Source organism: Aythya marila (genome assembly GCF_965140915.1).
Source record: "Aythya marila genome assembly, chromosome: 30".
NCBI classification, from domain to species: domain Eukaryota; kingdom Metazoa; phylum Chordata; class Aves; order Anseriformes; family Anatidae; genus Aythya; species Aythya marila.
The window spans coordinates 97,992-170,080 of NC_139071.1; the positions used below are offsets into that span (position 1 = coordinate 97,992).

The 72,089-nt window shown below is 44.4% G+C and overlaps 1 protein-coding gene across 2 annotated transcripts; it reads right to left on the minus strand.

The window, feature by feature from the left end:
• Nucleotides 1–23,766: 23,766 nt before the first annotated feature.
• Nucleotides 23,767–42,393, minus strand: LOC309888717 (nucleoporin Nup37-like). 2 transcript variants are annotated; one of them, XM_082781210.1, is made up of 7 exons: nucleotides 42,372–42,393; nucleotides 40,922–41,145; nucleotides 39,201–39,325; nucleotides 38,112–38,184; nucleotides 30,934–31,028; nucleotides 24,410–24,484; nucleotides 23,767–23,824 (listed from the first exon to the last, which is right to left on the minus strand). In XM_082781210.1, the coding sequence occupies exons 2-7, from the start codon at nucleotides 41,075–41,077 to the stop codon at nucleotides 23,818–23,820; spliced, it is 531 nt and encodes a 176-aa protein (XP_082637336.1). In that variant the 5' UTR covers nucleotides 41,078–41,145; nucleotides 42,372–42,393; the 3' UTR covers nucleotides 23,767–23,817. The 2 variants fall into 2 exon arrangements, with proteins under 2 accessions (XP_082637336.1, XP_082637335.1); XM_082781209.1 differs by lacking the exon at nucleotides 23,767–23,824 and adding an exon at nucleotides 24,258–24,289.
• Nucleotides 42,394–72,089: the final 29,696 nt, after the last annotated feature.

Sequence of the window (72,089 nt, forward strand, 5' to 3'; positions counted from 1 at the left end):
TGAGCGAACGGCTGCGTGGTGTTTAGCTGCCAGCCGGGTTAAACCACAACACACACTCAGCAATAAAAGGTGGAAACAGGAAGAAGAGGGGAGGGGTGGGCTCTCGTTGAAAAAACGTCAGTCCTCCTCTCGAACACCAGCTGCGTGCGTTGAGGCCTTGCTTCAAGGACATGGTCAATCATCGCTCATTTGTGGGAAGTAGAGAGTAATTTCTTTCCTCTGCACTTCCATATAACCTTCATTTATTTTATGTGTTTGTTTTCCTCCCTTCTATTTATTTTTCCTTTTCCCCTCCCTTTTCCCCTTTCCCTTTTTATTTCCCCTTAGTTAAATTGTTTAGTTCATGGTAGTCTTTATTTAATTGTTATAATTATTTCCCTTTAATTAAATTCTCCTTATCTCAACCCGTGAGTTGTTCTTTGCTTTACTTCTCCCCCTTCTCATCTAAAGGAGGGGGAGTGAGAGAGCGGTTGTGGGGTTTAGCTGCCCAGCACAGTAAAACCACCACAACTTTTTCTTCTTCTTCTTCTTCTTCTTCTTCTTCTTCTTCTTCTTCTTCTTCTTCTTCTTCTTCTTCTTCTTCTTCTTCTTCTTCTTCTTCTTCTTCTTCTTCTTCTTCTTCTTCTTCTTCTTCTTCTTCGTTATCTTAATCTTCTTCTTTTCTTCTTCATCTTTATCGTCTTCTTCTCCTTCTTTTTCTTCTTCTTCTTCTTCTTCTTCTGCTTCTTCTTCTTCAACTTTGTTTCCTTAGTCTTCTTCATTTCTTCTTCTTCATCTTCTTTTTCTTAGTCTTCTTCTTTTTTTTTTCGTCATTATCTTCTTCTGCTTCTCCTTCTTCTGCTTCTCCTTCTTCTGCTTCTGCTTCTCCTTCTTCTTCTTCTTCTTCTTCTTCTTCTTCTTCTTCTTCTTCTTCTTCTTCTTCTTCTTAATTTTCTCAAACTTCTTCGTTTCTTCTTCTTCTTCATCTTATTCTTCTTCTTCGTTTTCTTTATCTTCTTCATTTCTTCTTCGTTGTTATCATCGTCTTCTTCTTCCTCTACTTCTTGTTCTTCATCTTTGTTTTCTTAATCTTCTTCTTTTTCTTCTTCGTCGTTACTGTCTTCTTCTTCTATTTCTTCTTCTTCTTCTTCTTGTACTTCTTCTTCTTCGTTTATTTAATCTTCTTCGTTTCTTCTTTGTCTTTATCGTCTTCTTCTTCTTCTTTATTTTCTTAAGCTACTTTGTTTCTTCTTCGCCGTTATCATCTTCTTCTTTTTCTTCCTCTTCTTTGTTTTCTTAATCTTCTTCGTTTCTTCTTCATTGTTATGGTCTTCTTCTTCTTCGTTTTCTGAATCTTCTTCTTTTCTTATTTGTTGTTATCATCTTTGTCTACTTCTTCTTTTTCTTAATCTTCATCATTTCTTCGTCATCGTTATCCTCGTCTTCTTCTGTGGGAGTATTCTGGGTTGTGCCTGCGTGCACGAAAGGAGGGATCTGGGGTGCCTGCAAGCACAGTGGGAGGGGTCCTGGTTTCCTTGGTGGGACGCTTTGACACTATATAAGATAATGTCACGCAGCAATAAATTGGCTTACGGCACAGAACGCTGGTCGTTGTGTCCATTTGTCCCAGGGCTTTCGGTTGGTTTATCCTACATATGGTGACCCTGACGTGCAACCGGTTGGCACGAGTTAGGCACCGTGCGTACGTGCTAGGTATGCGGGTGGCCATGGGGCCTGGAGTCAATGAGGTGGTGAGTACTTTAAAATCCTTGGCCAAGGAAGTAGGAATAACTTTATGAAAGAAGGACATACGGGCCCTCTTGTTTTGGGTGACACACCGGAATCTGGCAGGGTCTCCAGTCCATTGCCTGAGACAGGCTACTTTAGAAGCAGTGGGATGGGATTTATGTGACAGCGCTTGCATCGGGAACAAAGAGGCGCAGACTTTATTACTGACCTATGGGTCGGTGCGAGCGGTTTTGGAAAAGGTAGCCAACGAGGCATGCCTGTGGGCTACTGTGCACCGCATGCTCTTGTCCGATGGCGACAGTGAGAATAAGCAGGCTCCTATGGAGCTGCCGATAAAAAACAATCTAAAGGAGGGGTCAGGACAGGCAAAGGAGGAGGCTCGATTGGGGGATGAAAATAATGTGGAGCAAGAGAAAGAAGAGGCTGGGAAACCTTTTGTGGCCCCCCTGCGAGTTCGGTTGGATCGTGAAAGAATAGCAACACCTAGTACTCCTCCGGCGGAAGGGAGCACCGTACATACTTCATCAGACGGGTCCTTTTGGGGGGTGAATAAGAAGGGCTCCCTTATTCTGTTCCCTGCCGGGGGTCCTGAAGGGGCAGGGGTGGCATCCGGGTAGGCACCGGCGTTTTCAGGCTCCCTCCGGCTGCCGCTGTATGCAGCCCCCCCCCGCGTTTGACCCTGGAGAGCTGGAGGGGGGGGAAGCGTGGGTGGAGCTTTTTTCGTAGAAGCCCCTACCATCGTCCATGTGTCGCATTCCCGTTCTGTCAGGCGCTGCGTCCCGAGAGAGAGAATGAGTGGATAGTGAGAGTTCAACCGATGAGGAGTCTCGGGATCCTAGACAGGCTACCCCGCGGCAGCCGATGCACATCCGCGAGGAGGTGCAAAAGGCAAGAGAAAAATGGGCTACTAGTGTGAGAGAATGTCTTCTCTCGGGTTGTGAAATAACGCCAAGTCCTGTGCAGATAGGGTGCTATCCTGTTTTTGCAGGGTCTCAAGGACATCAGTGGCAGCCGGTAGATTATAAGATGCTGCTACAGTTAAAAAAGGCTGTATAGGAGGGGGGATTCTCTAGCCCACAGACACAGGTTTTGTTGGATGCGGTGGCCTTGCAAGGGCCCATGATGTTTGATTGGTGGCAGGTTGTCCGGGCTTGCCTGACGGCAGCGCAGGTACCCATGTTTGAGTCTTTGCTAGAAGAGGAAGGTGAAGTGTTAATGGCGCGTGCATGGGCGAATCCCCAGGATCCTTTACATGGTATGCCTGGGGAAGCGTTGTTGGGACGGGGGCGGTGGAATACTCTGCAGAAACAGCTGTTGCTGCCACAACCCGTGCTGATTGCTGCTGCCGATTTGGGCCGTAGAGCATTAGAGCGGATGAATGCTGTAGTCAGCCCAATTCCCAGTTATCTCCATATTCGGCAAAAACCTGAGGAACACTTTGGGCGCTTTGCAGATAGAGTGCAGACAGCTGTGGCGAGCAGTAATTTACCACCGGAAGCGCAAGATGTTGTTTTGAGAGAATGCTTAAGAACGGGAGCTCTACCTCAGTTCAAGGCCGCTCTTGCAGCGCTTCCAGCTTCTGCAAGCACAGGCGAGCTGATTGCTTGCAGATGTGCGTTTGGCAAGGCTCAGGAGATGCAGCCTCTTGCTGCTGCTCTCAGTGAGCAGATGGTTGGGGTCACATCCGCCCTCCAGGCGTTTGCTCTCCAGATTCATCCTGGAGGTCGTTTTCGTTGCGGACGGTGTGGTCACGTAGCTCGTGATTGTTCCAAGAAAAGGGAACCTGTGATCGAAAGCAGCCGTGTCTGTTGTTGGGTGTGTGGGCGATCTGGCCACCATGCTCGCGAGTGTTCACAACAAAAAGGGGAGGTAAAAGAGGAAAAGAGGGGGGGGCTGTCGGGAAACGCCAGCACCGGGATGAAAAGGGACCCACCATCTCAGCCGCAAGCGTGGGTCCCAACCCCCATCGAGCAGGGGTGGACAAGTCTGCCATCCAGTCTCAGGCCGGAAAACGATTGGTAAATACAGAAGCTTGGCTTGCAGGTGCACGGGCGGTGGAGCAAGGAGTGGAGATTCCCGTGCAGCTGCTGACTGCCACAGCTGAGCCCACTGTATTCCCTCTGGTAACCGAAAGTGATAATGGACTCTCTAGCACAAATTATCCCCTAATACAAGTTAGCTTTGACATGGGTTCTCGGCCAACTTTGCCTGCCCGAGTAGCAATTCAAGGTGTGAAGGATGCATTTCCACCGGTAGCCACTATAACCTTTTTAGTGGACTCCGGTGCAGATGTCACCTCCATTTCCACTGCACACTGGCCTCAACAATGGCTGCTAGATCCGCTGCCCCGAGCGGTCAGTGGGGTGGGTGGTTTGGTGGAAGGTCATCGCAGCCATCATCCAGTATTGATTCGCTGGGATGACGCTGGTGTCCGGTGGGAGGTGGGGCCCCTCAGACCCTACGTTCTAGCCATTCCTATATCTCTGTTAGGTCGTGATGCATTAGTGTTAGCAGGAGCTCGCTTGCATATTGAACCTTCACAGCAGGTTTTATACAAGGGGCCACTGGGGAGCCGCGCCCCTGTTGGCGTTTAACATGGTGGTCGGATGACCCCATATGGGTTGCCCAGTGGCCCATCACAAAAGAAAAGCTTATCGCTCTGCATGAACTCGTCAAACAAGAAGTGCAACAAGGACATCTCGTTCCGTCAACTAGCCCTTGGAATTCCCCTGTATTTGTAATTAAGAAAAAATCTGGGAAATGGCGCTTTTTACATGATTTACTTGTGGTTAACGCCTCGATGGAGGACATGGGGCCCTTACAGCCCGGGTTGCCATTACCTACTATGATCCCTAGAGATTGGCAAGGTATGATTATAGATTTAAAGGATTGTTTTTTCAGCATACCTTTGCATCCCGATGACACCAAGCGTTTTGCTCTAACCATTCCATCGTTGAAAAATATGCAGCCAGCAGCCCGGTATGAATGGGTTGTCCTCTCTCAAGGTATGAAGAATTCCCCTACAATTTGTCAGATGTATGTGGCCAAAGCCCTCGAGGCAGTTCGTCAGCAGCACCCCACTATCTTGGTAGTCCATTATATGGATGACCTGCTGCTTGCTGCCCCCGTACTGCCTTCGGGTCTGTATGATCAAATAGAGGCCGCTCTATTGAGATTTGGTCTGACCATCGGGAAAGATAAAACTCAGCTAGTGGCTCCATACAAATATCTGGGGACTCAGCTTACACAACGCCTTGTGCGGCCTCAAAAATTCTTAGTCAAAGAGAATTCGGTTACTAACTTGCATCAGTTACAAGTGTTGGTTGGCGCCCTGCAGTGGCTCCGTCAATTTGTTCCGCTGCCCCCTGATGAGATGCAATTATTTACTGATCAGTTACGGGGCAACACTGACCTGACAGCCCCGCGCCAGCTGTCTTCCCAACATCAGCACATATTAGAGTGCTTTATGGAACACCTCCAAAAGCAAGGCTTATGACATCGTGATGCCGCGTGGCCCTTACTTGCACACATCCTTCTGCAGGTACAGGGAGCTATTATTATTCTACATCAGGGCCAGCTGCAGCGCCCACTGCTTTTTGGCTATGTGTCTGTGCCCCGCGTTGCATTTCCACAATGGGATGAACTCGTTGCCCTCGCTATAGAGTGGGCTCGAACGAAGGTACGTGCAATAGATGGCAGTGAACCGCACCTGTTGTCGGTGGAACTATGGCCGAATGCCCTGGTGTCTCTTTTACAACAATCTATGCGGTTGCAGACTGCCCTAGCAGCTTACCCTTATGCTTTGCAGGCGTACCCAAAGTCGCCTTATGCGAATCTATTTTCCATACTTGATGTAATTCCTGCTTTGCTAGTCTCTCCAGAGCCATTGCAGGCTTGAACTGTTTTCACTGATGCAGCTGGCTCCACTCACAGGTTTGCTGTGGTGTGGTGGACTGGCTCGGAATGGGAAGGCCAAGTGCACTGCAACACTTCTGTTTCTTTACAGCGTCTTGAAATGTTTGCTATTTGTCTCGCGCTCTCTCTTTTTCCCACAGAGCCTTTGAATATTGTAACAGATAGCCAATACTGTTTTCGCTCTGCCACCCTCTGCTGTTCCTGCATTGCACCACGGACTGAAACCGCAGTCCTCCTGTATAATGCTCTTTCTCGGCGCAGCCAGCCTGTTTTTGTAATGCATGTCAACAGCCATACCCAGTTACCTGGTTTCATTATGGCGGGTAACACGGCAGCAGACTTGGCATGCTACCCCACTCTTGTTGATACCCACGTAGCTGCTGCCCAGTCGCACCACCAATTTCACCAGTCGGCTTTGTCGTTGCATCGTCTATTTAAAATTCCACTAGCTGACGCACGGTCTATAATAGCTGCATGTCCAGCCTGTAGTCACCCTGCTCCTCTGCCGTCTGGGGTAAATCCGAGAGGACTGCACCCCAATGAGCTGTGGCAGATGGACGTTACAGAATATGCGCCTTTCGGACGTTTCCGGTTTCTCCACGTTGCGGTGGATACCTGTAGTGGTATGATGTGGACTACTGCTCTCACAGCACAGAAAGCTCGAGAGTGCATTCGTGCCCTGCGCATTGCAGTTGCGGTCATGGGCATCCCGCACACTCTAAAAACAGATAATGGTCCAGGCTACACTAGTCAGCTCTTTGGCCAATGGTGTTGCACCTGGGGCATCACTCATATCTTGGGTATTCCGCATAATTCTACTGGGCAAGCCATTATTGAGCGTACTCATCTGACTTTGAAAGCTCGCCTCGATGCCCTTAAAGAGGGGGGAATGGAGGCGACTGGCTATGGAGATTCCTGTCCGCACGCTTTGTTATTAAAGGCCCTTTTTGGTTTAAATCATTCGGAAGGTCGATCCGCAGACCATGCTATGACAGAATGAGTACCTTTAGGGGTTGTTCAGGTACACCTGGACGGTGGGCCGTGGAATCGGGATCCGGTGCCCCTGTTAGTTATGGGGCGGGGTTACGCCTGTGTACAACTACCATCGGGGGTTCGATGGGTTCCAGCCCGATGGGTATGTCCGTTCCCTGAGCAGGTGGACTCAAAGGAACAGGAAATGAGTAAGTAACTTTCTCCCCTTTACAGCGACTCCTACTTGTCCTCCCCTTGTGCCCTGCAGTGTACGGGGACTACTGGCAGGAGTATGCTGTGGGCTACCAGACCGCTCCGCTGTTTCCAACACCATACGCTTACAACCTACGGTCTGCTGAGCCAGTACTCAACGGGACACTTCGTGGGTTGTTCCCACCTGTTACTTGCCGGGGAAGGAAGCTGACTACCATCCGTATCAATGCCACCGTGCAGGCAGGTATCAATCTGACACATGAAATACACTTGTCATCGGACGGCACCACACATGCAACGGAGGACGGAAAAGAAGCCGTTCTGCCAGTGGCGCAATTGTGCGGCTCCATTGACGTTTGGGACAATGGGGCAATAGCGGATGTGACCATTCCGCCATGGACAGTTAAGACCATGGTGCGCAATCAGTTGGTGGCCTGGTTGTGGGTGGGGCCACCGGGCCAAGCTCCTGCACCAGTGGATTTTTTCCCTGGGGATGCTTGGACTGTAAATAGCCGTGCGACAGCCCTTTATCAATTGGTCCGCGTCGCGCATGTTTCGAACTCTGTTCATTGGCATTTACCTAACCCCTATTGGTTGCTCTGTTCTCAGGAACGTGTTTGGAAGATGATTCCAGCTAACACGACACTTGGTTTGTGCTCTATGGGTCTGCTATTGTGGCCGCATTGCACTGCTCGCAGCCCTCGAGCAACCTGAGGAGTCTGTAAAATTCCGGTGTTGTTAAAAATGAGAGATAAAAGGTCAGTTCAGTACACACAGCAAGCAAGGAGCAATCAAGAGGAAAAGTTAATGATAGGGTTAATTAGAGATTTCGCAAAAATGCAGAATGTGAGTCAAGTGACCGCTTGTTTACCTATACCTAAATCCGCAGGTGATCCTATACCCTGGGGTATAATCACATCACTGATACCCCAGATTGAGAAAAACAAAACAATCCAATGTGAATCAGAAACAGTCATAGAGACAGAAAGGCTGGAAGGGTTTTATAGAGAGTGTCAGATTTGCCTTTATTCTGGGTGTCAAAAGGAAAGAAATTACATATTTATGGACCTAGACAACGAGGATGGACGACTAGGGATGTGTGAGTATGATGCACCACGCACACGACAAAAGGAAAAGGTTATATGGAAGTGTAAAGAAGGTAACGAGATAGGAGGATTAGAGGGTTGGGAGTCAGCATGGGCATTAAATATACTGCAGAAATACCAATATGGAGGGAATACTCCTTGGTGTTTGCAGTGGGTAGGAAGGACAAATAATGACCAGAGTTTACTATATGAGACGGCTCAGAGGGAAACTAGTAGTCGGGAGAGGGTAAAGGCAGTCCCGTGGTGGAATTGTACACAAATATTCAATTGTGACACTGCTTTAGGTATCTCTGCTATATCTCTGCTCCCGGTAAAGATAGCCTTAGCCACCGGATGTGCATGCAGAGGTCTACAAGTTAACATGAGTATAACCAATCGGAATATAGCCAGCCAGACTGGTAGGGAAAAGACCTTAGTGAATTGTAAATCTTTGACTATACGAAGCATGGGATACTTTGTGTAAGCTGCCAGTGATGGAACTTGGACGACTCACTTAAGTTTGGATGGCCCAGTAAAAGAAATAACTTTAGGATTGCCCACCCTTTGCCCGCTTTGGAAAAAATCTCCTCTCATAGAGAGAAGGACAAAAAGAGAAGTAAGTGAAGAAGACGATGAGTGGAAGGAACCGTCCACTGGGATAAAGATAGGATGGGTGGTAGAATCGTTGTTTGCCCCGATAGCCTCCTACCACAACAGGGAGCTGATATACAATTTGATGGGGCAAGTACATAGACTGGCCAACATAACCAAAAGGGGGTTTAAGGAATTAAATATACAGTTACAAGCCACAACAAGAATGACCCTGCAGAATAGATTGGCACTGGATATGCTTCTGTTAAAGGAACATGGCATCTGTGGATACCTTAAAGATAAGGTTGACCATTGTTGTATACACATTCCGAATGTAACTGCCGATGTAGAACGTGACATATCCCAAATAGCCCAGGTAGAAGACAAAATAAAAGAAGAGCAGCGTGACGCAGAACAGAATTGGCTGGGGGCAACACTCGAGGGGTTAGGCTTTCAGCTAGAAGGATGGCTTAAATTGCTCTTACAAACAATATTGCTACTGGTAATAGTATTCATTGTGATAGGGCTAGTATATGCATGTATTAAAGCAAAAATAGCTGGAAGCAGTATAATGAATCGCAGCATGCTGACAATTCTCACCAAAAATCATGAAGGGTTCCCATTGTCACCGCTTGCTCCTGGGACAAATACTCGTCACTAAGTAGTTATGATTAAATCATGCTTAGTGTAACGGGTTAAAGGGGGTACATTACTGCATAAAGAGGGGAGAGGTGTGGGATTATTCTGGGTTGTGCCTGCATGCACGAAAGGAGGGGTCTGGGGTGCCTGCGAGCACAGTGGGAGGGGTCCTGGTTTCCTGGATGCTTTGTCCAGGAATGGGATACTTTGACACTATATAAGATAATGTCACGCAGCAATAAATTGGCTTACGGCACAGAACGCTGGTCGTTGTGTCCGTTTGTCCCAGGGCTTTCGGTCGGGTTATTCTACTTTCTTCTTGTTCTTGTTCTTGTTCTTGTTCTTGTTCTTGTTCTTGTTCTTGTTCTTGTTCTTGTTCTTGTTCTTCTTCTTCTTCTTCTTCTTCTTCTTCTTCTTCCTCTTCTTCTTCTTCATTTTCTTAATCTTCTTCGTTTCTTTTTCGTCATTACCGTCTTCATCTTCATCATCTTCTCCTTCTTTATCTTCGTCTTCGTTTTCTTCTTCTTCTTCGTTACGTCTTCATAGTTATCGTCTTCTTCTTCTTCTTCTTCTTCTTCTTCTTCTTTCTTCTTCTTCTTCTTCTTTGTTTTCTTAATCTTCTTCTTCTCCTTCTTCTTCTTCTTTGTTTTCTTCTTCTTCATTTCTTCTTCATCATTATCTTCTTCTTCTTCTTCATCATTTTTTTAAACTTCTTCGTTTTTTCTTCATCATTATTTCTTCTTCTTCTTCTTCTTCTTCTTCTTCTTCTTCTTCGTATCGTCTTCGTCTTTGTCTTCTTCTTCGTCTTTGTCTTCTTCTTCTACTTCTTCTTCTTATCCTCTTTGTCTTCGTCTTCTTCTTCTTCTACTTCGACGTTTTCTTGATCTTCTTGTTTCTTCGTCATCGTCATCTTCTTCTTCTACTTCTTCTTCTTATCCTCTTTGTCTTTGTCTTCTTCTTCTTCTTCTTCTTCTTCTTCTTCTTCTCCTTCTCCTTCTCCTTCTCCTTCGTCTTCATATTCTTCTTCTTCGTCTTCATATTCTTCTTCTTCTTCTTTTTCTTAATCTTCCTCGTTTCTTCTTCATCGTCATTGTCGTTGTCATCTTCTTCTTCTTCTTCTTAATCTTCTTCATTTTCTTAGTCTTCTTCGTTTCTTCTCCGTCGTCGTCCTCATCGTCATGTTCTCTTCCTTCTCCTTCCCCTTCTCCTTCTCCTTCTCCTTCTCCTTCTCCTTCTCCTTCTCCTTCTCCTTCTCCTTCTCCTTCTCCTTCTCCTTCTCCTTCTCCTTCTCCTTCTCCTTCTCCTTCTCCTTCTCCTTCTCCTTCTCCTTCTCCTTCGTTTGTTCTTCGTCGTCGTTCTAATTGTCATGTTCTTCTTCTTCTTCTTCTTCTTCTTCTTCTTCTTCTTCTTCGTCTTCATCTTTGTCTTCGTCTTTGTCTTCATCTTCTTCTTCGTCTTCTTCTTCTTCGTATCATCTTCATCTTCTTCTTTGTTGTCGTATTCATCTTCTTCTTCATCTTCTTCATCTTCTTCTTCTACGTATCCACAGAAGGCAGGAACATGTTAGGATGGAATTCACAGTTTTAAATCAAAAGGAATATGTGACACATCCCTCTTATTTGAGTAAAACTGAATGAGGTGTTAACTGGACTGCAGCCTACAACCTTCATTGTCAGCAAGAAGACAGGGGAGAGTTTAGGAAATGCTGCAGTTGTGTACTGTATATAACACTACTTAGAGGATCTCTTATTTAAAGGAGATGAGTATTGTCAGTGGTTAAAGACTGCAATAATGAGAAACCCATAAAATAAATTCAATCCCTTTAAGCAAAACTACTTCACTAAGAATTACAGTCAGAATCTGACCGTAAGTTAAAATACATAGCAAAGTCTTCTGCTACGCATCTGGGGCCCCCCATCACAAGAAGGGCATAGACCTATTAGAATGCGTCCAGAGGAAGGCCACAAAGACAATCAAGGTGTTGGAGCACCTCACCTATAAAGACAGGGTGTGGGAGTTGAGACTGTTCAGAAGAGAAGGCTCCAGAGACCTTAATGGGTTCTACAGCAAAGCTGGGGAGGGACTCTATCAGAGAATGTAGGGATAAGACAAGGGGGTATGGCTTTACACCAAAAGAGGGTCGATTTAGATTAGACCTTAGGAAGACATTATTTGCTGTGAGGGTGGTGAGGCACTGGAACAGGCTGTCCAGAGAAGCTGTGGATACCCCATCCCTGGAAATGTTCAAGGCTGGGTTGGATGGGGCTTTGGACAACTGGGCTGGTGGGAGGAATTCCTGCCTGCTGCCAGGAAATAAATGGCCGTTAAGGTCTCTTCCAACCCAAACCATTCTATGATATGAACTCTTTCCACTTCAGACCCTCCAAAAATTAAATATATAATATTATAAACACAACTCAGAGATTAGCAGTTGGTCAGAGAAAAAAGGAGTCTCATTTTAGCTTGGTACTTCTGGAAGAATTTGTTTCAGAACAAAGTAGAACTTCAATATAGTATCTAGTAAACCAAAGCCATTCCTTGCAAGACAAAGTACATGCAGAGATGAGAAAAGTTTATATTTAAAATATTTTTGCAGCACTAATATAAGTAAAATTGCACTCCAGATATTAATTTTCATGATCAGGTGCTCACTGTGGCAGTGTATTCTATTACTTACACAGTCAATTGTCATAAGTCTGATGTTAAATGAAAAAATAAGTGTGTGATGGTTTCCAACAAGCATGTGCCAGCTGACTAATGTCTAAAGGAAGTTCAAAAAGTTCTGGACTTTCATTCCATCATAGACATTGCAAATATTGTGTTTCATGGGCATAGAAAAAAACATGTTATAAAGCATATTCACTTCCTATGCTTCTTGATAATGTAGCACATTAAATCTCCTTGGATTCTTATTTTAGGATGTTTGAAATCCAGTAGCAACATTTCATGCCTAAATACACCTTTTTAGTATTTTCTAGGTATTGTGAACTTAATAGGGCTAACTACATAGCAAAGCCATTTCTATTTTGCCATAGAGTTGTTAAGAAAAACACAAACATGATGCATATTCCAGCAATATTATGGTCTCTCCTACCTTCCCTAAATTAATGGCCACTAACCACTTTTGAAACATGTGCTTTCAAGATTGCAGTGTTGTCTCTAATTCTAGTTTTTCAGACATACTCCTAAATTGCAGTATTCCTGTCCGGCACTCTTCCTGATTTGTGAGATTCTGCAATCTTGCAGTCTCCAACCCTACACTGAGCTTTTAGTGCTTGCATGTGCTCTCTTCTAAGAGGGAGGCTCCCAAACTGTGGCCTATACAGCACATTATGCAATATAAAGCAACACTTCAGATGGGTTTCCTATTCCAGGAAATGTCGATAGGGTTGCATGCAGATTTAGAAACCCATCCATGTAAGAGCAAATATAGAGACATAAGCATCTGATAGCTGTGACACTGAAGTCTGGCAGAAGCAAAGGCAATGAACTTTCAGGCCAAGATCCCAGGCTTAGAAAAGCCAGTATAACTTGAAGAGCTAATTGTTTGGGACTGCACAATGTTTTGGAGGGTAGTCCTCAGTACAAGAGGCACACTGACATATTGAAGAGACCCCAGTGATGAGCCACAAAGATGACCAAAGCACCCCTCCTCTGAAGAGGGGCTGAGAGAGCCAGGGCTGTTCAGCCCTGAGAAGAGAAGGCTCAGCAGGGAATGTGTCAATGAGTACAAACAGCAGAACAGAGGGTGCAAGGAAGGGAGCCAGGCTCCTTGCAGTAGTGCCCCACTGACATGAGAAGATATAACAGGCACAAACACAGGAGGGTCCATCTGATCATCAGGAAAGTCTGTGAGGGTCACTGAGCTCTGGCACAGGTTGCCTATAAAGGCTATGAAATCTCACTCCCTGGGAGGGAGAATTCTCCCTCCTTGAGACTCAAAAGCTGTCTGGACCAATCCTAGGAACAGTTTCTAGGTGGCCCTGCTTTAATAAAGGGAGGTCCACAGGTACAAACATAATCAACAAGACAATTACTCTCAATTGAACTTCACCTTGAAAATTTACTTCTATTCCAAACCTCAAGAAAGGTGTCTCTTCTTGAAAGTTTACCTAAGTTTTTTTAGCTTTTACCTAGATTGATTACTAACTTTCACTACACACTATATGCCACCAACGGCTTTATGCCTTATAGCTACAACAGAAGATACATTCAGAGGAACTCAAATTACACATTTTTCCCCTTTCATCACAACTATTCAGTTAACTTTTCTCAGGCTGTTTGCTACCATTATACTTAGTGAAATTCAAGTCTACAAGTATGAGACTTAAATGTTTCTGTAGTTTTCCAAAGAGCTGTGACAAGACACGCTGTTCAGCTGGGTAGGGAGCAATCTCTTCTTCATCCCTTGACGTATCACATGCAAGGAACACTGTACACTTCCTAGAAGTACTGGGTACACTCACAGCTCAGATGCATAGGACTTCAACTGAGGAGCCTTAGGAAAAACAGCAGCCAAGAATGCAATGTTGCAAGCAACTTGTGCAGTCTATACCCAATCCATCTTACACTCGTTCTTCTCATATCATTCCAAAGCATTTCCAGAGCCCTTAGGAAAAAGATAAAAGGAGAACCTTGAGCTGAGCAGTGGACCAAATGAATTGCCTTGATGGGATAAGAACATCCCAAATGCTAGTTACCTCACTCTGCTCTAAAGAGAATGAGAAGCCCTCAGTAGAAATAAACTGAAGTTGCACAAGAAAACAAAATACACTAGTATTTAAAGCTGAAGACTCAGATAGATACTTAAAACACTTCTATCCTCTCATCTGTCTTGGTGTTCTTTTTCTAAGCCCTAATTTGACAAAGTGCTTAATCATTACTTTTAGAGCATCTCATGGCATCAAACATTCAGATGAAACACTGAATTGACCAAAATGGTTGTTTCAAATAGGTGCCCAAACAAAAAGTCCAGTAAGTGAACCCGGTTTAAGATGCACTAAATACTGTGAGAAACAAAGTTGTATTTTTGCATTAAAGTTGTTTTTGCAGTGGAAAATCCACTAACCTTGAATATTCAAAAGTGATTGTGCAGGCATGACAGTAACATAGCGGTGGGGAGTACGTTAAGCAGATAAGGGGAAGGTCCCACTGTCCCAAAATAATGAAGATAGCTAAGAAAACCAGGATGAGCAGTACAAAATCCGTGAAAACAAAAATCACAGGCCCTCTAGTCACAAAAGAAGGAAAAAGGAAAATGAGAAATTAACAGTTTCTCAAATAAACTTGTACATATATGGTGTAGAAGTGCATCAAATAGTGTGTGAACCTGTAGCACACAGCGAATGAGGCAATGGGAGAAATCAGGTGTCAAGTAATAGGGAATATAAGGTTATGAAAAACTTTTACTGTGAGCTCCTGCTTGAAGGACACTCACCACCGCAACTGCGAATAAAATAGCTTCACAGAAGACCCTGTCTGAGAAACTTGAGATTTTTTGCACAGTACCAAGAATGTTCTGAAAGAATGCTGACCTGTTTATTGACTTCAGCGATTGACAGTTGTAACACCATCAGCATGCAATCTGCTCAACATACAGTAGTTCTTTCTGAGTTTGAAAATAAGTGCCATTGTCTTCTGAAACATTTGATCAAGTTTAAAATCTTTTGCTAGAAATAAACCATTGTCTAGAGTAGAACACAAAATTAAGAGAAATAAATGTGAAAAATAAATAAGAGGCCCACACATGTTTTCACCTTCCATTAAGCTACATATCTGCTGTTGTTTTCTTTTTTTTTTTTTTACATCAAGTCCAGAGAATAAGTTCTTTCCATTAAACACATAGTGCATTAAGACTCACCTCACTAATGACAGAGCAACAATTAAAAGGCAGGGTAAAAAGTGCTTATGCATGATATCTTCACAAAGACCCCTTATTCTCCTTGTATATTTTACTAACTTGAAAGAATGAAAGTTACTACAAAGGACACTCTTTTGTCTCAGCAAGGACCCAATCTGAATACCCTAAAGTGTATCTTCAATACTACCTGCTTTCACTGCTTGTCCAGTCCATATCTATTAAAACAGTTTTAAACTGGAAAGATGACATTCACTATTGTTTCCAAGTTATTAATAAAAACGTCTGATTTTTTGTTGTTGTTACCTATGCACAAAGCCTTTTTTCCTTTCCTCCCATGAGTCATCATTCTCCCTATTTCCTTTGGAAACGAGTTTCAACATCAGTTTTGAATTTGATTATTTCGTGCTTTGGTCTTTCACCTTCTTGCCTTTACTAAGCCAAAAGTACCTGAGACTCTTAAACTGCCTTCTCTAAACCCATTCATTTTTGAAACACAATTCACTAACGCTGCATACAGTATACAATCAAGACCCCCGTCTTTTACTTTCAGAACACAAACCCAACCTTTCCCCTTATTTCATCTTGTTAACATGTAGGTCACTGCACTTATTTATTTATTGGTAAGTGGTATGATCAGGAACAGGAGAGGGGTGGGGAAAACAAAGAGACATCTTGCAAAAAGCAACACAAAGCAACAACTTACTTACCAAGATGTTTGCAGGGGAAGAGTTCAAATCACAGTATGGTTTGGGTTGGAAGGGCCCTTAAAGACCATCAGTTTCCAACCATGGAAAGCCATGGGCAGGGACACCTCCCACCATATCAGGTTGCCCAGGGCCCCATGCAGCCTGGCCTTGAACACCTCCAGGGATGGGGCATCCACAGCTTCTCTGGGCAACATGTGCCAGCACCTCACCATTGTCTAAGCAAACAATTTCTTCCCAATATCTAATGTAAAGCCAAAAATTTCATTAAAGTTATTAAAGTTATAAGTTATTTAACTTTTAACCTATTCTCCCTTGTCTTATCATTACACTCCTTGATGAACAGTCCCTCCTTATCTTTCTTGCAGGCCCCCTCCAAGGGAGTTAAGTTGCTTTATTTTATCCCATTTTACTTTGACATGAACAAAAACCAGGAGCCATAGCAAACAAAACTGTTGGATAGGTACAAATCAGCCTAGGGCAGGCATAACAAACTCTCGATAAGGGGTTTCTACTCCCTCATTCTCCTCAGTGGGAGATGATTCTGAGGAACAATACAAGTCACTGGGAGCCAGCACCCGCCCTAACAACCCCAAAAAACCCGCAGGACAAGCCCTGGACCCTATACCTGGCATTACGAGCCGGCATCGCTACCACCACCCGGGACCCACCCCGAGCTCCGAGGGTCCCCCCGTGTCGTGGTTTAACCCGGCCGGCAGCTAAACACCACGCAGCCGTTCGCTCACCCTCTCCCTCCCTCTCTGGGACAGGGGAGAGAAATGGAAAGTGAAGCCCGTGAGTTGAGATAAAGACAGTTTAATAAGACAGGAAAATAACAATAACAATAACAATAGTAATAATACAATGGTGATAATAGTACTACTACTACTAATATGTACAAACAAGTGATGCACAATGCAATTGCTCACCCGCTGACCAATGCCCAGCCTAACCCCGAGCAGTCCGGCCCCCTCCCCCCGGCTAGCCACCCCTATATATTGTTTAGCATGACGTCAGATGGTATGGAATACCCCTTTGGCTAGTTTGGGTCACCTGTCCTGGGTCTGTCCCCTCCCAGCTCTTACTGCACCCCCAGCCTGCCTGTTGGCAGGACAGAGCAAAAGGCTGAGATGTCCTTGGCTTGGTATAAGCACTGCTCTGCAACAATTAAAACATCGGGGTGTTATCAGCACTCTTCTCATCCTAAGCCAAAACACAGCATTCCACCAGCTACTAGGAAGAAAATTAACTTGGTTCTAACTGAAACCAGGACAGTTGAACACTTCACAAACTGTATGTCCTTCCAATTAATTGTTTTATTTGGCATTCGATAACTGACTTAATTTGCAAGTGTACAGGTCACATGAGGTCCTACATGAGTATTAAAAAAAAGCTGAAATTAGACATACTTTGAGCTCATAGTGATCCACAGTAACTACATTGTCTGGCTCCGTAGAAACTTGCACAGTGTTCTCAACACTCATCTGTTGCTGTTCTACCTGAGGATGTCCAGCAGGAGTCATGTGAAGTGTCCAGAAACTGGAATGACACAAATTTCTTCAGCCAGGTTTCCTGTTTATCTAGAATACAGTCTCAATGAAGTACCCTCTACCTGTAAAACACTCTCTTTCTACAGAAACAGAGTCAGAATTGTTGTCGTCTTCACTGAGAAATACTTGGCTTCTCCCTTCTTTCCACCTAAAGTCACTGCTCCATAAAAATTAGAAATTAAGACAAAAACCAAACAAACCAAAAAACCACAATCAATCAAAAAGCACTAGAGAAAAGGGTAACAGCTTAAAAAAAATAGTCATGTTGCCAACTCAGGTTAGGAAACACATCTTACACTGCTACACTAGGGCATAAGTCTCCTGTTCCACATGTTACTTTGGATCCGCACATCTTGAAGTGTAGCTTTTTAACAGCACATTTTTGCTGCTCGTTATTGGAAAGTGCCTCGTATGATAAAAGAACATCAGTGATTGCTGCTTTTCAGTTAGGTACTGTTCGAAAAAACAGACTTTAAAATCAAAAAACCAGCACCTCCAGAAACACATGGGCTTGGCTTGCATAAGTAGAGGAGCAACATCACTACAGAATAAGCCATGGGATGATTTTTGAGAGCTGTAACAGAAAAAAACAGAGCAAAAGTGAAGGCTAAAGCTAATCGTCTTCGGCAAGAAGAAGGTGCTAACCAACCTGTTGGACTTTTCACTCACCATTTGAAGTTTGCCCTTCAGGATGGAGTTTCCCACCTTAGTGCTGAATGCCTAGGAAGCTCGGCACTCTCCGTTTCAGCATCAGGCTGAGTCCCATCCAAGTCTCCCCCACTTCTCTCCCCATCTCTCCCAGAAAATGTGATTTCCTTGCTCCTTGCCTGCTGTTCTGGCCTCCCCTCCCCTTTCTTTCCTCCCCTCCCTCTCCTTAGCGGCCGGGACGCCTTCTGTAAGCAACTCAATATTCCAAATCCAATGAAGTTCCAGCCGTTTAGCAAAACGCCCAAAACCACAACATCCCCCCCTTGAAGGGGGGCAGAGCACAAGGCTGAGGAGCGCCCAAGCCGCTCCGCGCGGCCCGTGAGGGCGGGGAGCGAGGCGGCAGCAGGAGAGCTTTGGTTTGTTTTCTTTCGTGGTGCTTTTCCCCTGGTTGCAGAACTTTCCCATGCTTCGAGGCACAGAGCCATTCCTGGTTCATTTGGAGGACCGCCAGGCTTTGCTGAAGCACTCAAATTGCGGAGACGTGTAGAAGTGCCCTAGATGACAAAGGTGATGATCTTGCTCCTAGCTGCACGTTCAAGTCCAAATGTCTCTTCCCTAACTTTGTGATGCACAAAGACTTGGTGGTAGCAGCTTTTGCAGTTTCCCCAATATCAGCAAGCCATTTATATCCAGTTATTCCAGGAGTAGAAGAATCTTGTCTATTTTCTGACTTTAGAGTGAAATTTAGTTTGACATCCTCTTAATGAAACTTCATTTTGTAAGCAGAATGAGCCCCCTCTCGAGGTTATCACAACTTCCCTCCTGTAGTAAAAATGATAGTACTGTTAGGAATGTTTTAACAATTCGTGTCCATAAAGAACAGTCCTGTCTGCCTCTGGGCCCTGCACTGGCAATTTAATTCTTGAACCACAGATGCAGTGTGTCCCAGTCTCCCCCTCATTCTAGTCAATTTATCAAGTCTTCAGAAAATACTCCTTAAGTTTATGAACCCGTTTGCTTTTGTTATTCCGGACTTCTATTTCTAACAGTTACAGCCTTTTTTCTGTCTTCTTGGAGATTAATTTAACACTGCTATAGGTGTGACTGTCCCTGTGAATGGCTGGTGAAGAATGTTTTAATTACTCGTGAAGTGTCAATAAGAAAGCTATTTGTGTTTGTATGAAGTCTTTGATGTCTGGGGGTTTCAGAACAACTGATAACAACTAGTGACTGTTATGGGATACTATGCAAACCTCTGGTATCTGGCCAGGTGGCCAAGAGATTAAGAAGAAGAAAAAAGAAGCTGAAGGACCGCTAGGAGACAAGACCTGCAGAAAATGTTCTATAAACTTGGTACGGTGCCAAAGGAGTACAAAGGGGAAGGACTTGGAGAGAAAGACTACGAGCCTTCAGCATGAAAGACCCCTAGAGACCCCCAGAGGAGACTGATGCACATGCTCCAGTAGGAGGGACTGGACCCCTGAAGCTAATTATAATAATCTATTTTTTTAGAAGTAGTAATGAATATGCATTAGTCTAGGAGCATAAAAATCAGCTACTTGATGTAACTGGTGTGCGTCCTGGTGGAGCGGAGACTCACGGTGCACCCAGAGCTGTTTGCTTACCTCTATTCTTTTATATTCTTTTAATAAATCCTATTTTTTATTTAATCCTAATTTGAATCCTGAGCCTTTTGTAACAGTACTCATCCTTGTAGGAGCAGCAATATGACGAAGCTCAACAACAATAAGAAGGGTTCTATGCTTTGGTGTAATGAACCTTACTCTTTTCTGGAGAGAGCTCCTCATAAACATATTTAGCAAGGTAGGGAGACGGGAGAAAAACTCTAACTAGATTTTAATTCTGCGATGAATAATGTCAAGCTTGACTGTTCCGCTGACCACTTGAATTTGAAGTGTGTTTTGCTGTTGTTGTTTTTTGTTTGTTGTGTTTTGTTTATACATGAAACACCGAGTTTATGTGAAAAGTTCTGCTGGAATATCTTTTTGCAAAGGATATTAAGCTTAAGTTATCCACAAGAAAATGGTTAGCTGATTTTTTTTTCCCTGAAAATCCCAGACTTTTTTTCCCAGAATGCCACAATTTTCTTTGCATACTATGGAGCACTGGCTTATAAACGTGGTGAAATTTCCCATTCTCAATGGGTCTAATCCAAGAATTCTTTTCTTTCATCTCTCCTCTGTCCTCTTCTTAATGTAGGCAGTTGACAAAGCCAAAATCAGACCGAAAAAGAGAATCTACTGCAGGTAAGAGGCTGTAACTCCCTAGGATTCATGCTGGTTATTGAAAAGGATGGTCACTCCATCTATTTCATTTGGCCCCCAAACCTTCTAACCTTGTCAGCTCATTCGCTCATCAGTGACGTTTCTGTGAAGAGAGGTAGGTGCAAATAGGAGGCTATTTTATGAATTCCTTGAAGGCTTGGGGAGAGAGCAGTATGAATTCCATCTTGTTCGTAGGCACAAAGGAATGTGTTGTTTCCCAAATGTCGTATGGAAAACAATGGGCAGAGTTTTTTCTAAAAAGCAAGAGTTGGAGCTACCTGGTATTTGGGTATTTCTCTTGAAACAGTTCTTACCTCCTTGAGCTGTTAGATCATAATGCAGGAAATGAAAGTGCTGCATGCAAAAACAGGGTAATAAAATGTATACACCTTAGGAGGAGACTTAAAATGGAATAGTTTTTTTTTGAACACTGTCAGTTAGAGTTCTACATGAACAGAGTGAAAACAGCTTAGAGAAAGGTGTTGATTGTTTTCACTTTTCCAGACAAGAAGTAACTGGAGTAAACTTCCCTCCTGTGTGGAACAAACATCGCACATTAGTTTTTGTCTAGCTTTCAGTCTATGAAAAAGTTTCTCTACAGATCATGCTTTTAAGTAGTTAGTTTCAACATGCAGAATGATAAAAATGTGGAATGCAGTGGTCATGACAAGGACTTCTGATTTGGTATTTAAAGAAAAATCAATTCGTTTCAGTGTGTCTCTTGTTTGCTTGTTTGTTTACATTTTACCAGAGCAACGGTGAAATCAAGAGAATCCCATCTTTACTGTCTCAAAATATTGTCTATGTTTCTGCATTTCAGTCACCAGAACACTGAGGACCAGAGCAGATGAGAAAGCTGCAAGATGAGTTCATGGAGAAAATGGGGATTTGGAAGTCCGCCGAAGCTGCAGACTTCGATGAAGTCGTTACCCTACTACAAATCCATCCCTTCTGCTTGACAAATATATAAGAAAGTGTCCTGGTTTCAGTTAGGACAGCACTCTTCTCATCCTAAGCCAAAACATAGCATTCTACCAGCTACTAGGAAGAAAATTAAGTCTGTCCTAACTGAAACCAGGACACAAAGTAAGTCTCCTTTTCCTGCAGGCCTACTCAAATGATCTTTCTGAGCAAGCCTTTGTGCACGATATTGGCCTTGACTCGCTCGCTCTTTTGACAACAGAGAGGTATTGTCACTCCTGGCATTGAGAGTTCATTGTGTTTGGGGGTAGGCTGAGACCTCCTTACATGCCCCCCTGTGTGTTATGCATTGCTACTGTTAACTACTGGCCACCAGTGACCGTTACTGGTCAGGTATCAGAGGCTTTGGGAGTGTTTGGTCTGAGCATTCCACTGCTTAGCAGTTTTCATGGCTGGTGAGCGTAGGTGATGCTCTCTTCACTGCTCTACTAATGGTCAGCTCTTTCCTTGGCCTACACCGGTATGTCCTGCTCTCCTTGGTAATAATTGATTCCTTGAAGTCGTGGTCCTTTGTAGCTTACTGCCAGACTGTTTAACCTGACTTTTGGGGGATTGGGCATTCGTGGCTGGTTAAGTCTGCCTGGACTGAGATGGTGTGAGAGAGGATGAACTTGGCAGGAGCTTCATGTCTAAAGAACTTGGGCCCAATTGGTTTAATTTGCTGCTGAGGCTGTAGTTTGGGGATTGCTGTTTGATGAGAGATCTTCAGCCTGAGCATGCTTATTATATGGGCCTGGTGGGTTTCTGGGTTGTCTTCTGAACCAAAATGATTACTTTACCTGTGACTTTCATCAGATTTAACTTTCCCCAAGGAGCAATTTTCTTAGTATCAGAAGTGCCTTCATTTTGAATGCACTTTTAGTTCCATAGTTATAAAAGGGAATGTAAGTCTTGGTTAAGAAACTGAGGACAGTTTGATACAGTCAAAGTGAAGTAGTTCTAATGATTCTGCATTTGTGTCTGCTGTTTATTTCTGTTTCTGGAGCTGAAATTGTTATCTGCTTCAGAATTGCCTTGCCTTGCCTTGCCTGCCCTGCCCTTCCCTGCCCTGCCCTTATCTTCCCTGCCCTGTGCCTTCCTGTGCCCTGTGCCTTCCTGTGTTCCCTTATCTTCCTGTGCCCTGTGCCTTCCTGTGTTCCAGAGGCATTTGGGCAATGCCCTCAAGAATATGCTTTAACCCTGTTATAATGTTTAGCCCTGAAGAGGTCAGACATTTGGACTCGATCTTTGAAGGTCCCTTCCAACTGAACTATCTTATTCTAGGAAAACTCGCTTCCAGCTCTTTCAAGATAGTAGCAGCATCATTTCTAACTAAAAGCTTGGCCAGATGATTGTAACTGAAGATTGAGTCCGAAGACTCAAACAGCTCATCTGGAGCAAAAATGTACGACATGTCTTCTGGAAGTGGCTCCTGTTTAATGTCATTTATCTCGTTGTCAATCGAGTTTCCATCTGCAGCCATTTCTGCGAGAGGTTCCTTTTGGTCCTGCCAGTGAGCAAGTGAGGCTCAACGGACTGTCTGGGGGTTCTGGTGGGGGAAGCTCAAACGTCACCATGACGACCCAGTGTCACCATGATGATATCACAGTGTGGCTCTGGCCAGAGCAGCCAGAGCAGGCATGTTGCTGGTCCTGCAATGTAGCTATGGGTGTTTTGACTCAAGAGCCAAGAAGCAAATAAAGTTATTTAAAGGGAATCACCCCTCACCTGGCTGTTGCTTCCCCTTCCCTGTGTGGTCCCCTGAATAACCCCCTTCTGGCCTCCTTGATGTCCCTCCTGGTTCTCCAGCTGGGGAGGGCAATCAATCTCCCAGGCAGGCAAGGTTAACACAAGCAAACAGCAATCTCTTACACCAGTTTGTCACCGTTACTTGCAAATGCTTAGTGACTTCAATAGCGCTGCTTCAGCAAGGTGATGCTCTGCAATGTCAGTGGTCTGCCAGAGGCTGCTCTGTAGGTCCAACTAGAACAAGACACTACGTACATTTTGATAATGCCATAAACGGAAGATGTGCAACCCCTCCTTTCTTGATTCAGTTCTGATGCTTTGATTGGATATGTTAGCAATTTAGAAAGCAAGCCAACACACTCAGTGTGTTCTCTTAGCCTTTTAAATCACACCCCTCTCTGCAGAATTCTCTTCATGTATCCTCACAATGCCAAAAAAAGTCTATGAAAAATGGTTTTCTGCTTGAAATATAAAAGCAGTAAGCTATTTCTGTAAAGATTTAGTAGAAAGTATAGGTCTTTTCTGAGCCACAGTGTCAGCAAAGAGTTCAATGTCATACTAATTTCAGAGGCTGATGTATTCCATCAGTTTACTCTGATAAACCAACCACAACTTTTGTCTTCTATGAAGAAGTTGGTCAAGCCACTGAAGTTTTTAGATGTGTGCACAGGTATGTTCTTATCCACTTACTACAGGCCTGAGCAATAAACTTCTACAAAAGAAGCCTTCAGTGCCATCCTTTCTGCGTATCACTGAAATACGCAACACAGATGCCACTTCAAAATCTCCAAGGTTCATTGCGAACAGCACACCACGTCTGGAAGAATTTCTAGGGCCTCCTTACCAACTTTTCATATCTTTCACTCACCTGTGCAGCAAACAACAAGTATTTCACCTGGCTGTGCATTCGTATTGCTTCTACCTCCTTGGAAAAGGGCCATAAAAGATAAACAAATGGAAAAGCTTACAAGGGAAGCAAACAATCATAAGCAACAAAAACATACAGTGCTCTTCCCCATACACCTCTGACTAAAAATTCATTTGGAAGGAAGCAGACTATTCACAGTTCTATGACAAATGGCAGTGTGAACTAAATCTCCAGAACAGCAGTAACAATAGAGCTTGCCTCTGAGACTGATAATCCCAGCCTCAGAAGGTCTTAGGCTAATTCCTGAAGGACTTGATCAAGAACAAGGACAAAGCTAGTTCCATCTCCAACTTCTTGCTCTTGCACGTGGGAAGCCTTCACAAGCATTTTTGCAGTAGGGTGCTGTACCTTTAAAAGAAGTCACACATCTTGGACACTAACATCTCACCTGGATTGCAGCTCCTGTTTTTTCCTGTGAGTCCAGTATAAGCTCCCTAATTTCAAGATATATCTAAAGATACACTGAATGCATGAAGTAGGAAAAGAAAGCAATACAGATTAACTTAACTGGGTAAGTTCTCTAAAAGCCAAAAGTACAACCATCTATGAAAAAAAAAAATCACAAAGAACCAAACGTCTCACCTGCAACATACATTGGACATCCTTTTTATTGGTTCTGTGCTGTTTTGACAGTGTGCAGAGGTTTCGCTGTCATTTCTGCAACATGAGAGAAGCCTGAATTTAGACCTTTAAGCTGAATTCACATATGTGTATCTTACGAACAAGATCTCTACATTACAGTTTCTAGTGTTTTATCTACCTTGGGAATGCACTGTTTTCCCGCCTCTCACACCACTTTTATTTATTTATTTATTATTTCCCAAAGTGTAATTAACAACTATCTAAACTAATACAAAGTTAGAGATAGCTACAAATGTCATTCAAGAGAAACTCTTGAAATATTAGTATATTCCTCTTATCACTCACATTCTGTGATTAAACAAAATAACTGCAGTTATCTCAAAGCACGGAGCTATTCAAACTATGTTGGAACAACTATATTTTATGTAGTATACATGAATGTGCATGATGACATGCGGCATATGTGCAGCAATTTTACCACGAAATGGACTTTTAATAAAATTGCCAAAGTATTCATTGGAACATCTGAAAACCTGTTTTGTGGCAATAGAGATTACCCTTATTGTACATTCTAACTTTCTGAATAATGAATAATTCTAGCTAGAGAGCAAAACCAAATTATAAATGAATAAAAGTCATCAAAAAGAATAGTATAAGAACAAAACCATATTGTAACTTTAAGGCATTTCTCAAATCTTCAGACAATGGAAGTAAAAAAAAAATAAAAAAATATTTTAACATAAGGTTTCCAGCAATCTTTGTGAGTGGGGTTGGGGTACAGAACATCTAGTATCTTTCTGTGACATCTAATACCATCTAATACCTCACCACAAAGCGGGATTGGCTATCCTTGAACTGTCTGACCTACTCTTATAAATGACCAACAATTTTTTTGTGTGTTTTTTGTTTGTTTGTGTTTTCCTTTTCTTTTTAAAATTTAACTTAAATATCCTTAAAGTTTCTTTGTTTCTCCAGTAGACATACTTGCATAGCAATTGTATAACCAAAAGCATAACCAAAATTGATGGTTAATATTTTGGTTTTGACTGTGAGGTATAAGAAGTATCATGTAAGTCTTTGGGGGGACACACAGGGATGCATATAAAAAACATGCAAAGCCACAAGCTAGACTCCTAAAAATAATTCAAGACTCCAACTTATTTTCATCAATTAAAATGCACAGCTAGCTTGATAAACACTATTAGCATAGCTCAAAAAGGATAACTATTTTGCTATCATATTTCTTGTATGTAGAAATACTGCGGAATTCTATCACAACAAACTGATGAACACAGAACATGGAATAAAATACTTTATTAAAAAAAAATCTATAGTTGACAGCACAAAATGAGAAGATACAAATGAAATATAAATTTAAGGCAGGAATAAGTGAGAAAGGCAACTTCACAATATGGCCAGAGACTGAATTGGTCTAACAAAGTAAGACACAAATGCAACAAGCACTGAAAACACAGGAAAGGAAGGAAGGAAGGAAGGAAGGACACCAAATAACCAATAAAACCAACAAAAAATAACAAATAATTTATCACTGACTTTTCTTGTCTACTGTCTAGTGAAATACCTATGCAAAATAACAAAGACATAAGAGTACCATGGAAACAAACACGCTATAGGTAGAAAAAAGAAACAAAACCAAACAACTAAACTACAAACAATATAATAAAGGTTGTGACTTTAGTTATATTTATTTTCCAGTGATATCAAACCTTTCCCCAGGAATCTCTGTATAGAGACTAAAACTAACCTCCTGATGGACTGATATTTGTGGTATGTGCAACAAAAACTGGACTTGACAGTGACTGACAAGCCTGGACACCTGAACAAGCTTGCAAAGTGGGCCCATGTGAACCTAAGTCCAAGTGCAAGGTGCTGCACCTGGGTCAGGGTAATCCCAGACATAAGTAAACACTGGGAGAAGATCTCACTGAGAGCAGCCCTGCAGAGAAGGACCTGGAAGTAGATGAAACGCTCAACATGAGCCAGCAGCACGTGCTTGCAGCCCAGAAGGCCAACTGTATCCTGGGCTGTATCAAAGCAGGCCGAGGGAGGTGATTGTCCCCCTCTACTCTGCCCTTGAGAGATGCTACCTGGAGCACTGTGTCCAAGTCTGGAGCCCCCAGCACAAGAAGGATGTGGGTCTGTGTGAATGGGTCCATAGGAGGGCCATGAAATTGATCAGAGGGCTGGAGCGCCTCTCCTACGAAGAAAGGCTGAAAGAGCTCTGGCGTGACCTCATTGCAATTTTTCAATACTTAAAGGGGGCTTATCAAAAAGATGGAGAGCAATTTTTTGCTCAGTGAGACAATTCTTCACTCAGGGGGTGGTGAGGCACTGGAAAAGGCTGCCCACAGAAGCTGTGGATGCCCTATCCCTGCAGCTGTTCAAGGCCAGGTTGAATGAGGCCCTTGGCAACCTGATATGGTGGGTGGCTTCCTTGCCCATGGAAGAAATGTTGGAGTTAGCTGGTGTTCCCTTCCAATCCGAGCTGTTCTATGATTCTTTATATTTTACTTTAACTGTGCTCCACATTAACACATATGACTCATCGATAAAACTGATTCACATTTTTCTTTACTGCAATTAATAATTTAACAATAGTTATTTTAGCTATTTCCTCTACCAGCATTTTTAACCATTTTCTTTACAATTTTGCTATCAAATTAAAAAAAATATATTTCTTTCTGTTCTTAATGAAAGAGTAAAACAATTATGAAATGCTTAAAAAAGTGAAATACAGGAATTATCCCTCAAGTTCTTCATTAGTTTACTCTAGATTATACTTTAAAATATAGAATAAGCAAAATTCAAAATTTGCAATAGCCTGCCAAATACATAAGTAAACCATAGGCTTGTGAACTGCTTCATCCATCTTGGAATCTAGCCATCCTTGAGAAGGTAACGCACAATATATAGAACACGGGGTTTGAATTTTTCAATCAACTTTGTTGCAACTTTTAATCTTTTATTTATTTATTTTGTAATTTTTACAGCTGTGGGAATTTTGATCTTGTATATACATACAGTTGTGAATAACTGTAACATGGTGGGGTTGATAAATACTGCAAAGGTGTATTCTTTCAAAAAAAAAGATACTTTCTAAGGTTATATTAGTTTTGAGATTGTCAATGCAGAGAATCATGATAATTTTAAAGTGTACATCATATTTATAAACCAACACCTCTTGTCAATGAATGCCCTTCAATTTACGACTACATGGCACAGAAAACAACTGTAATTATTCTGATGCTCTAGTATTTTTAAACAGTCTTAAATAATCAGTTCTACTTTGCAGCTGGTCTTGTGAGACCAACAAGACCAAGAAAGTTACATGTAAAAGCAACATGAACTCCTGAACTAACAATTTAAAGGTAAGAACGCTGAAGGCATCACCACAGCCTCTTCTCAACTGGTATCTGACTTAACACTGTCTTCCAACAACAAAAAAAAAACAAAGCCAGCCATGAGATGTAACTGTTGCAGCTGCTCATGGCAAGATTTTTAATGCATTAAAATTGAAAACTTGTGTTCCTTTTGTATTTCTGCTAAACTTACCGGAGTGAAGAGGAGGGAAGATCTGAACTCGTTTGTCTCTCTGTATGATATACATACTGAGGCACAGTATTAATTATATCAAGACACAGAGGTGGAACTCTAACAGAACAACACTAACACACTTGAAACTCCTTGCTCTTGTGCTAATTGTTCTACTACTTCATTCCAAAGGTATTAACAGATGATGTATCCTGAGAAAAATTTCTGAGTAGAAACTGAGTACAGACTGAAAAATTATTCCTCTTCTTACATTACTGCCAAGGCAAATTACACAGTAAGTAAAGAATAATTTTGGTAAGTCTGAGGGAATGCATTTTCCATTCGTTTTGAAAGTTTAACCTTTAAGTTCAGTAAAAAAAAGTCTTCATGCTCCACATGCATAAAGGTAAAAAACAAGAACTCAAGTAGCCAAAAAAAATCCTGCTTACTTCACATGGCTTTGAACCATTGATTTTATGGTTTACTGCATAACTGTCTTTCAGTTATTAACTCCTGATAGCACACACTAATTAAATAATTTGTAGTTCCTTTTCCTTTAGTATCAGACTATTGTTTTTAAAACAGTCCTCTTATCTCAGAAACACTGAGCATTTCATAAAATAAACAAAACATGCTACATATTCAAATACCTCTTTGCTGAATAAACCCAACATTAGTTTAGATCTAATGAAAAAAAAAATCAAGAATAGAGAATAAATTGGAACAAGCTAGGAGTAAGTCATACACATTTTTACTACTCATTCCAAATGATTTTGTTGGAAATAGAGACAAGGCAGCTGTGGAAAATCTGCCTGCTGGTCAAAGTACTATTTTTGAGTTCCCTAGGGGTTTTGAAAAATCACAGGCCTTTTAGATTTTCAATTCACGTAAGACAGAGTAGCTCTACTAATGCTACTAGACTGTGATTTACACCAGTTGATGTTCTGCCCTTTACAAAATCTCATACACAGAATAATCATCCTAACAGCTATTTCTTTCTCTCTTACCAGATAGCTTCAAACACAAGATCTTTTCCTTTGTTCTTATAGCACTTTTTTTCTTCCCCTGAACATTAAATGGTCATTTATATAGCAATCAATATGGTCATAACTTCAAAGAGCAAATATATAATTCATATAATCAGAGAAAAACTAAAACAGTTCCTTAACTGAGACAAATTTTAAACTATCACAGCTATACCAAGAAAAGTCAATGATGATGCTTTCTCATAAGCCTCTTCCCCTATTGCAATGGCTTGCTAAGCCTGCACAGCTGCCGTGCTGCCTTCTCCAGCTGTGAGCTGCACTGTAAGGATGAAGACCAACAGCTTTATAGATTCACAAGCACAATTAGAAGTGTAAGATGGGGGACATTTTGCCAAGGAAAAACAAACTTGTGCACTACAAAACAGTGCTTTTTAGCATACTAAGCTGGTGAAGGGCCTGGAACACAAGTCCTATGAGCAGTGGCTGAGGGAACTGGGGTTGTTTAGTCTGGAAAAGAGGAGGCTAAGGGTAGACAATATTGCTCTCTGTAACTACCTGAAAGGAAGGTGTGGGGAGCTGGGAGTCGGCCTCTTCTCTCAGATGAGTAGTGATGGGATCAGAGGGAATGGCTTCAAATTGTGCCATGGGAGGTTCAGGTTGGAAATTATAAAACATTTCTTCTCAGAAAGAGCAGTCAGGCATTGGAATGGGTTGTCTAGGGAGGTGGTGGTGTCACCGTCCCTGGGGGTGTTCAAGGACATGTTGGACGTGGTGCTTAGGGAAATGATTGAGTGGGTGACGTTGGTGGTAGGGGGATGGTCAGACCAGATGATCTTGGAGGTCTTTTTCAACCTTAACAATTGTGATTTGTGTTTGCCTTTTCTTTCCAGTTGCAAACAATTAAATATATCGGTTTGGAATGGCTATGATCATGGTATTATAAGCTGCTGGTATCACTGTATCAGTATGATACTGTCCTTAGGCTATATAATTGCATCTCCCAGTAAGGCTAATAAGTTCAGGTAAGCAAACAATTTCACATGAGTATACTGGTTTTAAACTTGACTCATCTGAAGATAGAATGGATGGACAGAGTCTGTACAACTCAGAGCTGTACATCATGTCTTATGTCTCCTATTCTTGGAGATCTTTTTTTTATTTCTGTCCCACCTGGGGAAATTGACAGTGTACATAATCATGGAATATGTTGACTTGGAAGACACCCACAAGGATCATCGAATCTAATTCCTGACCCCACAAAGAACTATGTAAAAATCAGACCATGTGTCTGACAGCATTATGCAAACACTTGAACTCCAGCAAGCTTGGTGCCATGACCACTGCCTTGGGGAGCCTGTCCCAGTGCCCGACCACCCTCTGGGTGCAGAACCTTTTCCCAACACCCAGCCTGACCCTCCCCTGTCCCAGCTCCATGCCGTTCCCTCGGGTCCTGTTACTGTCCCCAGAGAGCAGAGCTCAGAGCCTGCCCCTCCACTCCCCTCGTGAGGGAGCTGCAGGCCACCATGAGCCCCCCCCCCCCCAAGCCTGCTCTGCTCGGAGCTGAACAAACCAAGGGACCTCAGCTGTTCCTCCTGTCTTGCCGTCTGGACCCTTCACCATCTTTGTAGCCTTCCTTTGGATACTCTCTAACAATTGTATGACTCTTATTATATGGTGCCCAAAATTGAACACAGTATACTGAACATGATGCTGCATCAGTGCAGAGTAGAGCAGCACAATCACTTCCCTTGACTAGCTAGCAGTGCTGTGCTTGATGCACCTCAGGATGTGCTTGGCCCTCCCTGTCATTTACCAAATTCCTTTCTGCAGAGCTGCCCTTCAGCCTTTTGTCCCCCAGTCTGTACATACATCCAAGGTTGTCCCTTCCCAGGTGCAGAATCTGGCACTTCTCTTGTAAACTTCATATTGTTGGTGATTGCTCAGCCCTCTATGATATTTCAATGATATTTTGAGCAAAATGCATACCTGCAAGTGTGATCATCACTTACACTTGCAACTTCTTGACCTTCTTTGGGAGAAAACACCAGATCATTAATGTAATCTGAGTGGCCATGAAATGTCTGTCAACCAGAAAAAAAGAAATATTTTTAACTTTGAGCAGACTGTTCCACCATTAGTCAACAATATATTCAACAGAACCACTCAATGAAAGATTTGAGTGTACAATAAAGTTGTCATTTCTACATGGAAGGGAAAAATATTCATTAATAAAACTGGAGATATTTAAAACCTCTAACACTTGTGTATATTTACACTGTAGATGAACAGAACCCCACTGCTCCTTGTCATTACCACAGAGGTCAGCTTGATGCTCTTGTAAGTGGATCACACCACAACTTCTTATTCTTTTTCAACCACTGAATTTTGAAGGTAGAAGATAATAAATCTCAGAAAGAAAGAGGAAAATCAGCAGGAAGTCAATGTACACATAATTTACATATTTTAAAGAACTCCAATTATTCATAAGTAACTCATCTCTAAACAAGAGTTTTTAATAGGAATTCCTGCAAGCAGCAAGAGGGTTTTTTTTCCTGAAGGAGCAATAAGCCAATCACTTGTCCAGTATATTCCCTTTCCCAAGCAGTCAATATATAAATTCCTCAAGAGCAGATATCCACCAGAGATGGCAAAGGACCAAAAGACTACCTTTAGAATAAAAAGTAAAAAAAGTCTCAATGAAACAAGTAACAATGCATGCTGAAGGCTTCATGAAAACTAAAAGTGAGGAACAACAGCACGTGAAAAACAAGCAGGCCACACAATATCACAGCAGTTAATCACAGTTTCTGTTAAACATTTGAGAGAAACTAACATAATACTTTATGCTCTTTGCTTTATATACTCTTGTACTAAAGAGTAAGGAAAATTGGGTATAGTGCACACTGTGAAAGTAATAGATCATCCATTTTCAAATAATAGGATATAATTACCCATGGTGTGAATGTATATATGAACTAGCAGTCAAAAGCAAACATTCACAGTTGTATCAGAAAGCATGAAGTCATTTCAAAGGAAACTATTACTATGTAATTGTCCTCAGCTGAAATTTATTAATCATGACATTTTTATTTCAAAGTACTGAGAATAATTTATCTATAATGAAAACCAACTTAGTAACATAGCTTCTCTGAATGAGAAGCAGAATCACAGTTTTTAGTAAAAGTTAAAAGGATATTTTTTACATATTCGGAAGGCTTTTCAGCTGTCTTAGCCATAAAATCACAACACCATTTTCTTCTCAATTCCGTTAAGTGTTTTGTACTCATCTACAGATATCAGCAATCTTTTAAGCTTTACAATATCTTCAAACATCTAAATTAAAGATCAAATGCACATTCAGCATTAAGCAAGCAGGCAAAACTCATCTCATTTAGGCTGAGTCTGAAGTACTTTCAACCCTGCTGAAATACTTTTTCAACCCTGCCCAGAGCAGGGGGGTTGAAACTACATGATCTTTAAGATCCTTTTCAATCCAGGCCATTCTATGATGTTATGATTCAAATTCATTCACATGTTTGTTAGGTATGAGTACATCATCTCTGATCTCATTAGAAAATCTGTAGCTAGTAAGTATCAGTTTGTTCAATCTGAGGATTCATGTGTGTTTTCTCTCACTATGGTCTTTATGCCAAAAAAATCAATTATAATTACTTAAATCACTTAAAATTTGAAGTCAATTATTTGAAGTCCATATGTAGATGCTGGATCTATTACTGTTTCATCCTCTTTACTCTCACTGAATAAGTCACTAGGCATAGATGCTATTGTTTTGCCCAAAGTATCATAAAAAGGACACAAAAATATCCACTGGAGAATGGCATGACATGAAGAGATGGCAAGGAAAAAACAGGTTGAATGAAAACAATCACTTCTCAGCTTTCTGAGAGAACAAAATACTGTTCTCTGTGTTTGTTCCTCAGTACGAGCTATGCAACTGATCAAAAAGAAAAAAATAACTCTGTAAACCATGCACAATAATGAAGCTGCCCCTCTAAAAAGTTATGAATGTTCAATACATCAGTTCAATACAGAACCACTTTCAGCAGCCAAGTTATTTTTTTCCCCCAACAGCCCATAATTTCAATAAAACCTTGTGGATTTTACTAGAACTAATACATCCTAAGATGATGCCAAACTCTTTAGACAGAAACGCAAGTCTTTTGAAAATTTTCAGCATTCAGAATTCAAATATTCTGCCTCATTTTACATACACAGTTTTGATGAAATATGCTTTTTATTAAGCAAAATCTGAAGCAGGAGAAGAAAGCCACAATTCATTTCCAAATGAAAACCTGAGAACAAGAAAAAACTTCACGAAGATCCATCAACTGTACTTTACCTTTTGTTTCTTGTTCTGGGCTTGATCCAGCCCATAAATTTTGGATTAGTTGTGTTGACAAAGTAATGGAAAACTCAGTATGCTTGAAGTTCCTTGTTGATAATTACATCAAGACAGTTTTTCCACTGGGAAAACAGAGTAAGATTACTCTGTCTATCCCTCCAGAAGCAACACATACTAATTGTTTAATATAAAAGACAAAATGTTCAGAGATTACATTTTGACTGTAATGACATACTTCCCTCAGTTTTTTGCACATTTTGTACCTCTCTTGAAACCTCACGTGTAAAGTGTGCACTGTACAATGGATCAAAGTCTTCCATGTGTTCATTATGTATTCAACCTTAGGTTCATGAAATAATTTTTCTGAGGTTTTGATTGACTAATACTAAGAAACCATTCTATTAAACTGTTTAAAATTAACTCGGCATAGCTCATAGAATATTTGTGAACCTCTGAGATTTCCAAATACTTTAGATGGGAGTCAGGTGTTATTTTTTTTTTCAATCACAAGAAGTATATAGCTCAATGATCATCCAAGTATAAGAAACTATGATGACTACCTGGAGAAAGTATTTTCTCCACTTTTTGTCAAAGCAACAAAAAAACCACACACACAAAATCAAACAAACAAACAAAAGCCTGGAACGTGCTTAAAGACATTTTTACCAAAGAATCACGTAATGTTAGGGATTGGAAGGGACCTTGAAAGATCATCTAGTCCAATCCCCCAACATAAGCACACTATTCCTTTTCACTAATGAGATTCTCACTATTAGGTAATAATCCACATGTTAGGCTGTTTTCTGATCATTTTAAGAGCAAGCCCGATCCAGTAAAAACAGGAATTTTTACTTCTTCCTCAGTCTCAGTATACCCTTGATGAAGTTCTTAGACTAAGTTCCAGTGGTGAAATTGGCATAAACAGTGCTAATAACTTCATTGCTAAACTGAAGCCGAAACTTCTCATTTGCATAGCATAAGCCCCAAATGGTCTTTAGTATTCTGTTGCATCAAAAATAAACCATCTATTGTAGCTTCATCTGGCCACACAGTTGTATCGCCTCTTCACACAGAATCACACAGAATTTTCTAGGTTGGAAGAGACCTCAAGGTCATCGAGTCCAACCTCCAACCTAACGCTAACGCTAACAGCCCTCCACTAAACCATATCCCTAAGCTCTACATCTAAGCGTCTTTTGAAGACTTCCAGGGATGGTGACTCCACCACTTCCCTGGGCAGCCTGTTCCAATGCCTCACAACCCTTTCTGTAAAGAAGTTCTTCCTAACATCTAACCTAAAACTCCCCTGGCTCAACTTAAACCCATTCCCCCTCGTCCTGTCACCAGGCACGTGGGAGAACAGGCCAACCCCCACCTCGCTACAGCCTCCCTTGAGGTACCTATAGAGAGCGATAAGGTCGCCCCTGAGCCTCCTCTTCTCCAGGCTGAACAAGCCCAGCTCCCTCAGCCGCTCCTCGTAGGACTTGTTCTCCAGGCCCCTCACCAGCTTCGTCGCCCTTCTCTGCACCCGCTCAAGCACCTCGATGTCCTTCTTGTAGCGAGGGGCCCAAAACTGAACACAGTACTCGAGGTGCGGCCTCACCAGAGCTGAGTACAGGGGGACGATCACCTCCCTAGCCCTGCTGGTCACGCTGTTCCTAATACAAGCCAGGATGCCGTTGGCCTTCTTGGCCACCTGAGCACACTGCTGGCTCATATTCAGCCGACTGTCCACCATCACTCCCAGGTCCTTCTCTGCCTGGCAGCTTTCCAACCATTCCTCTACCAGCCTGTAGCTCTGCTTGGGGTTATTGCGCCCCAGGTGCAGGACCCGGCACTTGGCCTTGTTAAACTTCATGCAGTTGACCTCAGCCCATCGGTGCAGCCTATCCAGATCCTCCTGCAGAGCTTTCCTACCCTCAAGCAGATCGACACACGCACCTAACTTGGTGTCATCTGCGAACTTACTGAGGGTGCACTCGATGCCCTCGTCCAGATCATCGATGAAGATATTAAAGAGGACCGGCCCCAGCACCGAGCCCTGGGGGACGCCACTAGTGACTGGCCTCCAACTGGACTTGGCTCCATTTCCTCTATGATCATTACACTCACAACTTGTCATATTTTTTTTTCAGATGTGTTACGTAATTGACATACTTTTGCAGTAGAAGCTTGTAACTGCAGGTCAGCACAGTTTGTGTTAGAAAGAAGTCCTAAGGGTAGAAGAAGCAGTTCTCCAAAGAATCTTTTTGTATGAAAAATAATTGCTATCTTAATAGAAATATAAGTGTGGCATTTTAAATTTATTTGTAGGCACCCAGACAAAGCTACTGTGTAATATATTCCGCTAAATTAGAAATACATGTTTTAAAGTTTAATTTGTGTTGGTCACATAGCAGAAAAAAAACAACTTATTAGACCTGGGAAAAACAGTAATCCATCACAGAAATTCTATTTTGAAAAAACAGCATTTTTTCAGAATAGAATAGAATAGTAGCACAGACTGTGCTACTGCGTTGCCTCCTTTGCTTCTCTGGTTTTAATATTGATCGTGCATTGACAGTAAACTACAAAATAACTGTCTCATCAGGTATATTCAAAATGATTATTTTAAGTGTGGGTTTTTTTTGTAATCTTATTATAATTCAGTAATAAACAGCCTAATATAATTCTTCATTAGAATAAACTTGCTTATTTAAACTTCTATTTTTAAAAAAATTTAAGTTCATAATGCATCAAAAATGCATTTGTGTGAAGTTGTAATGCTGAATATTTATCATATGTATTTATTTAACTGGAAGCAATGGGTTCCTATTGAGGAAAACAGCATATCCCATTGAGAATTCCTAGCGTTAGTCTGGAAGGAGTCCTAAATCAATGTGCAACAGTCTGAAAGCTAGTATAGACATGAAGTCTGCTCCAGAATGTATAAAAGAACACCTTCAGCTAAAGACCAGATGATAAGAGACAGGAGACAAAAAGAGGTATGAAGGCTATGAACTATCACAGCTGTCACTTTTTCACAATTTTTGGCAAAAACACAAAAAAAATGTTGGTCGTTAACACCCAATAATTAAAGCTTTCATATTCATTACACAAGGAAAAAAACACTCATTCATGCCTTGAACCATGCTGAAATGAAGAAACTTGTCACTGATTCTAGCAGACAGTCCATCAGGCCCATTGTTAATCCAAAAAAAAAAGAGAGAGACACTAGACAGCTGAATTTAGAGCCTGTAGTACCAGGTTCTTCTATGTGTTTGATTATTTCCACTAATTAACCATTCCATTGTCTATACTGTTATTAATGACTCTACCTATTCTCTTTCTTCCGCGTGCTTACAGACAATTCTATAAATTTCTCGAATTAAAACAGACATATGTAATGAGTAAAGTAACTTTATATTCTGCTAAAAAAGTTAAAAGATTAACTCACACCATCAAAGCTGCTTGTCTACAATATCATAATACTGACAGATATTATATAAAATGGTAACTTTGGTTAAGGAGTGACACACATCAACTTACAAGCAAACAACGTTAACAATTTCTAGAAATATTTTGCTAGAAGTGCCAGCCAAGCTCTTTGCAACCATGTCAGTTATCCTACTTCCTGGCTGACAAAGCCATACAAGGTGATGGACCAAGCATGAAAGAAGGAAAAAATGGGAAGGTGCATGCATGAAGTAACATAGAACATCTTTTCTGAAATTGAAATACTTTTTATTTTTTAGTAATGTCCATTTTTACTTGTATATAGCTTTACTCACTCCATTATTATTTGACCAAGAGTGACATCTGCAATTAATTTACTTTCTGTATGACAAATATTGTCTTACTAATACATACTGCCAAACCACAAAGGAAAGCCAGTTCTTTTCCCCTTCATATTGAATACACAACTCTCGGAGGCATTATCATATTCCAAAGCACTAAAGAAGGAACCCTCACCCCTGATTTTTCAGCATTGATTAGCTTTGCTTGTTCTTGTCTGAAACCTCAACAAAACAAATTCAAACGAACATCTAATTAATATTAATATTTGGACTGGGGTATTGTTTCAAAGGCAAAATTTTGAAGAATATGTACATACCCAAATGACATAGGAGTTACAAAGACAAGAATGCCTTACAAACAACAGAAATCTCTTAGACCCAACACCTCTTACATCACTGGTGAAAGAACACTACACTGAAAGAACAGGAAGCGAAGATATATTTGAAGGAGTCATTCCCTTTCTTTTTATTTTAGACATAAACAAGTACTGGCCCATGGCCATGTTTTATATAACTGTCTGCAGCTAAGTACAAAATTCAATATTCTTTCTTTAAATCTTCTACTGTACAAAATGGTTTCATTGCAACTTTCCTGTTCCCCCAGGAAAGAGACAAAGCATTAAATTTGCTCTCCATATAGACAAGTCTAATAAACAATACCACATAGTATTTTACAGGTCTCTATGTAAAGGAACCTTTTCCAACACAGTACTTCAAATTCACCTGTAGAATATTTTTAGACCATGTTTTAGACCACAAATAAACCTCTACTTACTTTTTGTCAATTTGGCTGTTACATAAATACTTTTAAATCAAAATATAATATAGCTGATAATTAGTTATGCCCAGTTTAAAGATATAAAGGTATATTCAATACACTGATCTTTGCTAGAGATGATGGGTCTGCCAGAGTTTAGTGTTCTACATCATACTGTACATTAAAAAAAGTGAAGCACAAGCTCAGTGAAAGATTAGACTCCACTAGAGACTAAAGAAATATTCAATATCAGCTCAGTTACCCTTACCTTATGTTCATTCTTGTCCTGCAGGTCTGAAGTAAATAGCCTTAACTTCCTATCAGAAGCTGCTGTACAAAACCTACACTCAACAGAAAAAGAAAAGCCCTTCTGTCAGGTAGCACTACAATTTATTTTTTTTTAAATGTTAAAAAATAAAAATAAACAGATAAAAGAACAAACCAAACCAGATCAATCAAGAGTTTCACCCCATTTTAAACCTGCAAAATGACATGCAAAAGGAAATTTAGATTTTCAATCAAACGTATATTCTAATTTTTCTGCTTTGGCATCAAGCATTCAGAGTTATAATTGGAACTTGCCTATAAAATATGGTGTATCAAGTGCCAAGAATACTTTTTAATGGAAAGTAATACAAAACATTTGACAAAGCTAAATCTGAATCAACTATGAATTACCTGAAATCTCTCTTATAACTGCCATAGAATTTACCTTGGAGGAAGTGGCTGATAGAAAAAACAGAACCCTCACCATCAGTGTTTTAAATTACCTAGGGATTAATTTATTAACCAGTCTCCAGTTTATTTTAAACAAAAGACTGTAAAAATATGCAGCAGTAAACAACCAGTATAGTTTTGAAGAGGCTTACAAGCAATTGAGAACATCTGAATTCATGTTAAGTGCATATTTAATAATTGACCATTTTTCTAGACTTGACAGGTCTCACAAATAGCATCCGACTTACTCCTAAACATAGCCCATACTATGGAGAACATCACGTGTAATTTTACAAAGCAGGCCATGATACTAGTATCATTCTTACAATGATACATACACATTATACAGATACATACAACAAAAAGACTAACTAGATTACAGGTCAATTAAAATTAAAAAATCTAGTGTCTACTGTGAATCTACTGTGGGGAGGAAAGAGTAAGGGGCTCAGGAAGCAGAACAAAATATATAAGGATGACTAAGAATTGGAACTGTTGTTCCAATGGTGTTCACAGACTTCCAACAACAATTTCTTCAGAGTTAGATTTCAGCTGTAAGCATTAAAGTTAGTTCAATACTAAGGACTTAGAGAAAACAGATATGAGACAAGGACTCATTATAGTAATTTATTCGAAATACCTTATCTGGGGAGGTAAAGCATCAAGTCTAGTTTCTGGACTCCTTGCTATGGCATCAACTCTGATTCCATGACAAAATGTTCGTAGTGTCTTATATTGCATGCCTTCCACTTCTGCATCCTCTTCCTACAGAAATACTGTAGTTAGCTAATTCAGAATAACAGGTTGATGACTTCTAATAAGTCAGATTGATATGAAATTGAAAGTTAGATGTGTCTGCTGCGATAAAGAAAGTATTTACTTGAAATATGTAAGTAAGTAAAAATCCATGAAATGATTGCAGTTTCAAACCAAAGTCAACATAGCACAAAACCAAACCTACATTGCACAAAAAGAAGATTTGCCAGAGGAACATGCTGAGCCCATTCTTTGGGCTCAATATCGGCATAGATACAACCAGAACCACTGACAACAGCATGATAAGCACACACTGCAATGTGAAATAATGGGAACAAAAGCAAGGAGGCCATGTAGGCTACCTTCTCTCCCAGTTGGTTTTACTTTATGGAAAAATGCTAGAACAACCTGGTTGTTCCGGAAGAACAGTAGCAGGTAGAAAGGTACCCTTCATCATTTAACATGACCAAAATTACTACCTTGGCTATTCTTCCCAATGGTGAGGGAACTGGATGGTGACAAATCTGAAACAATTGCTGGGATTGTGGACTTAATGAATCAACTGATCTCCAAAAAGTTCTCAAAACATCCTGCGTAGTACCTCAAAATGAATGAAGGCTATTTTGATGAAATGTTCTCTATGGCACAATTCTGCTTTAAGGAAAAAAATCTCTCTGTATACACTCTGCATAATGTAGAAGCTAGGAAGGACCTAGGTGATTTTCAGAAAATTTCCAACAGTAAGATTTTGGGGAATAATAAAGACCAGTTATACTGTTTTCTATATTAGATAGTAAAGTATAAAAATAGTACCATGTAACAGAGAAGTGAGCTCAAGAAAAAAAAAAAAGTAAAAATAGATTCCAAAGATGAGAGTGTTCTACTATCAATTTTCAAGCATCCAGGGGAAAAAAAAAAAAAAAAAGTGTCTCAATTAAAAAAAAAAAAGTATTACATATAAATATACACAGTATGCTATCTTACTTTTTAAAAATTTTCACGATATGGTGACTGGAAATAATGTCAAGGTAAAAAAAACACATTTTACTGTTTCTAACAGTCTGTCAGAGAGATGTAAAAAAAATAACCTAGAAAGCAGATGTATATTAAGTTATTATTTGCCACTGTTCTTCCTTGAAATAAATGTCTCTAAACTTACTTTGGAAATTTTAATTATTCCTTTCTACTCCGGGTGTTTGAAATCTTTGCTGCTTTGATAGCTACCTGAAAGCCTTAAAAAAATAAAACACCATACAGCAAATGTTAAGTTACATATTTCCAAAGCTACTTGCTTAAGTTCCCAGGTAGTAGTCACAAACATTTGCAAGAAATACTGAACTGGGATTACTCTTCCAGTAGAGCACTCCTGTTTTCATTGCAGCCTACTCAAAAAGAACTTTACACCAGCAGGATGCTAATACCAATATGTATTTATATATACATTTTTTTCTCTTTAAGACCAAATATCCCAAAGTCATAATGTAATAAAGGAGTAAAACACTTCCTGGCAAAATGGGGAAGGAAAGAAGCAGGAAAGTGACTTTGTCAGAAGACATGCTGTCAGTTTCATGAAGCAACTAATAAAAGCAATAAACAAAAACTAACCTGAAATCTACATGTCCCTACAACTACATAGTTATTGCCACCATATGCAGTGAGGGAACATGCATCTCCACTATCAAATGGATTGAATTTTATCACATGCACATAATCTTCACAGTCCACCGTGTAAGCAGCATTTCTAGTAGAATCTTGCTTCATTTCCAGGGGACTATGTCAAAGTATCAAGGAAGTGATGTCTTCTTCAGGATGAAGGTCAATGTTCCTATCTGCAAAGTATTAAAAAGCATGCATTATGTATTTGCATAAAGGAAAACAAGTATTTGTGGCGCAACAAATCAAGATTTCTTGTAACACCATATTTATGGACACAAAAGGTCAACTTAAGCTCATTATATCCAGATTTAACACGTAATTCCAACAATCAAGAGATTAACTAACCTAACTGACCTAATTCACTAACAGACATTCAAAACTTTTTGTACAGACATCAGTAACAACTGCAGATTTTGTGCTACTGATGGCAACCTATCAAGACATGGGATTAAGTAACTCTACGTACCAGAAAAGTCACATACGTAATTTTAAAAATTTCAAGCAAATGACAACAAAATATGTATTATTACCTTCAAATTCTCTTCCCTGTTGTACCTTTTTAAAGGACAATAGGTAAGTAACTAAAAGCAGAATTAAAACCACCAAACTCTAAATGCAAACACTATTCTGCAGAATACTTGTTTCATGACATAAGCCAACCCAACTGCAGACAGTGCCTCTATGTCTCTGTACTTGCACAGAAAAAGTTAATTTTCAACTGGATCAAAAGTATACCTAAACATTAATGCTTTACTCTATTCAAGCACTTTTCAAGAAAATCTGACGCCTGTGCTTGCACACAGCTGAGATACACAACTGATTAGGGGATCATCCCAGATTTGACATCAGTGTACACCTTTTGAGAAATGACCATTTTCTCCACGTGCAGCATGGAAAGATAGCTTTAAACTTCAGACCCTTGTCATATTTTGTTGCGTTAATGACCTGAAGGGCTCAGCACTGAGGCTGAACATCATGCCTGGGAGCCACCACAGTTTGATGGGGATATCACCGGGATTCAAAGAGGCTCTCCACATTTGTAGTGTGTATTTATTAACCAACACAACAAACCACCACGTTGACAGAAGTATGTTAGCCACATAACTTGCATCGCCACGCTCCTAAGGCCAAACACAACTCCTCGCCACCTCGAAGGCTCCCCACCACAGCAGACCCCATGCCTTGGGGCAGCACCAGGGGGACAACCCGGCCATGTGGCCTTCCCACTCCCTCCTTTTCCCTTGGGGGCCCAGCGGCTGCCCCAAAGGAGCCCACCCCACACCATGCGGCCCCACAACGCTACCAGCAAGGGCCCGGGCCCAACCCCTGGCACAGCCCCACTCAGATCCGGGGGAAAGCACCGAGCCCTCTGCGACTCCCCCGCGCTCTCCCCACTCACCTCTCCGGCCCCACATGGCCGCGGTTCCCGGCAGCGCCTCCCAGCCCCGGGCCACCCCCTGTGCTTCCGGGGCAGCGGCCCTGCGCTCCCTAATTGGGCGGCAGCGGAGGATTTAAATTAAAACCGGCGGAAAGGGCCGCCAGCCGCCGGCAGCCCCGGCCTCCCGAGGATCGGAGGTCGGTGAGCAAGGGCAGCCTCAGCCCACTGGGGCTTCGCGTCATGCCCGGGGAGCCGGGCAGTGGGGAAGCGGGGTGTCCTGGTTTCAGTTAGAACAGAATTAATTTTCTTCCTAGTAGCTGGTGGAATGCTGTGTTTTGGCTTAGGATGAGAAGAGTGCTGATAACACCCCGATGTTTTAATTGTTGCAGAGCAGTGCTTATACCAAGCCAAGGACATCTCAGCCTTTTGCTCTGTCCTGCCAACAGGCAGGCTGGGGGTGCAGTAAGAGCTGGGAGGGGACAGACCCAGGACAGGTGACCCAAACTAGCCAAAGGGGTATTCCATACCATCTGACGTCATGCTAAACAATATATAGGGGTGGCTAGCCGGGGGGAGGGGGCCGGACTGCTCGGGGTTAGGCTGGGCATTGGTCAGCAGGTGGTGAGCAATTGCATTGTGCATCACTTGTTTGTACATATTATTAGTAGTAGTACTATTATCACCATTGTATTGTTATTATTGTTATTGTTATTATTGTTATTGTTATTATTGTTATTGTTATTATTGTTATTGTTATTATTGTTATTGTTATTATTGTTATTGTTATTATTGTTATTGTTATTATTGTTATTGTTATTATTGTTATTGTTATTATTGTTATTGTTATTATTGTTATTGTTATTATTGTTATTGTTATTATTGTTATTGTTATTATTGTTATTGTTATTATTGTTATTGTTATTATTGTTATTGTTATTATTGTTATTGTTATTATTGTTATTGTTATTATTGTTATTGTTATTATTGTTATTGTTATTATTTTCCTGTCTTATTAAACTGTCTTTATCTCAACTCACGGGCTTCACTTTCCATTTCTCTCCCCTGTCCCAGAGAGGGAGGGGGAGGGTGAGTGAACGTCTGCGTGGTGTTTAGCTGCCGGCCGGGTTAAACCATGACAGTCTTTTTGGCGCCCAACGTGGGGCTCGAAAGGTTGAGATAACGGCAGATCTGACCAGAGTGTGTTAAACTAAAATTGGTGTAAGTATTAGACCTGCTTAATAGTCACTTGTCATAATGCTGATTGCTTTAATCTCAACTCTGCTGTGCCTGTTTTCCAAATTGAGTATTATAGTACATTATTTTCCATATTTGCTCTGTGTCATGTTGTTTATCCTCTCCGGGCCCTGGTTTCAGATCATTATGGTACTGTGTGTTGTAGCAATGGCTTATGAGACGATGAGATATCTGGTCATGACTCTAACTTGGTATTTGTACTCAGTAATATCGTTGACTCTGTACTTTGGAAACTGTATCTTGGAAACAATTAGCAATTATACCTACTGTTTTTTTCCATTAGGGAGTCAATCTGTGGAGGGAAAAGGGGAAGATATTTTTTCTTACTTGATTACTCTCCCTTTCTCCTTCACCACCCCTGTATCCTCCTGGATCACTCTCCTTCCTCCTTCACCACTCTCTTATCCTCCAAGCTTGTTACAATAGCTCTCCAAGACATTGAATATCCTTGGGATACTCAGACCAGCATAGTCTTGTTGTTCTGCCTCCTGAATGCGCTTCAGATTCTGCTTAAAGTTAAACAACTACTTAAGAAGCTCATCCAGAGATCTGCCCGGAGGCAGTATAGTTGTGGGTGGCAGGGAGTATGGGAGGATATGGGCAGGCATCTAGACCAGTTGGCACCCCCAGTGTTTTGGAAATTCACCCCTGAACAACTGCAAAATCCTCAAAAACTGGCAGAATGCTTGAAAAAAAGGTGTCGCGATTCGGGAAGTTCCAAAGTAACACAAATCATTGTAACGTGCTGGGGCCTGGCTCATGCTTATCGAGCTGCCATTGATACTGCTATCAACTTAGTGACAGACCCTGCGGCCACTCCAAGCCCTGTGACAGATCCAACGGCCACTGTGACCCCTACGGTGGACTCTGCAGCCGCTCCAGCCCCGGCTCCTGCAGCCGCTCCAGCCCCGGCTCCTGCAGCTGCTCCAGCTCCCGCAGCCGCTCCAGCTCCTGTAACGGGGTCAGAGAAACGATCTGTAGCAGTGCAAGTTGACCCTGCAGAGGGTATTCCAACCCCTGTGGCAGACCCTGTAACAAGGTCAGAGAAACGAGCAGTAGCAGTGCAAGCTGCCCCTGTAGAGAAGGTGAAAAAATGGTATAGAGATTCAGGTCATTTAGAACGCAGAGAGTCTTCTGCCAAATCTAGGTATAGAGACAACGGAGACGACGACGATGCTGGGCCATCAAGGATTCAGGAGGAGGAAGATGAGGATGCCGAAAAATCAACAGTAACTACCCGAAGCCTATACGAGCACGAGCTACGAGATGTGCGAAAAGATTTTGATCGTTGTATAGGTGAGCAGCTTGTCACTTGGCTGCTCCGGTGCTGGGACTCTGGAACCAATTGTGTGGAATTAGATGGCAGGGAAGCCAGGCGGCTGGGATCCCTTGCTCGAGACGCTGGCATTGACAAAGCAATTGCAGATGGAGCACAATCTAACAGCCTCTGGAGGCGTCTCCTCTCAGCTGTGAGGGAAAGGTATCCCTTCAAGGAAGAACTTTTATGTCTACCAGGCAAGTGGACCACTATGGAGAAGAGAATCCAGTACCTGAGGGAATTAGCCGTACGGGAAGTGATTTATGAGGATCCAGACCTCAGACAAACATCCACAGATCCAGATGAAGTCAGGTGTACACGACCCATGTGGCGGAAGTTTGTACGGAGTGCACCATCATCATATGCCAGCTCATTGGCAATAATGGGCTGGAAAGAGGATGAGGAACCCACAGTGGATGAAGTGGCTAAACAACTCCGGCAGTACGAAGAAAGTCTCTCCTCTTCCTTACAGGCCTGCGTCTCAGCTGTGGAGAAACTTTCTGAAAAGGTTCACCAACTTAAAGAGAATATATCGTCCTCCCCACCTGAACCAACCAGTGTCCACTGACCAAAAGAGAACACTTGGGAGAAACTTTCTGAAAAGGTTCACCAACTTGAAGAGAGATTATTCTCCTCCGCACCTGTACAAAGCAGTGTCTCAACTATCAGGGGTAGGCGTTCATCCACACAAGGAAGACGATATGGTGGGTACTCACCCCGTGCCACCCTGTGGTTTTACTTATGAGACCATGGAGAGGACATGAGAAAATGGTATGGAAAATCTACCGCGACCCTAGAGGCACGGGTACGTGAGTTGCAAAAGAAAACAATCAGGAAAAAGGGATTCTCTGAAAAGTTTGCTGCTCCAACTTCCAGCAGACAGTCCTTCAAACACAGAAACGAAGAAGATTCTGACCAGGATTGGGGGGGCCCTGCCTCCAGCCAGGGAGAGGAAAGGGACAATCGAGTTTATTGGACTGTGTGGATTCGATGGCCTGGCACATCAGACGCACAGAAGTATAAGGCTTTAGTAGACACTGGTGCACAACGTACTATAATGCCATCGAGCTATAAAGGGCCATAGCCCATCTGTATTTGTGGAGTTACAGGGGGATCTCAGCAGTTGACTGTATTGGAGGCTGAAGTGAGTCTGACTGGGAATGAGTGGGAAAAGCACCACATTGTGACTGGCCCGGATGCTCCATGTATCCTTGGCATAGACTATCTTCGAAGAGGATATTGCAAGGACCCAAAAGGGTTCCGGTGGGCTTTTGGTATAGCTGCCTTAGAGACAGAGGGCATTAAACAATTCTCTACCTTGCCTGGTCTCTCAGAGGACCCCTCTGTTGTGGGCTTGCTGAGGGTCGAAGAACAGCAAGTGCCAATCGCTACCACAACTGTGCACCGGCGGCAATATCGCACTAACCGAGACTCCCTGATTCCCATCCATAAGCTAATTCATCAATTGGAGAGCCAAGGAGGGATCAGCAAGACTCATTCACCTTTCAATAGTCCCATATGGCCAGTGCGAAAGTCTAATGGCGAGTGGAGACTAACAGTGGACTATCGTGGCCTGAACGAAGTGACGCCACCACTGAGTGCTGCAGTGCCGGACATGCTGGAACTCCAGTACGAACTTGAATCGAAGGCAGCCAAGTGGTACGCCACAATTGATATCGCTAATGCATTTTTCTCCATCCCTGCAGCAGCAGAGTGCAGGCCACAATTTGCCTTCACTTGGAGGGGAGTCCAATATACTTGGAATCGGCTGCCTCAGGGGTGGAAACACAGCCCTACCATTTGCCATGGGCTGATCCAGTCTGCGCTAGAGCAGGGGGAAGCTCCTGAACACCTGCAGTACATCGATGACATTATTGTGTGGGGTGACACAGCAGAGGAAGTTTTCGAGAAAGGGAAGAAAATAGTCCAAATCCTTCTGAAAGCCGGTTTTGCCATAAAACAAAATAAAGTCAAAGGACCTGAATGAGAGATCCAGGTTTTAGGAATAAAATGACAAGAGAATGGCCCCACCTGGAGCCTCTGGCAGAAAGAACCTGGGGAAACTCGAGGTCGGCCCCTTGGGTTTTGGAGTCGGGGATACAGAGGATCCGAGGCCGGCTATACTCCAACTGAAAAGGAGATATTGGCAGCATATGAAGGAGTTCGATCTGCTTTGGAGGTGGTCGGTACTGAAGCGCAGCTCCTTCTAGCACCCCGATTGCCGGTACTAGGCTGGATGTTCAAGGGAAGGGTCTCTTCTACGCATCATGCAACTGATGCTACATGGAGCAAGTGGGTTGCACTAATTACTCAGCGGGCTCGAATAGGAAACCCCAGTTGCCCAGGAATATTGCAAGTGGTTATGGACTGGCCAGAAGGTAAATACTTTGGGATATCATCAGAGGAGGAGGTGGGTCGTGCTGAAGAAGCCCCACTGTACAACCAGTTCCCAGAGAATGAAAAGAAATATGCCCTGTTCACTGATGGGTCCTGTCGTATTGTGGGGAAGCATCGGAGATGGAAGGCTGCTGTATGGAGTCCTACACGACGAGTTGCAGAAGCTGCTGAGGGAGAAGGTGAATCGAGTCAGTTTGCAGAAGTGAAAGCCATTCAGCTGGCTTTAGACATTGCTGAACAAGAAAAATGGCCAGTTCTCTATCTCTACACCGATTCATGGATGGTAGCAAATGCCCTGTGGGGATGGTTACAGCAATGGAAGCAAAACAACTGGCAGCGTAGGGGCAAACCCATCTGGGCTGCTGCATTGTGGCAAGATATTGCTGCTCGGGTAGAGAACCTGGCTGTGAAAGTACGCCACGTAGATGCTCATGTGCCCAAGAATCGGGCTACTGAAGAACATCAAAACAACCAGCAGGTGGATCAGGCTGCTAAGATTGAAGTAGCTCAGGTGGACCTGGATTGGCAGCATAAAGGTGAGTTATTTATAGCCCAATGGGCCCATGACACCTCAGGCCATCAATGTAGAGATGCAACATACAGATGGGCTCGTGATCGAGGGGTGGACCTGACCATGGACGCTATAGCACAGGTTATTCATGACTGTGAAACATGTGCTGCAATCAAGCAAGCCAAACGGTCAAAGCCTCTTTGGTATGGAGGACGATGGCTGAAATAGAAATATGGAGAGGCCTGGCAGATTGATTACGTCACACTCCCTCAAACTCGTAATGGCAAACTCGTAATGGCAAGCGCCACGTACTTACAATGGTGGAAGCAACCACCGGATGGCTGGAAACATATCCTGTGCCTCATGCCACCGCCTGGAACACTATCCTGGGCCTTGAAAAGCAAGTCCTATGGCGACATAGTACCCCAGAAAGAATAGAGTCAGACAATGGAACTCATTTCTGAAACAATCTTATAGACACTTGGGCCAAAGAACATGGTATTGAGTGGGTGTATCACATCCCCTATCATGCACCAGCCTCCGGGAAAATTGAACGATACAATGGACTGTTAAAGACTACATTGAAAGCAATGGGCGCTGGGACATTCAAAAATTGGGATACGCATTTGGCAAAGGCCACCTGGTTAGTCAATACTAGGGGATCTGCCAACCGAGCTGGACCTGCCCAATCAAACCTGTTACGTGCTGTAGATGGGGATAAAGTTCCTCTAGTGCATGTAAGAAATATGCTGGGTAAAACAGTCTGGGCTACTCCTGCCTCAGGAAAAGGCAAACCTATTTGTGGAATTGTTTTTGCTCAGGGACCTGGATACACTTGGTGGGTGATGCAAAAGAACAGAGAGGTCCGGTGTGTACCTCAAGGAGATTTAATACTGGGTGACAATAGCCCATGAACTGAATTGTACCATGTTAATTACTATATAATACTGTATGTTATCACTACCATGACTACTATAGGTGACTAATTAGAATGTATGGAAAAGAGTGTAACCTGAGCATGACATAAATGGTATGGAATAAGGGGTGGATAGATGTCCTGGTTTCAGTTAGAACAGAATTAATTTTCTTCCTAGTAGCTGGTGGAATGCTGTGTTTTGGCTTAGGATGAGAAGAGTGCTGATAACACCCCGATGTTTTAATTGTTGCAGAGCAGTGCTTATACCAAGCCAAGGACATCTCAGCCTTTTGCTCTGTCCTGCCAACAGGCAGGCTGGGGGTGCAGTAAGAGCTGGGAGGGGACAGACCCAGGACAGGTGACCCAAACTAGCCAAAGGGGTATTCCATACCATCTGACGTCATGCTAAACAATATATAGGGGTGGCTAGCCGGGGGGAGGGGGCCGGACTGCTCGGGGTTAGGCTGGGCATTGGTCAGCGGGTGGTGAGCAATTGCATTGTGCATCGCTTGTTTGTACATATTAGTAGTAGTAGTACTATTATCACCATTGTATTATTACTATTGTTATTGTTATTGTTATTTTCCTGTCTTATTAAACTGTCTTTATCTCAACTCACGGGCTTCACTTTCCATTTCTCTCCCCTGTCCCAGAGAGGGAGGGGGAGGGTGAGCGAACGTCTGCGTGGTGTTTAGCTGCCGGCCGGGTTAAACCACGACACGGGGGGACCCTCGGAGCTCGGGGTGGGTCCCGGGTGGTGGTAGCGATGCCGGCTCGTAATGCCAGGTATAGGGTCCAGGGCTTGTCCTGCGGGTTTTTTGGGGTTGTTAGGGCGGGTGCTGGCTCCCAGTGACTTGTATTGTTCCTCAGAATCATCTCCCACTGAGGAGAATGAGGGAGTAGAAACCCCTTATCGAGAGTTTGTTATGCCTGCCCTAGGCTGATTTGTACCTATCCAACAGTTTTGTTTGCTATGGCTCCTGGTTTTTGTTCATGTCAAAGTAAAATGGGATAAAATAAAGCAACTTAACTCCCTTGGAGGGGGCCTGCAAGAAAGATAAGGAGGGACTGTTCATCAAGGAGTGTAATGATAAGACAAGGGAGAATAGGTTAAAAGTTAAATAACTTATAACTTTAATAACTTTAATGAAATTTTTGGCTTTACATTAGATATTGGGAAGAAATTGTTTGCTTAGACAATGGTGAGGTGCTGGCACATGTTGCCCAGAGAAGCTGTGGATGCCCCATCCCTGGAGGTGTTCAAGGCCAGGCTGCATGGGGCCCTGGGCAACCTGATATGGTGGGAGGTGTCCCTGCCCATGGCTTTCCATGGTTGGAAACTGATGGTCTTTAAGGGCCCTTCCAACCCAAACCATACTGTGATTTGAACTCTTCCCCTGCAAACATCTTGGTAAGTAAGTTGTTGCTTTGTGTTGCTTTTTGCAAGATGTCTCTTTGTTTTCCCCACCCCTCTCCTGTTCCTGATCATACCACTTACCAATAAATAAATAAGTGCAGTGACCTACATGTTAACAAGATGAAATAAGGGGAAAGGTTGGGTTTGTGTTCTGAAAGTAAAAGACGGGGGTCTTGATTGTATACTGTATGCAGTGTTAGTGAATTGTGTTTCAGAAATGAATGGGTTTAGAGAAGGCAGTTTAAGAGTCTCAGGTACTTTTGGCTTAGTAAAGGCAAGAAGGTGAAAGACCAAAGCACGAAATAATCAAATTCAAAACTGATGTTGAAACTTGTTTCCAAAGGAAATAGGGAGAATGATGACTCATGGGAGGAAAGGAAAAAAGGCTTTGTGCATAGGTAACAACAACAAAAAATCAGACGTTTTTATTAATAACTTGGAAACAATAGTGAATGTCATCTTTCCAGTTTAAAACTGTTTTAATAGATATGGACTGGACAAGCAGTGAAAGCAGGTAGTATTGAAGATACACTTTAGGGTATTCAGATTGGGTCCTTGCTGAGACAAAAGAGTGTCCTTTGTAATAACTTTCATTCTTTCAAGTTAGTAAAATATACAAGGAGAATAAGGGGTCTTTGTGAAGATATCATGCATAAGCACTTTTTACCCTGCCTTTTAATTGCTGCTCTGTCATTAGTGAGGTGAGTCTTAATGCACTATAGTTGGCAGGACAGCAACTATCCTACAAAGAGGATCGTGTCCTTCCCTGCTGCTTTGGAGGCAGCCAGCTTGCAATTATGACCACAGATGCGATAGAATGTTTTGTAATAAAAGATTGTCTAAAATGTAAGCCTTTCCTTTCTCTGAAGTATGAAAAATTAACTCATTTGAGAAATGAACACATCCATCCCCAGGCAGAGCTGCAGGGATGGATGCTACTTGCTGCTCCTTGACAGGGAGGGCAATGCCCCCTCCTTGTGTCCCCAGCCTGTCCTTCCTAAAGGGCCCGCGTCCTTCCATTCCAACATGCCAGTCATGGGAGGCATCCCCCCGTGTCTCCTCAGTGCCAAAGAGGTCATTTCATAGCAGCGGGCACCGATGGGGCTGAGGGACTCCGTGCCTTCTTTCTCCTCAGTCTTTGCCAAAAATCTCCCTCTCCTCTGTGCTCAGGGATACGGGAGAGAATCAGAAAATGGAAAGAAATTGTCGGTTAAGGTAAAAACAGTTGAAGAGGACAGAAAAGGAAGGGAGGATGATAACAAACGAATTGTAACCAGCAAGGACAGCCAGCAGTGTACTGGGCTGTGTGAGCTGGGAATGGCCAGGGAATGCAGGGAAGGCGTGATCCAGAAGACGGCTCCTGATTTTCAGGTCTCCAGGACAGGAGGGATGTCAGCAAGCTGTAGCAGGTTTAGCACAGGGTCCCCAAGATGCTCTGGAGAACTCTGCCCATGAGGAGAGGCTGAGGGTGCTGGGCTTGTCCAGCATGGGGAAGGGCAGGGCGAGGGGGACCTCCTCTTGCTGTATCTCTGAGGGGGTTGTGAAGGATGCGGAGCCAGGATCTTCAGCTGGGTTCAGGGTGGGAGGACAAAAGACAACAGCTGTGAAGGTGAAAGATGAGAGCTTCAGGCTAAAAAGAAGGCAAAAAGCCTTCTCACCATGAGCTCAGCCAGGCGTCACCCAGAGGCTGTGCAGTCTCCGTCTTTGCTGGTTTTGCAGAATGCAACAGGATCAAGCCCTGAACAGCCTGTTCTGACCGTGCTTGTGACAGCTTGGGCTGCAGGCCTCCTGAGGACCCTGCCAACATGCCTTATGGTCCTTTGACCTCAGGCCCAGTTTCTGGTGGTGCCAGAGGAGATGCTGTGGGGCCTGAATCCTCCTGTGCTGTAGGGGACCATCTAAAGCCAGGCAGGTGAACATCTCCTCTTCTCCCTTGGCTGTTACTGTAGCCTGGGAGGCACTGCCTCAGCCATCTCTGCATTACATCTCCAGCTCCTGTCTTCCAGCTGTAAGCACCTGAAAGTCCATTGCCTGGATGTGCTCTGAGGTGTGGGAAGTGATCAGGGCTTTTCTGGCGTGCTAGTTCTCTCCCTCTGCACGCTGCTCCTCTCAGAGACGGTCTCATTTTTAACTTTCTTTCCTACCTGGAGGGGAATGCATACTCTGTCCTGGCCATAAAGCTGAGCATGTTTTCTACTTTTGCCACACTTCCACATCTCCTGGATCTGTCACCTGGAAAAGTGAATATTGCGTGCATGTTCGTGGCCCTGCTTTCTTCCATCTGTGCAGCAAGGTCCACATCTCAGTGTTATGCACTTTTTTGCAAAGACTCTGAATTGTCATGGATATGATAAGGTTCATCTGGGGGGCACAGGGCTTTGTACAAGATGCAGAATGATCTTAATGGTGTTGGCCTAACAATACTAGAAATGCTTTGAAATGTTGTTGTTTTTTTTTTAAAAAAAAAGAAAACAAAACTAAACAGAAATAAAGGCAAACTTCTAAAGCATTGATAATTTATGGATGCACATTTCCACTTTTATGATTTTTGTGACTTTGTTTTCCTTTGTTTTCATATTTATTAATGGCTGGTATCAATCCTTTGAGACACACTGCCCAGTCTCCACCTGCAGCTCCTGAGGGCCTCCGGTCTCCCACAGCTCCTCTTGACAGCTGCCAGCCCCAGGCAAACACCTCCAGTACAGAGGGGCCCCTGAACCTAGCAAGGTCTGCCTGGAAAGGTAAACAAATTATTCCAACATAGGAAAGAAAATAAAAATAAATAAATAAATAAAAGAGCACGTGTTCATCACTTCAAACACTCTGCCTAGAACAGTCCTTGTATGGCCATCCCTTGGGGAAGGTGAACCTCATTAGCTGCAGCTTGCACTGGGCACACAGCTGAGGAGAGTGTTTTACCGTTTACTGAACAGTACCACACTTAACTTTGGTTGGTTTTCAATGGGGAGCAGTCTTTCTGTGCCTGCGTGCAGGCAGTTCTGTGGGGAAAAGGGCTGGGAGTTGGTGCAAAAGAGCTGTAACATGCAGCTGCAGTCCTGACTGGAGAAGTCTGATGGGAGGAGAAGTGCTGCAAGTCCCAGGTGGCTCCTGAGAGAAATGGTGAGGCTGGGGAGGTGAGGAGCAAGGTTGCCCACGGAGTGCCTGGCCTCAAGGGACTGCCTTTCCAAGCTGACCAGGCCTCCTTAGGTGACCCTCTGGATCAATAGCAAAGGGAGAGGGCAGGGAATTGAAATAAATCAATAAAGAATCCAGCTTGAAGGGAAAGCTCCCTTATTATCAACTGCTCATTGAAATGTGCCTCATTCACTAGCTTTCTGAAATCTCCCCAATTAGACGTAAAAGCCCTGAAGCCTTGAAGGAATTGCTGGGCAGAAAGAGAGCACAGGAGGGCTCTCTGCATTGTGCCGAGCCCCAGGGTGTATTTGGCACTGAGTCCATGCACCTCTGATGCTGAGAGGAGATAGCGCAGGCTGTTCAAGAGGTTAAGGCCAGGAGAAATGCTGAAGGTTCTGGGAGTGTTAATTGGTCCCACTGGGGGCCATTACCACCACAGCTCCCCCATGGACTTGCTAGGAAAGGAAACGGGAGGCAGTGATGATAGGCAGGCAAAGGCAAAGTAAAGGTGGCCCTGATGGCAAGGAAACCTTGATGTGTTTTATCAAAGCAAGCATCAAGGCCTGACACCCAGCTCTGGGAAGAGTGTTTCTGTCCCTCACGCTGCTCTTCAAGGGGCAGTAGGATCTGGGGTGTGTGATGGCAACTAAAGGACAACAGTACAACTCCAGTGCACAGGGCTGCAAGGAGGCCACATGGTTCCAGTGCCAGGAGCACCATGTGTCATCTCATAGGCCCCAGTGGCAGAGACAACAGCCAGAGCCACAGGGACAAAGACTTCTGCTGTGTCAGGGCCTTCCAGCCCTGCCAGTGCCCTTGGACATCTCCTCACAGGTTGTCCTATCCTGTCGCATGCCTGAACCATTTTCCCTGCAGCCTGGGGACATCCAACCTGCTTCCCCACCACAGCATCTCCCTACCCATACTAGGGACTCCTTGTGCTCACTGCCTCTGACTTGAAACACAAGCCATGGGCTGAAGCAGACACCCTCTGAGTCACCACAGCACTGCCCTTGGAGTGGCATTTCTTTCTCCTCATCACCACTCTGGACCTCCAAAACAGCCACTTCTTGGTGGATTTCCTTTCTCATGCTCTTTACCCGTACCCAAAATGTGCCATCATCTCTGAAAGCAGATTTCTATCTGTCAGGAGCTCCTACAAGGGTGCCCTGAGCCTGTGCTTCACCAGGCCTATGAAGCGCAGGGCTCTCAGCCTCCACACACATGACCCCTAGCCCTGTCTTGGCACACCTCTTCTGAACCGTCTCCATCCCTCCCTAGTCCTTCAGAATAGGAGCCTCACACTGGGAAGCCCTCTTCCAGTTAGGGCCACACCAGTGTGGAGTCATGGAAGATGAGAAGTCCCTTGCCCGGGTGGACACACTCCTCCTAGAGCATCCCAATGTGGATGTGACCATATCCGCGTATACACTGCTGGTTCATATGGCATCCCTGGTTGTGCCCAAGCTCTCTCCTCCGCGTTGCTCTTCCTGCAGTCTGGTCTAAGCCTGCTGTGATGTATGGAGCTGTTCCGACCCTGATGCAGAGCAGAGCATCACAAGATGGGAAAGAGAGGCTCTCTTCTCCTTGGAAAACAGAATGAGATTTATTCACCAAATCCCAGCGTTTCACAAGGTCGTCTGCAAGGAACACTTACAGTTGATGGACAAGTCTCAGGTTAGGAACCATGTAAAGAAACTGGGAACTGTGAGCATGGTAGCCCCGAGCCCTGCCTGCCCTCTTCCTGCCACACTCCATCAGGCAGCTGCAGCAGAGGGGACCCACAGCCAGCCCCTGGATGGGCTCTGCCAGCCACCTCTCCAGTGCCATCCCTGCTGCCTTGGGGTGCTCTGTGAGGCGCTGGGTGACCTCACAAGGCCTGCTGGCCAGCACATCTCCTGCAGGGCAACCAGGCCGCATAGTGGCAGGGACCTCACCACGGCCCTTCCATTCCCCTCTCCTCCCCTCATCCCCGGCCTTGTCTCTGCTGGCAGGAGCAGCCTTAGGAGGCACTTCCTGGCCTTCCCTCGATACCAAGATCAAAGGAAAAATGGTCTCTTCCGTGACAGAACAATGGCATCAAATGTGATAAGCTTCATTAGCAGATAGGTGAAACCTTTTCTAGGTTCTGTTAGAGAAGGAAGTTTAGAAACATTCATCCCTGATGTTACCTTGGTCACTAATTAGTCAGCTTTATTTATAAGAGCCTACAGACTTGTATCTCAGAATGAGGGCAAGGTGACCCAGGCCTAGAGCATGTGTCAGAAGATTAGGTGAGAAACTCATGCTATGCATATATCCTTGGATGCGTAACCAGCTAAGCTTTGTATGCATGCCTAAGATGAAAGAATAAGAGAAGAAAGATTTTGTTGGCTTGAGCATGGACAAGAACTGGATTCAACTGACGAATATCGTGAGGAAGACTACCGATGACCACCAGAGACCCCTGAAAGACAGGGGAAACAAATGTGCATGTGTCAGCGACACTTACTGATTTTAATGAGTTACAGGAAGTAGTATGAATATGTTTTGGGGAAATGTGATTAACATGTTTGTTTTGCTTGTATATAACCCCTATAGCTCAAACAGTTCTGTAAGCACTGGAGTGATCCCCTGTGTGTCCAGCACCTCAGTAAAAGAACGCCTGTTTTCTAAAACTCCAAATTGAGTCTTAGAGAGTTACTTTGACTGGCTTTTACAGTATTACCTTCGCCTCCTACCAGCTGCTCCCCACTGAGGATCCTGGTATAAACGTGGCCCCGCACCAACACCACTGCTCATGCTGCCTTTGCTGCCTCGCCCTGTCCTCTCCCTCAACTCCCTGTCTATGCCAGGCCCCACTTTCCACACCCAAACACATCCCTTTGCTGTTGTCACCCTCTCCCCTGCCCAGTGGGATGGCAGAGCCAGGGCAGGACATGGTAGAGTTAGGCCCTGTAGTGCCCATGCAGAGCACTTGTGGCAAAGTGGGAGCTGAGATTGGGTTCTGTGGTGCAGAGGAGGCCACATGCAGAAAAGATGAGGTTAAACAGCAACTTTGCAGGGGGGGGTGTCCATCGTGGTTTGGCATGGGAGGCTTCTGGCCTTGAAGGGGCAAGGGATGGGTTGACACAACTTCTCTGGGCAACCTGTTCCATTGACCACCACCCCCAAAAGAAAGAATGTCTTCCTTATTCCTAATTTAAAAGCACACTCTTTTAGTTTTAAAACATTACCTAAAGGCCCCCTTTAGGTACTGGAAGGCTGCAATAGGGTCTCTCTAGGCTGAAGAGAACCACCTTTCTCAGCCAGTCTTCATTGAAAAGGTGCCCCAGCCTCTCTATCCTGTTTTTGGCCTCTTCTAGACTACTTCTAATACTTCCATGTCCTTCTTGAGTTTGGGGCCCCAGAGCTGAATGCAGTAATCCAGAAGGGGTCTCCCAAGAGCAGAGTTGAGTGAGAGAATGACCTCTCTCAACCTTTGGACCAAACTTCTTCGATGCAGCCCAGAATACAGTTGGCTTTCTGGGCTGCAAACTCGCATTGCCGGCACAGGTTGAGCTTCTCATCCACCAACACTCCAGGTCCTTCTCCTCAAAACTGCTCTCTATCCATTCTCCACCCAGCTGGTATTTGTGCTTGGGATTGCCCCAGTCCAGCTGCAGGACCTTGCACTTGGCCTTTGTGAACCTCATGAGGTTCCCACAGGAAAATCTCTCAAGCCTATCCAGGTCCATCTGCACATCATCCTTTCCCTTCAGTGTATCAACTGCACCACCCAGATTGGTGTCATCAACATACTCACCGAGACTGCAGTCACACTGTCCATGTCACTGACAAAGTGTTAAACAGTGCTGGCCCCAATACTGACCCCTGAGGAACACCACTCTTTACTGACCTCCACTTGGATATTGAGCTGTAGACTCCAGCTCCTTGAGGGTTACCATCCAGACAATTCCTCGCCCACCAGGTGATCCATCCATCACACCCATGTCTCTTCAATTGAGAGACAAGGCTATTGTGTGGGACAGTGTCAAATGATTTGCACAAGTCAAAGTTCACGATGTGAGGTGCTCTTCCCCTCTCCACCAATGCTGTAAACCCATCGTAGAAGGCCACCAGGTTTGTCAGGCACAATCTGCCCTGTGTGAAGCCATGTTGGCTGTCACCAACAGCCACCAGTTTGATGCCACCACCAATCCAAAAGGCAGAGTAGAATGACATGTCAGAGAGAGGCATTTGCAATGAACCTGTGCAAGGAGGGTGACAAAAATCTCATGCGAACACTGGGGATAATTGCTGGAGTTCTACACAGAGAAATGGTCAAGGCTCTGTGAGGTGCCCATATCTGAGCTGGCCTCGTGCACTACTCATCCACACTGGGCTGCACAGAGACACTAGTCCCTGCCTTACACAAATACAGGCAGTGCACTGCAGCACTTGAAGGGTCCCTCTTGCTCCTGCAGCCACTGCCAGAGGCTGGGAGGCACGTCAGCCCTGTGGTGGGTGCATCACCTTGTTCTGTCCTCCTCTGATATGCCCCAAAGCATGAGAAATGGGCACAGGGACCTTGGAGGTTCAAGGAAACACATTGCAAAGCTGCATTCAGATCTTGCACTTTGGACTAGATGGTCTCTGAAGGTGCCTTCCCCCTGGACTATTCTGTGCTATTCAGGCAGATGCCCCATGGTTGTTACTTTCAGGAAGAATGATCCTGAGGACACTCTGCCCCACTGGCCTTCATGACACCCCTAGGGATAGCTGATGGCCTTTGTGCTTGCTCTTGTTCCTCCCTCCATGTGCGTACGATGTGCCTGCAGATAGCAGCAGCAGCAAAGGGTTTCTGTTCCTGTGTCTCTCCTGCACCTGGACAGGCCCTGCTCTTCTCCCAGCACATCCTATGTGCCAGGGAGCCTTTGGGACTCTCTTTGAGAACGTTCTGATGTGACAGCAACTCCGAAAGATGACGTGAGCCTTCAGGCACGGCCCTTTTAGGAGGGAAATTCTGTTCTGGAGGCCAGCTGTGTCACTCTAGTGCCCACTGCCTGTCCCTGCCTGCAGTCCCAGCACAGCCCCACAGCAGCTCTGGCACCAAGCTACAGGAGCATCCAGGCCTTAAACTGCCAACAGGGCTCAGCAGGAGAGGGTGGCAGTGGCAGGAGAGCAGCTCTGCATTGTCCCAGTGCTAGTGCTCTCGGGCTGGACTGCTGGGCCATTACTCTTTTCTCCTCCACCTCTGCACACAGGCACTGCCTCTGCAGCCACAGGAAACATCTCAGAGGAAGGATATAAGACAAAAAAGGCACTTTAATTCATTTAAATACTCAAGCAAAATGAAGAATTATATTTCTCTGTGGAAAACATCCAATAAAATAAAATTGAGAATAAAACAAAACTACCATGACAACACAAGAACATAAGACCCACCGGCTTCGCCTATCATGAATAAAATTACAAGTGGTTTACAGAAAAAGGCAGGCAATATATTGGTCAAGAAAAACACCCAGTCATCACTTTCCACATGGCAACCTTGATCTCCTTGTTCCTCATGCTGTAGATGAAGGGGTTCATTACTGGAGGCACCACCAAGTACAGAAATGCCAGAACAAAATCCAGGGAAGGGGAGGAAATAGATGGGGGCTTCAGGTGGGCAAAAATAATTGTGCTGAGAAAGAGGGAGACCACAGCCAGGTGAGGGAGGCATGTGGAAAAGGCTTTTTGCCGTCCCTGCTGCGAGGGGATCCTCAGCACAGCCCTGAAGATCTGCACATAGGACAGAGCAATGAAAACAAAACACCCCAACAATAGAAAAGCAGTAACTGTAGTAAGTTGAACTTCCCTTAGGTAAGAGTCTGAGCAGGAGAGCTTGAGGATCTTGGGCATTTCACAGAAGAACTGGTTGAGGGAATTGCCACAGCAGAGAGGCAATGAAAATGCATTGGCAATGTGCAGCACAGCGTGAAGAAAGCCACTGCCCCAGGCAGCTGCTGCCATGGTGGCACAAGCTCTGCTGCCCAGGAGTCTCCCGTAGTGCAGGGGCTGGCATATGGCAACGTAGCGGTCATAGGCCATGATGGTGAGAAGGCAATACTCTACTGACATCAAGAAGAATAAAAAAAAGAGCTGTACAGCACATCCATGATATGAGATGGCCCTGGTGTCCCAGAGGAAATTGGCCATGGCTTTGGGCAGAGTGATGGAGATGCAGCCCAGGTCGAGGAGGGCGAGGTTGAGGAGGAAGAAGTACATGGGGGTGTGCAGGCGGTGGTCACAGGCTATGGCAGTGAGGATGAGTCCGTTGCCCAGGAGGGCAGCCAGGTAGATGCCCAGGAAGAGCCCAAAATGTAGGAGCTGCAGCTCCCGCGTTTCTGTGAATGCCAGCAGGAGGAACTCGGTGATGGAGCTGTTGTTACACATTTATTGCCCCTGAGCAAGGTAGTCTGTCCAAAAGAAGAAGTGACATTGTAAAATTTAAGGACTTCTCTGACCAAAATACTTTGCACATCTCATAGAGCAGTCACACAGAACACATTCTTTCCCACTCCTTTCACAGGAAGAGCTTTCTGCAGCTGCTTGGCTTACCTCTGCTTGGTGTTCTGAGGGTGCCAAAAGAAGCAGGGGGCTGTGCTGTGGGCTCTGCAGCAGTCAGTCCTGGTGTAGACAGGTAAAAAGGAACCCTGAGTGATCTGAGAAGTCCACTGGGCAAGGACATGTCCCTGCCTGCAGGACAGGAGAAGGTCAAATAACTCCTTAAGAAACAACAAAGGTGGTGTCTGTATGCTGAGGTGAGTGAGGTGCCTCAGAGCAGCAGCAATGCTCAAGGAGCCTTTGTCTCTACTAAAGATGTTCTTACTCCATTACCATCCTTCTGCCTCAGCACATGGGCAGGAAAATGAAGCAGATTCTAAAAAGTGCATTGCCTTCAGGTAGCTCTTGCCGGGCAGTTCTGCAGTGCAGTGCCCTAGGGTGGTGTGGGGCTGTGAGCAACCTGCCCCAGGCAGCAGGCTCTGGGCAGCAGCAGGACCCTGCCCTGCCCTGTGGTACCAGGGGGGCTCCTTCCACCTGCAGCTTCTCCCCGCAGCCCCTGGGCAGCTCCCCAGGCAGGCTGATTGTGGAGACTGGCAGGTAGCAGAGGCCCTGCCGCGGCACACAGCCTCTGGGGCACAGCAGGGACCCTGCTCTGCACCACAGCCCTGGCCACCCCTGCCTGCATCCCCGGCTTCACAGCCTGCAGACGGCCTCAAGAGAAGGGAGCCCTCGGGCCCTGCACGCTGACCCTGCAGCACACAAGCCCTGCATGCCCTTCAGCTCCAACACCAAGCGTCCTCCTGACACCTCCCATCAGCTGAGGGCTGTGCCAGCTCCAGGAGAGCCTGGCAGGGTGTGCAGCAGCATTGCCCTGCACCCAGAGACTTACCATGGGGAGGTGGCTGGGAAGATTTCTCCCTCTGCCAGCTCTCCCCTGCCTTCCTATTCCAGGCTGCCCTGAACCTCTCTCCCCCTTCTCTCCTCTCCCCATGCCAGCTGCACGCAGTGCCCCCAGCAATGCTGTGCCTGGCAGAGGAGTTTTATCTGGGTGGCTGAAGCAGCTTCTCAAGTAGTCCAAGTCTGATGCAAACTCCAAAGCCTCTCACAGTGCTAACGGTCCCACTGAGGGACATTACTGTCAAGGCCTCCCCATGGACTTGTTAGAGCAGAAAAGGGCAGGCAGTGATGACGGGGAGACCAAGGCCCAGGAAAGGTGGCCCTGATGCTGAGGAAACCTCGATGTGTCCCATGAAGTCCAACAGTCGGGCCCTGACCCCAGCCTCTGGGAAGGGAGACCCTGTCCCTCCAGCGGGGTTTAGGGCTCTTCCTCGGTCAATGCACGGTGGGTAAGGGCAGTGCCAAGTACAAGGCTACAGGAGGACATCTCCTAGGCTCCTGGAGGGGGTTGAGGAGGCACTGAGGTCCTACTGCTGTAAGGATGAGGTGTCTCATCATAGGCATCACTGACAGACACAAGGGCCAGAGCCCATCAGACAAAGCTGTTGGCTCCTTCGGGGGCTTTCATCTTGCAAAAGATCCTTGACAATAACCACCATAGGCTGTCCTATACTGTCACATGTCTGCACCTGTTTCCCTGCAGGACATAGATATCCACCTCGCTTCCCCACATTGCTCTCACCTGAGCACCTCCCTGCCTTGACTGATGTCTCTCAATCTGCCCTCAGTAATCTATGAAATACAAAGCCAGGGCCTGATCCAGACATCCCTAGAGAGGGAGGGAGGAGGGTGAGTGATCCTCTACAACGATTTCGTAGAGGTAAGAGGCTGCAGGTAATGTTGATGCTGCTTTAACACTGAATTAAAACATTGATGTAAGGCCATTAGCCAATTTTAAAGAGTAACCAATTTTAAAGAGTAACCAATTTGTAGAGTGCCCAATTTTAAAGAGTTTTAAAGAGTAATCCCTAAAACTAAATGCTACTCCAACACCCTGACAGGAATCCCCTATTCTAATGTTTGAACTCAAAGGGTTCCATGAAGCAAAATTCAGCCCATAGTCTTTCGCCCTTGCCTTTACTCTTGTGCTCACCCTAATCCCTGCCTTCAATACTAGCATTAACATGCTCTATTAAACCCAAACTTCTAGGCAGATGTAAAACAAAAAACTATTCCACAAAGCTTGCCCATAGCCTAACCACAGACCTGACACCACAAGCAGAACGACACATTTGCTAAATTTCTAATCCAGAAAAGTGAGCCCTAGTCTCTAAGGGACTAGAGAGGTCAGCTCTGCCTCAGGATCTCCTGCCCCAGCAGGAGGAATGTGACTGTGGCAGGGACTGTGAGGTCACTTCTGTCTCTGCAGTGGATAGGGCAGCAGCAGGAACGTGTCACAGAAAGGGACTGTGAGGTCTCTTCTGTCTGTAGCTGGCAGGTCACCCTTGCCTTCTCCCTGGGATCTGTACTTTTGTGCGGACATCTGCCAGTGGCCCTGCTAGGCCAGCAGAAGGCACCTGGCTGGCATGCTGACTGTGGGATCCCCTCTGCCTCCATACCCAGGAGGACCCAGACAGAAAGAAGGCCCACATATGCCCTTCTGCTTGAGTCCACGACTGGACAGCAGGAGGCACAAGGCTTGGCTGTGTAAGAAATGGCTCTGTCTTCAAAATAGGACTATAATCAAAGTTTACAATTTATTAAAGGAATAGAGCTAAGCAAACAGCGCTGGGTGCACTGGGAGTCTCTGCTCCACCAAGATGCACACCAGTTACATCAAGCAGATGATTTTTATGTTCCTAGGCTGATACAAATTCATTACTACTTCTAAAAAAAAACAGGGTTATTTTAATTAGTTTCTGGAATCCAAACCCTCCTACTGGAGCATGCGTATCAGTCTCTGGTGGTCCCTCTGGGGGTCTCTGAGGGTCTTTCATGCTGAAGGCTCATAGTCTTCCTCCCTCTTGTCCTTCTCCTTTGTCCAACTTGGTTGTATGTCAGAGACTTGTGCAGCGTCCCCTGCAAGCTTTGTCTTTTAGTTGTTCTTAGTTGAGCTCTCCCCGTCTCCTTAATCTCCTGGCCAGATATCAGAGACTTGCATAGTGTCCCATGCAATAGTCATAATAGTTAGCAGTTATTCTGAACCCCCCAGACATCAGAGACTCCAAGGAAAAGCCTACAAATACATTTCCCTTCAAACTCTCTATTGACACGAATTGCTAAAACATTCCTTTGCAAGATACAAGAATTATATACATTAACCACTCTGTTTTTCTTAGACTTGTGGTTATACAAGTGTATGTAAGACAGAAGGTCACATTCATCATACCATGCGGCCCTAGCATTGTTCCATACTGACACGAATCAGATGAACATATCTCACAACTGCATGTAGCCAAGAAGCTGCAAGAGCAGCAGTCAGCCCATGGCTTTAAAAATGCTGGTGAGGTGACTTCTGTCTTGTTGATTGCTGCACCCATGGGCTGAGGCCAACTGCATGAAGTTCAACAAGGCCAAGTGCTGGGTCCTGCACTTGGGGCACAAGAACCCCATGCAATGCTGTGGGAAGGGTGGCTGGACAGCTGTCCAGGGGAAAAGGACCTGGGGATATTGGTGGAGGGAGGACAAGGATCTATTAGATCTGTGCCCCATCCCTTGATGCATTCAAGGCCAGTTTGGATGGGGCTGTCAGCAACCTGATCTAGTGGAAAGTTTCCCTGCTCATGAGAGGTGAGTTGGAATTATGTGATCTGTAAGGTCTTTTCATCCCCAAACTGTTCTGTGATTCTGTAATGAAACACAGCACCATTCCAGCTACTAGGAAGAAAAATTAACTCCATCTCAGACAAAACTAAGAAAATATCCAGCACTTATTCCATACAATCTATGTCATGCTCAGCTCTGTCACTTTCTGATTAATCACCACCACCTTTCCTGTCTTTTGATACACACACAAAAATATCATGACCTTAGTCGATTGGTGTCAATAATAATAATAATAATAATAATAATAATAATAATAATAATAATAATAATAATAATTCCTTTTGCGTTCTATTAAATTGCCTTTATCTCAACGCATGAACTTTTACTTTTTTTTTTTTTTTTTTTTTCCCTCTAAGTTCTCTCCTCTGTCCCATTGGATGAATAGCTTTGTAGTGCTGAGCTGCCTGCAGGGTCAAACCACAGCAAGTCTTCTTGGTGCCTAGCGTGGAGCACAAAGGTTGAGATGCCAGATCTGACAAGAGCGTTTTAAAAATAAATTGTTATAAGCATTAGATCAGTTTAACAGTTGCTGATCACAATATTGATCTTTTTGATCTGGGGTCTGTTGTGCTTCTTTTCAAAACTGTGTTGTATAGCACATTAGTAACTTCCATGTCATGCTGTTTATCAGTTCTGGGGGCTGGTTTAAGGTTACTGTTTTGCTGTACTGGATAACACTGACTTCTGATAGGATCAAATTATTGCCCCCTCAATACCTCAGAAACCATCTCTTCATCTCTTGGAAACTATTAAGAATTACAGTCTTTGCCTTTTCTCCTCAGGGAGTAAATCTATGCAGGGTGGTGGGGGATGCTTTTCCCCACTTCTTCACTCTCCCTTTCTCCTTCACCTCATGCTTCTCTTCCAGGCTAATTACAATAGCTCTTCAAAGCTTTGAATATCCTTGGGATGGTCAAACCAGCATGTTCCTATTTTTAGGTCTCCTGAATGCAATTCAGTTTTTGTTTAAGTTTAAACAATTACTTAAACGTGCCATCCAGAGATCTGTCCAGAGGCAGGAAAGTTAGGAGTGGCAGGGAGAGTTCGAGGATCTGGGCAGACACCTAGAGCAGTGGGCACATCTAGTGCTTTGGAACTTCACCTCTGAGTAAGTGCAGAATCCTAAAAAAAAATGTGAAATGCTTAGAAATTTGTGTCATCACCTCAGCAATTCCAAAGAGACACAAATCACTTCTTTACCGAAAGGGTTGTTAGACATTGGAACAGGCTGCCCAGGGAAGTGGTGGAGTCACCATCCCTGGAAGTCTTTAAAAGGTGTTTAGATGTAGAGCTTAGGGATATGGTTTAGTGGGGACTGTTAGTGTTAGGTCAGAGGTTGGACTCGATGATCTTGAGGTCTCTTCCAACCTAGAAATTCTGTCATTCTGTGATTCTGTGGTTTTGACAGTGTGAGCATGGAGAGGCCATGAGAAAATGGGATGCAAAAATCGACCTCCGCCCTAGAGGCAATGATACAAGAAGTGCAAGGAAGAATATTGGCAAAAAGGGGTTCTTCTGAGAAAACTGCTGCTCCAGTTTCTACGAGCAGGACTAGAAGGGTCCAGCCTCAAGCCAGAGGGAAGAAGGGGGCAATTGAGTGTATTGGACTTTGAGGATTATTGGCCTGGCACATCAAACACACAGAAAAATCAGGCTGTAGTGGACAGCGGCGCACAGTGTACCCTAAAGCAATCAAATTATAAAGGGGAAGTACCCATTTGTATTTCCAGAATGACAGGAGGTTCCCAACAGTTAACTGTATTGGAGGCTGAAGTGAGTTAAACTGTGTGCCAAAAGAGTGGCAAAAGCACCTCACTGAGACTGGTCCAGATGCTCTGGTTAAGTCTCTTCCAGCCTAGATGATTCTGTGATTCTGTGCATCCTTGGCATCGATTACTTCAGGAATGTGTACTTCAAACATCCAAAAGTTTACTGGATGGACTTTGGGCATGACTCCCTGGGAGACAGAGGACATCAAGCAGTTGTCTATCTTGCCCACTCTCTCACAGGTCCCTTCTGCTGTGGAGTTGCTGGTGGCCAAGGATCAGCGGGTGCCAATCGCTACCACAACAGTGCACCTGAGGCAGTATTGCATTAACAGAGACTCCCTGATTCCCATCTATGAGCTGGTTCATTGACTGGAGAGCCAAGGAGTGATCAGCAACACTTACTCAAATTTTGATAGTCTAATATGGACATTGCAAAATTCTAATGGTGAGTGGAAGATAACGGTGCACTTCTGTGGCCTGAATGAAGTCCCACCACCACTGAGTGCTGCTGTACCAGGCATGCTAGAACTTCATTCAGTATGAACTGCAGTCAAAGGCAGCCAAGTGCTATGCCACAATTAATATTGTTAATGCATTTTTCTCCATCCCTTTGGCAGCAGTGTGAAGGCAACACTTTGCTTTCACATGGAGGGTTGTCCTGTCTACCTGGAATCTGGTGTCCCAGGGCTGGAAGCACAGCCCTACTTTTTCCATGGGCTGATCCAGACTGCCCTGGACCATGGGGAAGCTCCTGAACACCTCCAACATACTGATGTCATCATCACATGGGGCAACACAGCAGAAGTTTTTGAGAAAGGGAAGCAAATGTTCCAAATCCTTCTGTGTGATATATGTTCGTCTGATTTGTGTCAGTATGGAATGGTGCTAGGGCCGTATGGTATGATGAATGTGACCTTCTGTCTTACATACCCTTGTATAACCACAAGTCTAAGAAAAACAGAATGGTTAATGTATATAGTTATTGTACCTTGCAAAGGAATATTTTAACAATTTGTGTCAATAGAGAGCAGTTCTGTCTGTCTCTGGGTCCTGCACTGGCAATTTAATTCTTCCACAGATGTGGTTTCTTCCTTTTCCTCCCAGTGTCCCAGTCTCCCCCTCATTATAGTCAATTTATCAAATCTTCAGAAATATTCCTCAAATCCATGAGCCTATTTGCTTTTATTATTCCGAACTCTTAATCCTAACAGTTACAGCCTTTTTGCCTTCTTTGTGGTTGATTTAGCATTGCTATAGATGTGACTGGAGTGTCCCTGTGAATGGCCTGTGAGGAATGTTTTAACAACACGTGAAGTGTCAATAGAGAGCTATTTGTATTTGTATGTTCTTTCTTTGAAGTCTCTGATGTCTGGGGGTTTCAGAACAACTGCTAACAACTAGTAACTGTTATGACTTCTGAATGGGACACTATGCAAGATCCTGATATCTGGCCAGGTGAACAGGAGATTAAGGAGAAGAAAGAAAGAAGCTGAAGGATGGCTAGAAGACAAAACTTGCAGGGGACGCTGTGTAATCTTTTGACATGCTGCCAAGGAGTACAAAGGGGAAGGACAAGAAAAAAAACCTGAGAGGAAGACTATGAGCCTTCAGCATGAAAGACCCCCAGGAGGACCACTGGAGACTGATGCGCATGCTCCAGTAGGAGGGTTTGGAACCCGGAAGCTAATTATAATAACCTGGATTTTTTTAGAAGTAGTAATGAATATGTATTAGCCTAGGAGCATAAAAATCAGCTACTTGATGTAACTGGTGTGCGTCTAGGTGGAGCGGAGACTCCCGACGCACCCAGAGCTGTTTGCTTAGCTCTATTCCTTTAATAAATTGTAAACTTTGATTATAATCCTATTTTGGGACTGAGCATTCTGAAAGCTTGTATTGCCCTAAACCAAAGAAAGGTCAAGGGACCTGCACAGGAGATCCTAGACCAGGCTGGCCAGGTTCTGGGGGACTGCTGCATTGAGACAGGCTGGGCATTGGTCAGTGGGTGATGAGCAATTGTATTGTGCATCATTTGCTTTATGCATGTCATAATCATCATAATAAAATGTATTATTATTTATTGTTATTGTGTCAGTTAATCTTATATTTCATTTTCTATCCTTCTAAATTGTCTATATTTCAACAAATAAGTGGTGGTGGGTGTGAGCTAACATCGCTGTGTTGCTTAGGTGCCCGACAGGTTAAAGCACAAGTTTGACAACCAAACATTAGTAGAAAAAATCACATTTCTAAAATCAGTCTCTCCCCTGTTCAGACAGGAGCAGTCAGTGATAACTTCAGTCTGCCTAAAACACCACAACCCAGGAGAGACCCTGCTGCCTTTGGGAGCTGTCAGCCCTGAGGCCTTGCGGAGGCAGCCCAATGGCACAGAGCAAGTGATGCTATGGTCTTCCCTATGCAGGCCCATAGGGAAAACCATGCACACTGTGCCGCTGAGCTGGGCCGGGCTCCTGGGCCCAAGGGGAGCTCCTGGCAAGCGGGCAGCGCTGCAGAGAGACAGCTGTGCCCAGGAGCAGCTCCTCTGCACAGTGCAGAAGGGCTGGGAGCTCTGACCGCAGGTGGCACAGGGAGAGGAGAGAAGGAGAGAGGGCTTGGAGGCAGTGAGGAGCGCAACAACAGAGGGCAGCGTGTGGCAGGACACAACTGCAGGCTCTTGACACCGTGAGTCTCTGGCAGCAGGGCAATGCAGGTGGGGTTGCCAGAGGGGTCTTCTACAGCTGGCACATCAGATGGCTGATAGCATCTGTCAGGATGGGTCTCTCTGCTTCTCCAGCGAGGAGTAGAAGATGCTTTAGAGAATGGCATTTCACAGAATCACAGAATGACAGAATTTCTAGGTTGGAAGAGACCTCAAGATCATCGAGTCCAACCTCTGACCTAACACTAACAGTCCCCACTAAACCATATCCCTAAGCTCTACATCTAAACACCTTTTAAAGACTTCCAGGGATGGTGACTCCACCACTTCCCTGGGCAGCCTGTTCCAATGTCTAACAGCCCTTTCGGTAAAGAAATTCTTTCTAACATCCAACCTAAAACTCCCCTGGCGCAACTTAAGCCCATTCCCCCTCGTCCTGTCACCAGGCACGTGGGAGAATAGACCAACCCCCACCTCTCTACAGCCTCCTTTAAGGCATGTGTAAAGAGCAATAAGGTTGCCCCTGAGCCTCCTTTTCTCCAGGCTGAACAAGCCCAGCTCCCTCAGCCGCTCCTCATAGGACTTTTTCTCCAGGCCCCTCACCAGCTTCGTCGCCCTTCTCTGGACCCGCTCAAGCACCTCCATGTCCTTCTTGTAGCAAGGGGCCCAAAACTGAACACAGTACTCGAGGTGCGGCCTCACCAGAGCCGAGTACAGGGGGACGATCACCTCCCTAGCCCTGCTGGTCACACTTCCTGATACAAGCCAGGATGCTGTTGGCCTTCTTGGCCACCTGAGCACACTGCTGGCTCATATTCAGCCGACTATCCACCAATACTCCCAGGTCCTTCTCTGCCTAGCAGCTCTCCAACCACTCCTCTCGCAGCCTGTAGCTCTGCTTGGGGTTATTGCATCCCAGGTGGAGGACCCGGCACTTGGCCTTGTTAAACTTCATGCAGTTGGCCTCAGCCCATCGGTGCAACCTATCCAGATCTTCCTGCAGAGCCTTCCTACCCTCAAGCAGATCGACACACGCACCTAACTTGGTATCATCTGCAAACTTACTGAGGGTGCACTCAATGCCCTCGTCCAGATCATTGATGAAGATATTAAAGAGGACCGGCCCCAGCACCGAGCCCTGGGGAATGCCACTAGTGACTGGCCTCCAACTGGATTTGACTCCATTTACCATGACTCTTTGGGCCCGGCTATCCAGCCAGTTTCTAACCCAACGAAGCGTGTGCCAGTCCAAGCCAAGAGCAGCCAGTTTCTTGAGGAGAATGCTGTGGGAGACGGTGTCAAAAGCCTTGCTGAAGTCAAGGTAGACCACATCCACAGCCTTTCCCTCATCCACCAAGTGTGTCACTTTGTCATAGAAGGAGATCTGGTTCGTAAAGCAGGTCCTGCCTTTCATAAACCCATGCTGACTGGGCCTGATCGCCTGCTTGTCCTGCAAGTGCTGCGTGATGACTCTCAAGAGAATCTTCTCCATGAGCTTCCCTGGCACTGAGGTCAAACTGACAGGCCTGTAGTTTCCCGGGTCTGCCCTCCGGCCCTTCTTGTAGATGAGCGTCACGTTTGCTAGCCACCAGTCAACTGGGACCTCCCCCAATAGCCAGGACTGCTGATAAATGATGGATAGTGGCTTGGCCAGCTCCTCTGCCAGTTCTCTCAGTACCCTCGGGTGGATCCCATCCAGCCCCATCGACTTGTGCACATCCAAGTGCCGTAGCAGGTCACCAACCAGTTCTTCATGGATAGTGAGGGCCACATCCTGCTCCCCATCCCCTTCCACCTAGATTGTTCAAGAGGAAGACCAAGGCAGGGTCTACCTGAAAGGCAAGACTTCGTCTGTAGCCTGTGCTTGAAGAATCCTGCAGTGGAGGGGAGGCAGGTTTCATGGTAATGGGTTGTCAGGATTGTACTGGAGACTGAGACTCCTAGAGCATTGCAGTGATGGATCAATATGTCATTAATGAACTTCATAAAATCCCTTCCCACACCTCAGCGCATGGACTGCACCAACATCATCATAGCAGTCCTCTCAGGTTTTATCCTAGGCGATCTTTAGGAGCTGCAACTCTCCAATGCCCAGTGCACTGTCTTTGGGAGGTGTCTGCCAGCTTGAGGTGAGCACAGATCAATTGCAATGAGCAGGAGCTGCCTCCTCTGCAGGCAGAGCTGCAGCACAGGAGGGTCTGCTGAGTGTCCGGCTGTCCGTCTGTCTGGCCTTGCCTCCCCTTGCAGCAGCACGCTGGCATTCCTCCTGGCTTCTCCACTTGGCTGTGCTGCTGCTATTCTTGTTTGCAGGCTGGCTGGGGATGGGGGTTTCACATGCATGTGGAATGAGCCCTCAGTGTGCTTGGGGGAAGGTGAGTACAGGGACAGGGTGAGGGGTCAGGAGATGTGCACTTTGAGCCTGGCTTCTTCTACCCTCAGCAGTGTTCATGTTCTTCTTGGGTGAACCTACGTTTGCAGTTGGCCTGCAGAACAGATCAACTGAAACCATGGAGAGGATCCACAGGATCCACAGTATTTCACTTGCAATGAAGGAGAAATGTGCAGGATTTCTGCCTTAGAGACTCTCCACATAAGTGGTGGGTAAGCTAGAAGAAAAGTTACAAGTCCACCTATCTTCTTTACCTATTGGTGTAGGACAGGGTCTGGCCTGCACTGCCCAGAGCAGAGTCATCTGCTCCAAAGGACAGCCTCAGGCAGCATCAATCCAAATGCAAGAAAGGGATCTGCCAAATGTCTTCTTGGAAGTGAGTTAGCATGTTTGGAGTCTTAAATGAGAAATGGAAAACCTATTTCTCATGTAATTCTATTATTAATAAACATCGTCTTTCTGTTCCTTGAGCAGGACCCCAAGCCTAGAAAGAGCAAATGCCCAACATCAGCTCTGTGAGTGAGTTCCTCCTGCTGGCATTCACAGACAAGCGGGAGCTGCAGCTCCTGCACTTCGCGCTCTTCCTGGGCATCTACCTGGCTGCCCTCCTGGGCAACGGACTCATCCTCACCGCCGTAGCCTGCGACCACCGCCTCCACACCACCATGTACTTCTTCCTCCTCAACCTCGCCCTCCTTGACCTGGGATCCATCTCCACCACTCTGCCCAAAGCCATGGCTAATTCCCTCTGGGACACAAGAGTTATCTCCTATGAAGGTTGTGTTGCACAGGTGTTCTTTTTAGTCTTCTTCTTTGGTTCAGAGTATTCTCTTCTCATCACCACGGCCTATGACCGCTACGTTGCCATCTGCCAGCCCCTGTACTACGGGAGCCTCCTGGGCAGCAGAGCTTGTGCCACCATGGCAGCAGCTGTCTGGGGCAGTGGCTTTCTCCATGGTGTCCTGCACACAGCCAGTACATTTTCCCTGCCCCTCTGCCAAGGCAATGTTGTGGACCAGTTCTTCTGTGAAATCCCCCAGATCCTCAAGCTCTCCTGCTCAGATGCCTACCTCAGGGAAGGTCGGCTTATCATGTTTAGTGCCTCTTTAACCATTGTATGTTTTGTTTTCATTGTGCTGTCCTATGTGCAGATCTTCAAGGCAGTGCTTAGGATGCCTTCTGAGCAGGGCTTGCACAAAGCCTTTTCCATGTGCCTCCCTCACCTGGCTGTGGTCTCCCTGTTTCTCAGCACTGTCATGTTTGCCCACTTGAAGCCCCCCTCCATCTCTTCCCCATCCCTGGACTTGGTGGTGTCATTTCTGTACTCGGTGGTGCCTCCAGCTGTGAACCCCATCATCTACAGCATGAGGAACCAGGAGCTCAAGGATGCCTTGAGGAAACTGATGCATTGTTGTGTTTCAGAATCAAGAAATTGCCCTTCGTCCTCTGCACATGACTGATAATGTAATGCATTTCAGGCACAAGGTGAATTCTGGTGGGGTTTTTTTTGGACATTTTTAATACTCTGCAGAGCAGCACCATCTTGGGGCTGTATGAAATGGGAGTTGCATGGTGAAGGGGTACAGCTGTGGCTGTCCAGGCCAGCACAGAGGTACTTACCTGTGAATTGCTGCCTGGGAGACTGTATGTCTCAGGAGAAGACCAACTCCCTGTCTGTGTGCAGGGGAGGTATGGGAAGAGAAACCCTTTGCTGCTGCTGCCAGCCGCCATATCGTATGCACAT

Bases quoted from the DNA above. Each gene is read 5' to 3' on its own strand.
- LOC309888717 (XM_082781209.1), bottom strand. From the start codon at position 41,077: ATGAAGCAAGATTCTACTAGAAATGCTGCTTACACGGTGGACTGTGAA. The intron at 39,326-40,921 runs GTTAGTTTTTGT...GTATTTCTGTAG, and splicing joins TAGGGACATGTAGATTTCAG to GAAGAGGATGCAGAAGTGGA. The intron at 38,185-39,200 runs GTATTTCGAATA...TGTTGAGTGTAG, and splicing joins GCTTTACCTCCCCAGATAAG to GTTTTGTACAGCAGCTTCTG.